Raw genomic sequence first — 68,282 nt, forward strand, 5'->3', positions numbered from 1 at the left:
CCTCAGCTGATCCACCCTGGCCTGCCCCCTGCCCCATGGCACCCCCTGCATAGCCTCCAGCCCCACAGCGCCCCTTGCTGATCCCCCCTCGCCTGCCCCCTGCTGATCCCCCCCGCCCCACAGCACCCCCTGTCCTGCCCCCACAGCATCCCATGACGATCCCGCTTGCCCGGCTCCCCACCCCACGGCACCCCCTGACCAGCACTCCCACCCCACGGCGCTCCCTAGCTACCTGGATCTCGCGGGGCAGGAATTTGTTGAGATAGTCCTCAGACGCCTTCTTCTTGGAGATGATTTTGATGGCCACCTTGGCCTTCTGCTTGGTGAAATAGGCCTCGTAGACAATGCCGTAGGAGCCGTGGCCGATGACCTTGCCCAGCTGGTAGCCGTATTGGTCCATGACGGACAGGTAGGGGGCTGAGGGGGCCGTCTCCACCATGGCAGCCTCTCACCCCTCCGAGGGGACTGGGGGGCTTTGTGCGTCCGGTGCCAGAGAGTCGCCCCTCTGGGGGCGGGGCAGGCGGTTAGATCCTAGCTGGGACCCCCAATGAAACCCCTGGCCCCCAGTGGGGCTGGGACCCCAATGAGCCAACCCTGGGGCTCTGACCCACCTTAACCCCCCCCCATGGGTCTGTGACCCCCAGGAACCCTCCCACTCCCCACTGGGGCTGTGAGCCCCCCAAGAGCCTCTCTGTCCCCCAGCGGCCCTGTGACCCCCCCAAGAACCTCCCTGACCTCCCCCGACTCCCCGCTGGGGCTGTGACCCCCCAAGAACTGCCCTGGCCTCCCCCGGCTCCCCACTGGGGCTGTGACCCCCAAGAACTGCCCTGGCCTTCCCCAGTTCCCCACTGGGGCTGTGACCCCCCCAAGAACTGCCCTGGCCTCCCCCGGCTCCCCACTGGGGCTGTGACCCCCGCGAGAAGTGCCCTGGCTTCCCCCGGCTCCCCACTGGGGCTGTGACCCCCCCCCCAAGAACTATCCTGGCCTCCCCGGCTTCCCGCTGGGGTTGTGACTCCCCCAAGAACTGCCCTGGCCTCCCCCGACTCCCCGCTGGGGCTGTGACCCCCCCCCAAGAATTGCCCTGACCTCCTCCGGCTCCCCACTGGGGCTGTGACCCCCCCCCCCAAGAACTATCCTGGCCTCCCCGGCTTCCCGCTGGGGTTGTGACTCCCCCAAGAACTGCCCTGGCCTCCCCCGACTCCCCACTGGGGCTGTGACACCCCCCCCAAGAACTGCCCTGACCTTCTCCGGCTCCCCACTGGGGCTGTGACCCCACTGACCCCCCTCACCTGCTTCACTCTGTCCCCCGACCCGGTGACCAGAATCGCCCCCCAACTCCAGGGTTCCGCCAACATCGCCCCAGTGTTCCGCCGGCCCACATTGGCCGACACCTGTTACCGGGGTTACGGGGGGGCAGGGTTCCAGACTGGGGGTGAGCACAGAGGCATTGAGGGGGCCTCAGCATTTGGGGGATACTGAGATATTGGGGGACACTGCAGAGGTCTTTCTTTGTAGGGGGAAGTGGGGCCTTGTTTGGGGATCACGGGGAAATCTGGGGGATGGTGGAGCATTGGGGGACTTATTTGGGGGGCCACAAAAGACCCTCATTTGTGGGGAACCACTGAGGCAATGGAGGGACACTAAGGAATTTGGAGGGGTCTTAAATTGAGGAGGTAATGGGGCATCTGAAGGGCTCATAAATGGGGGTCTCAATTTGGGGAAGCACTGAGAAATTGGGGTTCCTTATATGGGGGCCACTGTTGTATTTGTGTCTCTGACTTTGGGGGGCAGTGCGGTTTTTGGGGCATTTGGGGGTCTCTTAATATGGGGGGCCATGGGGCTCAACTTGGGGGAGCACTGAAAAATTGGGGGTCCTTATATGGGGGCCACTGTGGTATTTGGGGCTCTGAATTTGGGGGGGCACTGGGGTTTTGGGGTCGCTTCATTTGGGGACATGGGGATCAACTTGAGGGAAACTGAGAAATTGGGTTGTTTGGGGGGCCATTGGGATTTTGGGGGTTCAATTTGGGGGTCACTGAGAAATTGGGGGGTTAGATTGGGGCCAATGTGGAATTTGGGGCTCTTAATTTGTGGGATAATGGGGTCTGTAGGGGACCGTTATATGGGGGAGACCAGCTGCCACCTCCCCATTTGCTGACCCGCCCCCCCAACATTGACCCTACTGGAAACAGCTGCCTGGCCCTTTAAGAGCGTGCGGGGCCGGGCCCTTTAAGAGCGTGCGGGGTCACGCTCTGGGCACGAAGCCCGCCGGGGGCGCTGAGGGCGGAAGTAGGGGACGGACGTGGCTCGGGCTGTCTTGGCGATCGCCTGAAGGACCCCGACGCGTTTTGGTCCCTGGCTCCGCCCAGGGAGGGATCCCGGCGGTGGGGGCTGCGCTCCCTGTTGGTGCGAATCTGGGGCAGCCGGCCTGGGGGACGGCCAGCGGCGGGGAGCGGAGCGGGGGGACCCGAGGATCAGGCGCCGGGAAGGATGCTCTAGAGCCGCGAGGCCCCCAGGCTGGGTGCAGTTGTCTGGCTGCTTGCCTGCTGCTAGGGACACCCCGCTGCCGGGCGCGGGGCCACGGGACCTTCCAGGCGGCAGGCGCGGCCCGGGCAGCCTCCGGTCAGCGGGGCGGGTCAGTGGTAGGGGGGCGCGAGGACCCCGGGGGGGTCAGTGGGGGGCGGGGCGCGAGGACCCCAGGCAGGGGGCGGATCAGTGGGGGAGGCGCGAGGACCTCGGGGGGTGTCAGTGGGGGGCGGGGCGTGAGGACCCTGATCCCTGTGTGCCGGGGTGGGTTGTTTTCAGAATGTTTTCCATGTGTAGTGTGCGTGCCTCAGTTTCCCCGACGTGCTGCACGAAGAACGAGGGGGAGGGGCCGGCATCTGTGCAGAAGGCTCCAGAGATCCAAGGAAACTGAGGCACTTGCTATCTGAACACAAAATAGTCTGAAAACCCCCCGCTTCCTCCCGCCCTGGGCCGTTGGGGCTCTCAGGAGCTCTGTCCGGCCCCTCGAGTGTGGGCACCACGAGGGCGTTCGGGTCGATGGCTGCCCCGAGCTGGCACCATGGGCGCTTTGCCAGTCTCCGGTGCCACTGGGACAAGGCGGGTCAGAGGAGCAAATCTCTAGGCTCGTTTGCCAGGGGCGTCTTACGCGCCAATTTCAGGTCCGGCACCAGGGTGGGCGTGCGGGGTAGAGGTCTCAGGAGCACGGGTTGGCGTGATCCAGGGATACCCCATGGCTAGAGCACCGCAGGGCGTGGCTGGGGACTCTGTCATTGGGTGCTGACCATCCCAGGTGGGTGAGAACTCAGGTGTCCTGAGGACCTGGCTTCACTTCCTCTCTTCCCTTGTCTCCTGCCTTCCTTCTCCAGACCCCGCCCCATCTCCCCCTTCCCTGCCCACCCCATGGCGCCCCACCAGCCCTGGCTGCTGCTCCTCCTGCTGGCCTCCTGGCCACCCCTGGGCTCCTCTGAGACCCGCTACCAGCCCGGGGACCCCGTCGTGCTCTACGTCAACAAGGTGGGGCCCTACCACAACCCCCAGGAGACCTACCACTACTACCAGCTGCCCGTGTGCTCTCCGGAAAAGATCCGTCATAAGAGCCTGAGCCTTGGGGAGGTCCTGGACGGGGACCGCATGGCCGAGTCCATGTATCAGATCCGCTTCCGAGAGAGCGTCGAGAAGACGGTCCTGTGCGTGAAGACGCTCACGCTGGATCAGGTAGACTGGGCCTGGATGCCTGGGTCCCATCCCTGGATCAAGGAGGGCGAGCCTGGGTCGATGGGTTTAGAGCAGGAACTGGGACCACCTAGCTTCTGTCCCAGGAACAGGGCATGGGAGCTCGGATCAGGAGCCAGGACTCCTGGGTTCTGGCCCCGGCTCTGGGAGGGGAGTGGGGTCTAGTCGTTAGAGCATGGGGGCCTGGGAGCCAGGTCTCCTGGGTTATGTACCCAGCTCTTGGATGGGAGTGGGGGCTAGTGGGTGGGGACTGGGAGCCAGGACTCCTGGGTTCTGTCCACAGCTCTGGGAGGGGAGTGGGGTCTAGTGGGAAAGACCAGGAGGGGCTGGGCGCCAGGACTCCTGGGTCCTACCCTGTCTGTCTCCCGGCAGGTGGAGCGCCTGCGGCAGGCCATTGAGGAGCTGTACTACTTTGAGTTCGTGGTGGACGACATCCCGCTGCGAGGGTTCGTGGGGTACATGGAGGAAAGTGGCTTTCTGCCCCACAGCCACAAGATCGGGCTGTGGACCCATCTGGACTTCCACCTGGAGTGGAACGGCGACCGCATCATCTACGCCAACGTCAGCGTGCGGGACGTCAAGCCACACAGCCTGGATGACGTCCGTGGGCCTGGGCCCCTCTCCCTGACCCACACCTACAGTATCCGCTGGTCCGAGACGGCCTCGGAGCGGCGGGGGGAGCGGCGGGGCCGGGGGGATGATGGGGGCTTCTTCCCCCGCACCCTGGAGATCCACTGGCTCTCCATTATCAACTCCATGGTGCTGGTCTTTCTTCTGGTGGGCTTCGTGGTGGTCATCCTCATGCGGGTGCTGAAGAACGACCTGGCCCGGTACAACCTGGACGAAGAAGCTTCCTCCTCCTCCTCCGGGGATGACTTCGACCACGGCGACAACGGCTGGAAGATCATCCACACCGATGTCTTCCGCTTCCCGCCCTGCCGCAGCCTCCTCTGCGCCGTCCTGGGCGTGGGCAGCCAGTTCCTGGCACTGGGCACGGGCATCATCGCCATGGCCCTGCTGGGCATGTTCAACGTCCACCGGCACGGTGCCATCAACTCCGCCGCCATCCTGCTCTACGCCCTGACCTGCTGCATCTCCGGCTACGTCTCCAGCAACTTCTACCGGCAGGTCGGGGGTGAGCGCTGGGTCTGGAACATCGTGCTGACCACCAGCCTCTTCTCCGGTGAGGCCCTGGAGCCCTCCATCTCTGCCCAGGTTCCCCGGGGGTCCTCTTGCCCAGGGTAGGCGGGTTGGGTGCGCCAGGTGGGTCTGTGGGTTGTGTAGGGTCTCTATGGCCTCCTGGGGTGATAGGTTGCGCCTCTTTGGTCCCTCTAGGGAGGTCTCTATGATTCCGGTGGGAAGCAGAGAGAGTCTTTCTGGTCACCCTTTGGAAGTCTCTGTGGTCCCCTGGAGGAGGTGGTCTGGGTCTCTCTGGTCCCCCTTGGGGAGACTCTATGGGCCCTTGGGGAAGGTGGTTTGGGTCTCTTTGGTCCCTCTGACCTGCCCCCTATTCTCCCAGCCCCCTTCTTCGTGACGTGGAGCGTGGTGAACTCGGTGCACTGGGCCAATGGCTCGACACAGGCCCTGCCGGCCACCACCATCCTGCTGCTGCTGACGGTCTGGCTGCTGGTGGGCTTCCCCCTCACTGTTATCGGGGGCATCTTCGGCAAGAACCGGGCCGGCCCCTTCGACGCACCCTGCCGTACCAAGAACATCGCCCGCGAGATCCCACCACAGCCCTGGTACAAGGCCACACTGGTGCACATGACCATTGGGGGCTTCCTGCCCTTCAGGTGAGTCCCACCCCCCCGCTTTCTGTGTGCCTGCCACCTCACTTCCTGCCCTTCCGGTGAGCACCCCCTCCACTTCCTGTCTGCCATGCTCTCCATAGGAGGCTCCACTGATTCCTGCCTTACCCCTCATTGCCACTTCCAGCCTCACGGGTTGGCACTTTCGTTTTCCCGCTTCCTCTTACCTAGACAGTCATGTCACTTTCTCCCGAGGATGCCACTTCCTGCCTCGCCCTTCCCACTTCCTGTTTTTTGGGCACGTGATGACATCACCTCCTTGGCATGAGCCAATCACATCCCTTCACCTCTCCGGCTGGCCTATTTGATCCCCCGAACAGTGGGATCCCACCTCTGCCCCCCAGCTGACCCTGTCTCTCTCTTACCCTCCAGTGCCATCTCTGTGGAGCTCTACTACATCTTTGCCACGGTGTGGGGCCGGGAGCAGTACACCCTCTACGGCATCCTCTTCTTTGTCTTCGCCATCTTGCTGAGCGTGGGTGCCTGCATCTCCATCGCCCTCACCTACTTCCAGCTCTCGGGCGAGGACTACCGCTGGTGGTGGCGCTCAGTGCTCAGCGCCGGCTCCACCGGCGTCTTCATCTTCCTCTACTCAGTCTTCTACTACTCGCGCCGCTCCAACATGTCGGGTGCGGTGCAGACCGTGGAGTTCTTCGGCTACTCCCTCCTCACTGGCTACGTCTTCTTCCTCATGTTGGGCACCGTCTCCTTCTTCGCCTCGCTCAAGTTTATCCGCTACATCTATGTCAACCTCAAGATGGACTGAGGGACCCTCTCCAGTTGGTCATGGTGGCTGGCCAACTGGTGGACACGGTTAAATATGACTTCCCTTAAAGATCTCTCTCATTGGCTGGGACTTCTATGGAGTTCCCTTCTCATTGGCCATGACGCTTGGCCAGATGGTGGATAAAAATGGCGCTCTTAAAGATCTCTTCTCTCATTGGCTGTAATGTCTGACCAGTCAGCGAGTATGGATCCCCTAGGGATCTCTTCTCATTGGCTGTAATGTCTGGCCAGTCAGCGGCTATGGATCCTCCAAAGAGCTCCCCTTCCATTGGCTGGGACTGTTACAGAGCTCCCCTCCCATTGACCAAGATGTTCAGCCAGTCGGCCGGCATGGCAAAAGATGGCAACCCTAAAAAGCGCCCCTCCCATTGGCTGAGACCATTAAGGATCTTACCCTCCTATTGGCTGAAATGTCTGGTCAGTCACAGGGCTCCATTAAAGATTGCCCCACCTCCATCATTGCCCTTCATTGGGTAGGATGATCAGCCGACTGACCAGTTCACTGCCAGTGGGTGGGCAGCTCTAAAGTTCTCCCGTGATGTGGGACCAGCTACTCCACTCAGGATGACTGGCCAATCAGGTGATGGGAATGGACTGACTGGCCAAGGGCGGGGTCAGTCTGACAGATCAAGACTCATCCCTTGAGGGCGGAGGGGGCAGGTGTCCAGTTCCCTGGATCCCCGTGAGATTCCCTCAGGGGATAAAGCTTGGAAGTGGATCCCTCCCAAAGGGGGAGGCACAGGCAGATCCCATGTGGGGCTGGGAGTGGATCCCCGTGTGAGCTCCCTGCATGCGGTTGGGGCAGATTGTGGATCCCTGGTGGATCTGCTGGATCCACCTGGGGTTGAGAGTGGAAGTGGATCCCCTGCAGCCAGCTGGCTCCCCTCTTGGGGATGGGCCCCCACGCCTAGCTGGATCCCCCTGGTAGAATGCGAGCAGAGGGAGGCCAGACTCCTTGTGGGGCTGGGAGCAGATCCTATGATGAGATCCCTGGGGGGGAGGAGGAGATCCCCCATGGGCAATTGGCTGGATCCCTGGGGGCTTCCCCAGATCAACTGGATCCCATGTGGGGCTGGCGGTAGATCTCCCCATGGCAAGCAGGATTGCCTGGTAAGATCCCCTCCTGGTGGCACAGATCACAGGGGGGTCAGGATCTAATGGAGAGCAGATTCCGTGTAGGGCTGGCAAAGTATCCCAGAGACCTCAGCGGGGAGGGGATATACCCCACAACCCCCCACCCCCATTGCTGGCTGCGTGCTGACACCTGTAGTGCTATCGATATATATATATATAGGGGGGCTCGCGGGTAGCGGGGGGGCTGGGGCAATTGATTATTTTATTTTTATTTGATTTGGTTGGTTCTGATGATTTCTTTTTACAGATATCGGAATAAACTTTGTTAATAAAAATTAGTGTGGGGGTGTCTATAGGACCCAGGAGTCCTGGGTCCCGCCTCCCCTCCCAGAGCCGAGGCTAGAACCCAGGGGTCTAACCACTGGATGCTGCTCCCTTCCCAGGGCCAGGGAGAGAACCCAGGAGTCCTGGCGCCCAGCATGCGGCGCGGAAGGGGTTAACTCCCGGCCTTTCTCCTGGGCTGCGGCGAGTCTTCCTGGGCCACAGAAGGGCGGGGCCTGGGGCCGCTCTATCTCCCGGAAGCCGGGACTCGTCTGCTCCTCTCTGCTCCCCCCACGTGCTGCTGTGCGGGACTCGCTGGCTGCCGAGTCCCGGCCCCTCCCCCCGGCCTGAGCCCCCCATTGCCGGGCCCCTCCCCCGCTGCGCCCCCTCCTGGCCTGAGCCCCCCCATTGCCGGGCCCCTCCCCCGCTGCGCCCCCTCCCGGCCTGAGCCCCCCATTGCCGGGCCCCTCCCCCGCTGAGCCCCCCGATGGAGCCCGGTGGGCTGGGCCGGGTCCTGTCCGACCTGCTGCAGCCAGACAACGCCCTGATCCAGCAGGTGGGGGGGAGGACGCTGGGGGGAGCTGGCCTCACTGTGGGGCCGGGGGTATTGGGAAGGGAGTGCTGGGGGGCGCTGGGTTGGGGGGCAGGGGGATCTGGGCCCCTCCGTGACAATCTCTGCTCCCCCCCCCCAAGGCCACGGCCCAGCTGCGTGAGGCCTTCAGACACCCCGAGGTGCTGCCCCAGCTCTGCCAGCTGCTGGCAGGGGCCCCGGACCCCCAGGTAAGTGATCCCCCCTCCCCTAGGGGATCCCCTCTCCCCCCCGGGATCCCCGTCACCTTGTCTGACCCCCTCTGCTCAGGGGATCCCCGCCCCCTTCCCATCCTCTGTCTGACCCCCCCGCCCCGCTCTCTGCCCCCCAGATCCGGCAGCTGGCAGCCGTGCTCCTCCGCCGGCGTCTCACCAAGCACTGGCGGAAGCTGAACCCCGAGGAGCAGGACAGGTGGGTGCTGGGGCGCGAGGGGTCCCGCCCTCCCTGTCTGATGGGGCTGGGGTTCACCCTGCCTGACCCCCCCCTTTCTCTCTCTCTCAGGCTGAAGAACTTGGTTCTGGGAGCCCTGCAGCAGGAAGCAGAGTGAGTGTTGGGGGTGCGATTTCCTGCCCCACAGCCCCCTCCGCAGCCCCCTTCCCCTCCAGCAGGAAATGGAGGATTTGGGGAGGCCTCTCCTGCTCCTCCCCCGCCCCCCCTGGTCCTTGCAGTCCCTGGACCCCCTGTCCCCATCCCCCCTAGCTCCCACTGCCCCGTCCCTCCATCCCTACAACCCCAGAGCCCCCTGCCCCCCATTCCCCTTGCAATTCCAAACAGTGTGGGTGTCCCCCAAAGCCCTCCTGGGTCCCCCCTCTATCCCCCGCACCCACCCAACATGTCCCCCACCTGTGTCTTCCCCCCCCCAGGCACCAGGTCTCCGTGGCCCTGGCCCAGCTGGCCGCACTGCTTCTGCGGCACCAGGGGCTGGAGCGCTGGCCCCAGCTCCTGCAGCTCATCCAGCAGGGGGTGCGCGGCCCCGACCCCCACCACCGCCAGGTAGGGGGGGCTCCAGCTGGGGGAGCGGGGCAGGGAGCAGGGCCAGGCTGTCTTTCAAACCCTGAACCCCGGTCGATGGAGCTGCTGGTTCTGGGGACCTGGTTGGGGGGCTCCGATCTCGGGGAGGCCAGTTGGGGATTGGGGGGGGGGTCAGGGGACTGTGATTGGGGGGGAGGGCAGGCGGGGATAGGTGGGAGGCTGTGATTTGGGGAGTTGGTAGGTGGGGGGCTCTGACCCACAGGGTCTCCCTCCCCCGCAGATCTCGCTGCTGGTGCTGAGCTCGGCGCTGGAGTCGGACCCCGAGGCCTTCACCCCCCACTACACCGCCCTGCTGCGTCTCTTCCACAGCGCCCTGGGCCAGCGCGGCCAGCCGGGGGCGCTCTACTACAGCCTGCGGGGGCTGGCAGCCATGGCCGCCGGGCTGGGCTCCGACCACCTGGTGAGCCCCGGCCCCCTGAGCCTCTACCTTCCCCACGTCCCCCTGAGCCCCTGCCTGGCCCCATCCATCCCCCTGAGCCCCCCACCTTCCCCATGCACCCCTGAGCACCTGCCTGGCCCCACCCTCCCCCTGAGCCCCCCACCTTCCCCATGCACCCCTGAGCCCCTGCCTGGCCCCACCGTCCCCCTGAGTCCCCCATCTCCCCCTGAGCCCCCCACCTTCCCCATGAACCCCTGAGCCCCTGCCTGGCCCCACCGTCCCCCTGAGCCCCCCACCTCCCCTTGAGCCCCCACCTTCCCCACGTGCCCCTGAGCCCCCCATCCCCCGAGCCCTCTGCCCACCCCCGCCTTCCCCACGTGCCCTTGAGCCCCCGCCTTCCCCACGTGCCCTTGAGCCCCCGCCTTCCCCACGTGCCCTTGAGCCCCCGCCTTCCCCACGTGCCCTTGAGCCCCCACCCATCCCCTGGGCCCCCTGCCCGCCCCCGCCTTCCCCACGTGCCCTTGAGCCCCCTGCCCGCCCCCGCCTTCCCCACGTGCCCTTGAGCCCCCTGCCCGCCCCCGCCTTCCCCACATGCCCTTGAGCCCCCACCCATCCCCTGAGCCCCCTGCCCGCTCCGCATTCCCCACGCGCCCCTGAGCCCCTCACCAACTCCACACACCCCAGAACTCACCATCCCTCCTGAGCCCCTCACCAGAGCCCCCTATGCGCCAGAACCCCCTGGGCCTCCTATCTGTCCCCCACCATGCCCTGTTCCCCGGAACCCACCGATCCCTCATTCCCCCCTATCCCCCGACTCCCCCAGCCATTCCCTCCTCCTGCCTCCAGGAGATGGGGGATCCCTGTATCTCGGGGGGTCCCCCCTCATCCCGTCTGTCTCCACCCCCCCAGAATCTCATGCGCTCCCTGGTCCCGAAGATTATCTCGGCCGTCAGGCAGCTGATTCCCGTTAACGAGGTGAGGGGGGGAATGAGGGGTTATTGGGGGGCACTGGCATGGGGGAGGGGCTGGGGGGGTTGTATGGCGTGTCGAGGCCCCTGACTCGGGTGTGTCCGCCCCCCCCCCCCCCCCCCCCCAGGTGCACGCCAGCGAAGCCATGGAGGTCTTTGACGAGCTGATGGAGAGCGAGGTCTCAGTCATTGTCCAGCATCTCTCCGACGTCGTCGGCTTCTGCCTGGAGGTGAGCCAGGGAACCCGGGTGGCCGTGAGCCTCCTCCAGCCCGCAGGGGGACCCAAGCGTCCGGGTGGCCGCGAGCCCCCTCCCCCTCCGCAGGGGGACCCAGGCATCTGGGCAACTCCCTGAACACCCACACCCGCACGGCCGCTCGCACACGCAGCTTCACAGGGTTACAGAGATCCCTTCTGGGCAACCCAGGCCTCCGGGCAATTCCATGAGCCCCATTCCCCCAGCGGGGAACCCAGGTGTCCGGGCAGTGCCAACGGTTGCTCCTCTCCCCAGGTGGCGTCGAACCGGGCGCTGGGGGACGCGCTGCGGGTGAAGGCGCTTTCCACCCTCAGCTTCCTCATCAAACTGCGGGGCAAGGTAGGTGGGCCGGGGGGCTCAGGGGGATGAGGATTGGGGTTCGGGGAGTGCTGGCTGGCTGGGAGGAATGAGGGGGGGTGTGACAATGCGGTTCTGGCGGGACCCAACTGAGAGTGCCAACTCAGGACAAATTGCTAAAACAGGGCAGTTACAGCCCAAGGCTGGGGTTTCTCTACCTCTAAGGCAACCAAACCAGCCAGACTAAGAGGACTTCGGTCTCACCCCACTGGCTAACCACAACCTCACAAGCAATTTCCTTAGACACTCCAGTTTCCCAGTATCACCACCAGTGCCGCTCGTTATGGGGGATAAATGGTTATGAAAACCAATATCCCAATATACACAAAAAGGGTTCTCTCGATCCCAAAGGACCAAGCCCCAGATCCAGGTCAATATACAAATCAGATCTTTCCCACAAATCACGCTGTTACCAATCCTTTAGAATCTAAAATCTAAAGGTTTATTCATAAAAGGGAAAAAGATAGAGATGAGAGCTAGAATTGGTTAAATGGAATCAATTACATACAGTAATGGCAAAGTTCTTGGTTCAGGCTTGCAGCAGCGATGGAATAAACTGCAGGTTCAAATCAAGTCTCTGGAATACACCCCCACTGGGATGGGTCCTCAGTCCTTTGTTCAAAGCTTCAGCTTGTAGTAAAGTTCCTCCAGAGGTATGAAGCAGGATTGAAGACAAAATGGAGATGGGGCATCAGCCTTATATAGTCTTTTCCAGGTGTAAGAACACCTCTTTGTTCTTACTGTGGAAAATTACAGCAACATGGAGTCTGGAGTCATATGGGCCAGTTCCTGCATACTTTGCTGAGTTACAAGGCGTATCTGCCTTCTCTCCATGGGTCCATTGTATAGCTGATGGTCCTTAATGGGCCATCAAGGAGGCTAGGCAGAGCTAATCCCAGCTTGTCTGGGATGTCACCCAGAAGCATAGCATAAATTTGCCATACAGACAGTATAGTGCCAAGATTCATAACTTCAACTACAAAACTGATACACACATATACACAGCATAATCATAACCAGTAAACCCTGACCTTGTCTAAGACACCCCAATTGACCCCCTTTATACAAGATTTGGGTGCCACTACAGGACCTTGGTTGCAACAATGATCTATATGGTCCCAATTAATGTCAATAACGTCACAGGGGGCCGGCTGGCATGGGGGGTCGGGATTGGGGGGCTGGGGGCGGGTTCAGGGCTCGGGGCTCAGGTTCTCCCCCCGCAGGCTGTGCTGAAGCAGCGGCTGCTGCCCCCCGTGCTGGATGCCCTGTTCCCCATCCTGAGCGCGGAGCCCCCCCCGGGGCAGCTGGACGCCGAGGACCAGGAGGGCGAGGACGAGGGGGACGAGGCCCAGACCCCTAAACATGTGGCCGCCCAGGTGAGCCCCCCAATGCTCCCCTGCGCTGGGGGTGGGCTGAGGAGCCCGGGGGGAGGGGACCCCTGGCTGGTACGGGGGGGGGAAATCTGGAGCCGTCGCCCTCCGTCACCCTCATTTCTCCCTCCAGGTGATCGACATGCTGGCCCTGCACCTGCCCCCTGAGAAACTCTTCCCCCAGCTGGTGAGAGCCTGGGGGGCGGGACTGTGGCTGGGGGCAAGGCCTGTGGCTGGCTGGGGGCAGGCTGTGTGGCTGGTTGTGGGGTGGGCCAGTGACATGGCAGGAGTGGGACCAGCTGGGGGCGGGGCTGGGGCTGGCTGGGGGCAGAGCAATGGGGGGGCCTGTGGCTGGCTAGAGGGGTGAGGCTGGGACAGGGCAGGGGGCGGGGCCTGTGCCTCACTGGGGGTGGGGCCATGGGGCTGGGGCAGGGCCTGTGACTGGCTGGAGAGGTGAGGCTGGGGCAGAGGGCGGGGCAATTCGACTGGAGCAGTGAGGCTGGGGCAGAGGACGGGGCCATTTGACTGGGGCAGGGCCTGTGGCTGGCTGGAGAGGTGAGGCAGGGGGTGGAGCCATGGGGGTGGGGCAGGACCTGTGGCTGGCTGGAGGGGTGAGGCTGGGGCAGGGGGCGGGGCCATTGGAGTGGGGCGGGGCCTGTGGCTGGCTGGGGGGGCAGGTAACAACCCAACCTCTTCTGTCCACCCCCAGATGCCGCACCTGGAGCCGGCCCTGCGGAGCCCCCAGCCCTACCAGCGCAAGGCCGGGCTCATGGTGGTGGCGGTGCTGGCCGAGGGCTGTGGGGATCACATCCGCACCAGGTGGGCTGTTCCCTGGGGGGGCTGTGCGGGTGGGGCAGGGAGACACGCTGTGGGGTGCTGACTTCATGCGGGGGGGTGAATCCTGCTGGGGGGCCCATTTCTGCTCTGGGGGCCACTGGACTCAGCAGCAGGGGGCTGGGTACGCAGCGTTGTCCTGTCCCCCAGGGGGGTCGCTGCCGGTGGCCCTATGGGGCATAGGACACATGCTCGGCAGAGCCCATTGCGATCGGGCGAGGGAAGCTTGTTTTGGGGGGCCCCTGACTGGCCCCTTCTGCCCCACCAGGCATCTACAGCCCCTGCTGGGGGTGATTTGCCGGTCGCTGGCCGACGAGAGCCTAGTGGTGCGGAGTGCGGCCCTCTTCGCCCTGGGGCAGTTCTCGGAGAACCTGCAGGTCGGGGGGCTGGGGGTGGGAGCGGGGGGGGCAAGGGGTGATGGGAGGGGGCCGGGGCAGGGAGGGGTACCATGGGGTCACAGGGTTATTGGGGGGGCTGGGGGAGATTGGGGGTCACAGGGTGGTGGGGGGCTAGGGCTGGGGTAAGGAAGGGGCACCAGGGGGTTATGGGGAAATCGGGAGGGAGGCTGGGGCAAGGAGGCACGACTGGGGGGCCTGGGTGGATGGAAGGGGTGCTGGCGTAAGGGGGGGGTCATGGGGTGATGGGGGGGGCCTCTGACTGACTCTCCCCCTCCCCCCCCAGCCCGACATCACGGCCTATGTGGGGGAGGTGCTGCCGCTGCTGCTGTCCTACCTCGGGGGGGTGGAGCTGGCACGGGGGGGCCACCTGGCCAAGGCCTACTACGCCTTGGAGAACTTCGTGGAGAGTCTCGGTGAGGACCCTGGCGTCCGGGAAAGCTCCCTGCCCCTGTCCTGGCTGGGGGACCCTGGGGTCCAGGTCACCCCCTTCTTTCTTCAGTTGGGGAACCCAGGGGTCCGGGTGCACCACCCCATTCCTCTACCTGCCTGCTGGAGAACCCAGGCATCCGGGACACCCAGGTGCCCCTGACCCCCGGCTGAGGAGCCGCCCCCCCCCCACCCCCCCAACCCAGGTGTCCGGGCAGGGCTGTAACCTCCCCTCACGCAGGAGCCGGGATCGAGCCGTTCCTGCCGGTGCTGATGGAGCAGACGCTGGGGACCCTGCGCGCCCCGGGGGGGCCCCGCCCCAAGGAGCTGGCCATCAGCGCGCTGGGGGCCATCGGTGAGTGACACCCCCCCCCGAACCGACCCCCCTCCTCGGCTTCCCCCCACGGCCCCCTGGGGCCATGGGTGAGTGACCCCCCCCCCCTCGGCTCCCCTCCATGGCCCCCCAAACCGCCCCCCACAGTCCCTTGGGGCCATGGGTGAGTGACTCCCCTGAACCGCCCCCACAGCCCCCTGGGGCCATGGGTGAGTGACCCCCTCCGAACCGCCCGCCCTCAGCTCCTCCCCACGGACCCCTGGGACCATGGGTGAGTGACCCCCCCCACCTCGGCTCCCCTCCATGGCCCCCCAAACCGCCCCCCACAGCCCCCTGGGGCCATGGGTGAGTGACCTCCCCGAACAGCCCCCCCTCGGCTCCCCCCCCACGGCCCCCTGGGACCATGGGTGAGTGACCCCCCTGAACTGCCCCCTCTCGGCTCCCCCACAGTGCCCTGGGTAAGTGATCCCCTGAACCGCCCCCCTCAGCTGCTCCCCCTCGCTCCTCCCCACTATCCTAGGGGCCAATGGTGAGTGACTCGCAGGCCCCCTTGGACCCCCAGCCCCCCTGCGCTCAGCATCTCCCCCGTGGTCAGGTCCATGTGTCCATCTGACCCCGGGTCTGTCCGTCTGTCGCAGCCTCGGCCGCCCAGCGCGCCATGGGGCCGTATCTGCCCCACGTCCTGGAGCAGCTTCGCCGCTTCCTGCCTCCCGCCGCCCCCCAGGAGCAGCGCCCCCTGCAGTGCCAGGCCGTTGGTGAGTGACCCCTGACCCCCCCCCTCACCAATCCCTAACCCTGCCCCCCGCTGCCCCCCAGGAGCAGCGCCCCCTGCAGTGCCAGGCCGTGGGTGAGTGACCCCTGACCCCTCCCACCGATCCCTAACCCTGCCCCCTGCCACCCCCCAGGAGCAGCGCCCCCTGCAGTGCCAGGCCGTGGGTGAGTGACCCCTGACCCCTCCCACCGATCCCTAACCCTGCCCCCTGCCACCCCCCAGGAGCAGCGCCCCCTGCAGTGCCTGGCTGTGGGTGAGTGCCCCCCCCCCGGCCGCGGTGTCTGACGCTCCCCTCCCCCGCAGAGACGCTGGGGGTGCTGGTGCGGGCGCTGGGGCGTGAGGTAGTGGGACCCCTGGCGGAGGAGAGCTGCCAGCTGGGGCTGGGCCTGGCCGAGGGGCAGGACGACCCCGACCTACGGCGCTGCACGTGAGTGACCCCCCCCGCCTCCCCCGGGTGGTGCCCCCACCTCCCCCGACCTGCAGCCCCTGACCCCCGTCTCCCCCCAGGTACAGCCTCTTCGCCGCGCTCTCCTGTGCCATGGGGGACGACCTGGCCCCCCATCTGCCCCGGATCACCACCCTGCTTCTCTACTCCCTCAAATCCACTGAGGGCCTTGTGGTGAGTCCCCTGCCTCCGCTCCTCCAGGGCTGCGAGCTTCCCCCCAAACAGTGCCCCTGGCCGGCCTCGGGGCTGGGCGCATCGTCGTCTCCCCCCACCACCACGCCCCCCTGGCTGTGCCTCGGAGAAGGGAGTGCCCCCCCCAGGCCCTGCCCCTGCTGGCTAGGTGGAGGAGGGGACCTTGGGGCTGCGAGCTTCCCCACAGTGGTGCTCCCGCAAGCCGGGGCGTGGGGGAAGGGACTCAGGCTGGGGAGCACCGGGGGGTGTTGGGGGAAGGGGAAATGCCCCCTATCGTGTCATGACCTGCCCCCGTCGCCCCCAGCCCCCTGCTGGGGACACCAGCTCCTTCCTGCTGTTCGAAGACGAGGAGGAGGAGGCCGAGGTGGAGGGGGAGGAAGATCTGGACGGGGAGGACGATGACGAGGAGGAGGAAGAGCTGTTCGGGTATGGGGGGGGCAGAGCTGGGGGAGGGCTTTGAGGTGGGGGAGCCCCGGGGAGGGGCTGAGGGTTGGGGGAGGGGAGCCCTGGGTGGGGGTGGAGTCGGGGGGCTGGGGAAGGGGGGCCAGTGGGGCTGAGGTGTGGGAGGGGCACTTGGGGGAGCCCCCCCGTCTGACCCTGCCCCCCCGCTCCCCCAGGCTGAGCGTGGAAAGCGCCTACGTGGACGAGAAGGAGGACGCTTGCGCCGCCCTGGGGGAGATCGCGGTGAACGCCAGGTATGGGGGTGTGTGTCTTGGGACGGCTGCCCTGGGGGGGGGGGATCTGGGGGCCGGGGGGGCTGTATCTCCGGGGGCCTAACCCGTCCGTCCGTCTGTCCCAGTGTCGCCTTCCTGCCCTACCTGGAGAGCTGCGTCCCGGAGGTCTTCCAGCTGCTGGAGGTAGCCGGGGAGGGGGAGGGAAGGATTTGGGGGGCAGCGGGGGGTTAGCGATAGGGGGTGGGGGCGCAGGCTGGGGGGGGCTCAGGGTTAACCCTTTCCTCGCTGATCCGGGGTGATGCGCTGTGGGGAGCCGATGGGGTAATGGGGGGAGCAGGGAGCTGTGACCCCCCGCCTCAACTTCCCCTCTCCCTCCAGTTCCCCCACCTGGGGGTCCGGAAAGCCGCCTACGAAGCCCTGGGCCAGTTTTGCATCGCGCTGCACCGGGTCTGCGAGCGGGACCCTTCTGAGCCCCATGCCGCCTGTGAGTTGGGGGAGGGGGTGGTCACAGCCCTGGGATTTGGGATGTTGCTGGGCTGGGGGGAACACGGGTGCACCGCCGGGGGCAGCTCGCAGCCCCAGGGTCGGCCGGGGGGTTTGTGGCAGCTGGGGAAGGGGGGTCACTGCAGGGGGAAGCTCGCAGCCCCGGGGCCAGGGTGGGAAGCGTACAGGACGGGTTGAGCTCATGGGATGGGGGGTAGCATGGGGGACGCTTGCAGCCCCGGGGCCGGGATGGGAAGCTTGCAGGGTGGGGGGAGCTTGTGGGGCACCGTGGGGGAAGCTCACAGCCCAGGGGCAGGGGTGGGAAGCGTGCAGGGTGGGGGGAGCTCGGAGCCCTGCACTGATCCCCGTGTCATTCCCCCTTCCTCTCCCCCCCCCCCCCCCCCCAGCGCTGCAGCGGCTGCTGGGCCTGGCGCTGCCGGCCATGGCGCGGGGCGTGCACCGGGAGCGGGAGCGGCTGGTGGCCATGGCGGTGCTGGAGGCGTTGGGCGCGGTGCTCACCGCCTGCCGGCAGGAGGCGCTGCGGAGCCCGGGGCGCCTGGCCGAGCTCTGCGGGGCCCTTCGCGCTGTGCTGGAGAGGAAGGTACTGGCCGGGGGGGACACGGGGCCTTTCCCCTCTGGGACGGGGGTGGAACGTAGAGGGCTCAGGGGGGAGGACCGGCTGACTGGGGGGCTGGGGCATGGGGAGCGGGGGGGACCAGTTGGTTCGGGGTGGGGCCTAGGACACGGGGGTCAGGGGAAGCCCGGCTGGTTCGGGGGAGGGACGGGACACGGAAAGGGGCGTTTGGGGGTCCCCAGTACTGAGCTCTCTTCTCTCCCCCCATCCCCCCAGACGGCTTGCCAGGACGACGGCTTGGACGAGGAAGATGAGGAGGATGAAGAGCAGGTGACCTGGTTGGGGGCTATGAGGGGCTGCATGGAGCAGAGGGGCTGGAGATCAGGGGGCAGGGGAGGAAGAAATGGGGGCTCTGGGGGGTTGCTGGTAGGTGGGGGCTGCAGGGCGGGGGGATTTGGGAACTGGGGGTCGGAGGGGTAGTCAGGGATTCTGGGGGGTGCAGGGTGGGGGCTGGGGGGTGGTGGGGGATTTAGGGGGGCAGGGGATTTTGGGATGGAGTCAGGGGTTGTTCAGGCTTCTGGGGGGCCATGGGATTGCAGGGCGGAGGGCTTTGGGGGGGCAGGGCCTGTGGGGTACAGCTGGGCTCCCCCCGCTCCCCCCAGGCGGAGTACGACGCCATGCTGCTGGAGTACGCGGGGGAGGGGATCCCCGCCCTGGCCATGGCCGCAGGGGGCGACACCTTCGCCCCGTATTTCGCCGGCTTCCTGCCCCTGCTGCTCAACAAAATGGTGAGTGTGTGTCTGCGCCCCCCTCCCCCCCCCCCCCCCCGGGACCCAGGCATCTGGGCCGGTTCCCCCTTCTCTCTCCCACTCTTCATGGGGACACAGGTGTCTGGGCTGGTTCCCCCTTCATGCCCCCCCCCCATGGGGACCCAGGCATCAGGGCCGGTTCCCCCTTTCTGACCCCACACCCCATGGGGACCCAGGTGTCCGGGCTGGTTCCCCCTTCATGCCCCCCCCCCTGGGGACCCAGGCATCAGGGCCGGTTCCCCCTTTCTGACCCCACACCCCATGGGGACCCAGGTGTCCGGGCTGGTTCCCCCTTCATGCCCCCCCCCATGGGGACCCAGGCATCAGGGCCGGTTCCCCCTTTCTGACCCCACACCCCATGGGGACCCAGGTGTCCAGGCTGGTTCCCCCTTCTCCCATTGCCCCACCACCCCCGGAGACCCAGGTGTCTGGGCACAATTGCCCCTCCCCCCCACCCACCCCCAGGGACCTAGGGGTCCAGGCAGGTTTCCTCCGCTCCACTGAACCCGGGTGGCTGTGGGCTCCCCCTGCTGAACCCAGGCATCCGGGCCCCCCTCGCTCTCCCCCCAGAAGCCCAGCTGCTCGGTGGCGGAGCGCTCCTTCGCTGTGGGGACGCTGGCGGAGACGCTGGGGGGGCTGGGCCGGGCCACGGCCCCCTTTGTGCCCCGGCTCCTTCCCCCCTTCCTGGGGGCCGCCCGGGACTCCGACCCCGAAGTGCGCAGCAACGGCGTCTTTGCGCTGGGGGTGCTGGCCGAGCACGGCGGGGAGGCCCTGCTCCCGTATCCTGACCCACGGCGGGGGCTGCAGGGTGTGGGGGGCTGCCTGACCCATGGCAGGGTGTGGGGGGCTGCCTGACCCATGGCGGGGGCTGCATGGGGGTTATGCAGGTTACTAGGGGTCATCTAGGTGGATGGGTTGGGGGCCAAGAGGGAGTTGGGGGGGCAGGGAGGGGGGTATCGTCTGAAGTGGGGGGGTCTGACCTGGGGGGTCTCTGCTGTGGGGAGGCCAGGGGTACATGGGGGTGAGAGGCTGTGGGGTGGTTTGGAGGGAGGGTCCCTTGCTGCTCCCCTTTTCCTTAACCCCCGCCCCCCCAGACACTACCCTAAGATCCTGGCCTTGCTGGCGGGGGGCAGCGCCCAGGAGCCGAGCGCCCGCGTCCGGGACAACGTCTGTGGGGCCGTCGCCCGCATGGTCCTGAGCCAGCCCCAGGCCCTGCCCCTCAGCCAGGTGAGGGGGCACGATGGGGGGCTTTCCCCGTGAGGCGGGGAATGGGGGGCAGGGAATGGGGCGTGGAGCCTTGCCCCTCTAGGGGGCTCTGGCTGGCGGGGGGGCGGGGCCTTGTCCCTCTAGGGGGGCTGGCCCCAGCTGGCCGGGGTGCTAGCAGGGGGTCTGTCTAACGGGGTCTCCCCCCAGGTGTTCCCCGCCCTGCTCCGCTCCCTGCCCCTCACGGAGGATTTTGAGGAGAATAAAACCGTTTTCCGCTGCATCAGTTTCCTGTACGAGAACGCCCCCCAGCAGGTACCACCCCATGGGGGGCCTGGAGGCAGGCTGGGGGGGGCTCCTGTTCCAGTGGTTGATGGGGACTGATCTGGGGAGGGGATTTGGGTGGGCTGTGGGGGTCCCTGTTCCAGGAGCGAGGGGTCTTTTGGGGGCTCTTATCTGGGGGTTTGGGAGGGTTAAATCCCTGTGACTAAGGGGGTTTGGGGGTGTGAACCGCAATGGGGGGCAGAACACAGTGCAGAGAGGCGTCTCCCCTTCAGGTGGGGGGTGATGGGGGGGCTCTCCAGTGGGTGACAGGATGAGGGTATCGGGGGGGATATCGGGGTCTCACCGCTGTCCCGTCCCCCCCAGGTGCTGCAGCAGGTGGGGGAGGTGGTGCGGGCCAGTAGCACTGTCTTGGGGACCGACCATCTCCCGGCAGGTAAGTTGGGGGTGTCCGAAAGGGAGGGGGCTGGGGATCCCGCCATTGAGCAAGAGGGGACGTCTCTTCCCCCTCACCTTCCCTTGCCTTGGGGTGCGGGATCCTGAGGGTGTGTCTCCCATCTAACCCCCCGGCTCCCCCCAGATGCCCAGGTCTCCCTTCTCTCCCTGCTGCGGCATCTCTTTGCCCGCTGCCCCACGGAGTTCCAGGCGGCCCTGCTGGCCCTGCCCCCCGACGCCAACGCCCGGATCAGCGGGGCCCTCGGCTCAGCGTGAGGTGAGTGCGGCGGGACGAGGAGGTGGGGGGTCCTGCCGAGAACGACTCTCACTGCACCTTCTTTCCCCTCCAGGGACACGGCCCCTCCTTGCTAAAGTGACCCCTGGCGAGTACAGTCAAGCCCCCTCTGCCTGTTCTCCCCCCAAATGGCCAACTCTGGGCCCCCCAGATTGTTCTCATCACTGGGGAGGCCCTTCGGAGCATATGATTGAACTGTCTGCCTGTATCCAACACCATCGCAGAGAGGACTCAGTTTGTGGTCTCGTCTGCTCCACCTGTCTTCTCACTCGCCATCACTGCGAAGGAGGGATCCGAGTACTGTTTGGTCACCAGTTGCCTGTAACTTTCACCCACTGCCCACGTGGAGGGGATAGCTCCTGTCATTCACCAGGGCTGCCTGTAGTTTGATTTCCTCCACCAATGTAAGAGCGAATTAGAGATGTGGTATGAATGGATTCTGCCTGTACCTGTCACCAGTGGGAGGAGGACTTCAGTTACGGTGTTTGATCCTTCTTCCGCCTCTATGCAGCACTGGTGTGGGAAAAAAACCAAGTCATGTTGTGATCTGGTTCTGTCGGTGGTTAGCACCATGGTCATGGTATTGAACAGGATCCTCCCATGTATTTCACCGTGGATTTGAGGGGCAGTCTCACCTGTAATTGTTGCTGCCCTAAAGAGGGGGGTATTAGTCTCATTGTTATCCAGTTGGCCTGTAGTTTTTGGATCCCGTTGCTTGCCTGTATTTATTCTTCCTCTGCTGATGGGAGTTGCATCACTAACCGGTTCACCTGTAGTTTTTTCACCTAGCACACTCATGAGATGACCATGTTCAGCTGCTTCACTGTTGCCAAGAAGGAGGATTTTGTCTGGCTGTTCAACCACCTCACCTGTTCTTTCACCCACCATGGCTGCAGGGAGTCTGAATCCTGTAGTTACCCCGGTTCGCCTGTTGGTTTGTCACCCCCAGCCAAAACAAGAGGGGATTTCTTTGCTCAGTTTGCCTGTAGCTTTTCACTAACCAGCATCTCACATGCGAGTCTGTCTTGCTGTTACCCATTTCACGCATAGCTGTTACTCATCCTATGGAGGAGTTGACTTCCAAGTGTGAACCAGTGTGCCTGTTTCATCCCTCCCCCACTGCAGGGGTGAGCCTGAGTTGCATTGTCATCTAGGCCGCCTGTATTTCTTCACGCGCTATCTACAGCAGGGTTTCAGCCTCAACATTAATATGTTGGACTGTATCTTCCAATGGCATGGGGAGAATTCAATCACAGGGTGAGTGGTCTGGCTGTGTCTTCACCTATCACCTCGAGGGTGGTATTGTCTCAGTGCCAGTCTGCTCTCCCTGTATGTTTTCACCTTGAGAAGTGGTTTCCATACTGTTTCTTAATCAGTTCACCTGTGATTTTACTTTTCACCTGCCGCCAGCCAGGTGTATTTAAGTCTGGTTGTTCACTCAGCTGATGTTCTACCCCCACCAGAGTAGCCAACATGCTTAGTGCTGGTGGTGTTTTGGGGTGGTTCTAGGTCTGAGCAATACCCCCTATTCCTGTATTTAATACCTCTTTGACGGTTGTTTTTTTTGATGAGAGAAAAATCTATATTCTATACCTTGGAATAAAATAATGTTTGCCTGAGACAGCGGGTCTCTTTGGGATTGGGGGCATGAACCTCCAGGTTGGGGAAAAGGAGGTGGGGAGGGGGTGGGGCGAAAGACTCATCCCCTGTTACCGAGGGGACATGGAGAGGGTGAGCCTAAGTTCTGCCCCCTCCCGCGAGGGGGGCAGGTGAGAAAGGAAAGGGGGCTGCTCAGTCCCAAGGGGGGGCTGGGGCGATGCTTGGCCTCCCTTTTGCTGATGCGGGGAGGGGTCTGAGTTTGGGGTCTCAACACTAGATGAAAGGAAAAAGCACCTGCTCCCGCTGCCCCCAAATAACTCGGGGCAGGTTGCTGGCAAAACACTTTAATTAGAACAGATTTGTAACGGGGGGGGAGGGGAGAGACCCATTCAGCCGTGGGGAGCCTCTTCTCCCCCGGGCAGGGGCCCTAGCCCGAGCGGAATCGGGCCCCACGTTTGAGGAGAATCGGCCCGTAGGGCTCGGCCTGGTCTAGCTGCAGGAACTGGAGCCCGCAGAGAACTGCAAGAGAGGGGGGAGGAGTTAGGGCTGATGCCAACACACCCACCAGGGCTCACCTACCAGCAGGGCCCCACACCCACGGGGGCTCACCCGGTCAGTAGGAGGCAGCAGGGCCCCACACCCACTGGAGCCCAACCCAGTGGCAGGGGGCAGCAGGGCCCCACCCCCACGGGGGCTCACCCAGTCAGTAGGGGACAGCAGGGCCCCACACCCACTAGAGCCCAACCCGCTGGCAGGGGGCAGCAGGGCCCCACTCACCGAGGCAGAGGTAGAAGATGCGGCTGGCGATGCTGCGTGAGGTCGTGGTGGGCACCAGGGACCGGAAATCTGTCTCCCCGACCTGCTCCAGCTCTGCGGCCACCAGCCTGGAGGGGAGACAGAGCTAGCGTAGAACCCAGGAGTCCGACCCCCCCGCTCTCCCCCACCCTGTGCCAGGCCCCGGCCCACCTGCGGATGTACTCCAGTGTGATCAAGTCTCTGTCAGGGGGCAGCTCCAGGCTGACTTCAGGCAGCTCGGGGACGATTGGCAGGGCCTCCTCGGGCTCCGGCACCAGCCTGGGGACAGGGCAGAGGGTTAATGGGGGTCCTGGGGGGCTATACCCCTGCCCCCCCATTGGGGTCTCACCTTCTCTCCTCAGGGGTCACCAGGCTGGGGCGTGGCACCTCCTCCTCAGTGGTCTCCAGGGAGATCTCTGCGGGGGGCCAGGAGCAGGGGTTGGTCAGTGCTGACTGCCACCAACACTGCCCTTGCTGGTGTAGGGGAGAGATGGCCCCAGAGCCCCTCCCTGGGGCACAGTGCCCCCTCCAGCTCCCTCCCTGCACTCCCAGGTGAGCCCCCTGACCATGTCCCTACAGCGCGGCCCCCCAGCCCCCTCCCTGGGGCACAGTTCTCCCTCTAGCTCCCTCCCTGCACTCCCAGGCGAGCCCCCTGACCATGTCCCTACAGCGTGCGCCCCCTCCCTGGGGCAACGGTCCCCCCTCTGGCTCCTTCCCTTGAGCCCCCGACCATGTCCCTACAACGCAGCCCCCCTTCCACCGAGCCCACTTGGTCCCCTCCTTGTGGCATGGTGCCCCCAGCCAAGTCCCCTGTCCACCTCCCTGCAGAATGTCGCCCCCCCCCCACATGAGCAACTCACCTGAGGAGACCATCACAGGGATGCTGGGCTCTAGGGCCTCACGTGCAACCTACAAAAGAGGGGGACACTCACAGCCTGGGAAGGGGAGTGGGGTCCAGTGGTTAGAGCAGGGGGCCTGGGAGGCCGGACTCCTGGGTTCTCTCCCCGGCTCTGGCAGGAGAGTGGAGGCTAGGGAATAGAGCCAGGGAGGGGGGCTGGGAGGCCGGACTCCTGGGTGCTCTCCCGGGCTCTGGGTGGCCAGTGGAGTCCAGGGGTTAGAGCAGGGGCTGCCAGGGGGCCCCAGGTACCTCCAGTTCGCTGATTGGCTCTTCTTTTCTCTCCTCCTCGGCCCAGAGCGCCGCGTAGTCCACAGGCTGCAGGACGGCGCAGCGCTGCCACAGGGCGAGCAGCTCGGGGGGCAGCCAGCCTGGGGGCACAGACAGGGTGAGGGGGGTAGGGACCCAGCGCGGGGACCGAGGGAGCGGGGGGGCACTCACCATATGTGGGGGCTCTTAGCAGCTCCGCTGGGGTCCTGCGCTGCCGGGCTGGCACCTCCACCACCACCTGGAGCAGAGACAGATGGAGTGGGGGGGCTGGGAGCCAGGACGCCTGGGTTCTCTCCCAGCTCAGGGAGGAGAGTGGGAGTTAGTGGTTCGTGCCCGAGGGCTGACACTCGCCGGGGGGCTTGGACTCGCCAGGGGGGCCGGGACTCACCAGGGGGACTGGCACTCACCAGGGGCTGGGACTCGCTGGGGGACTGGGACTTGCCGAGGGGCCGGGACTCACAGGGGCCGGCACTCGCTGGGGGACTGGGACTTGCCAGGGGGACTGGGGCTTACCGGGGGGCCGGGACTCATCAGGGGGACTGGCACTCACCAGGGGCCGGCACTCGCCGGGGGACTGAGACTCGGCAGGGGGACTGGGGCTCACCAGGGCGGCCGGCACTCACCAGGGGGCCTGGGACTCGCCGGGGGGACTGGGGCTCACCGGGGGGACGGCACTCACCAGAGGGACTGGGACTCGCCAGGGGGCAGCACTCGCCAGGGGGACTGGGACTCGCCGGGGGGCCGGGACTCATCAGGGGGACTGGGACTCACCAGGGGGCCGGCACTCGCCAGGGGGACTGGGACTCACCAGGGGGGCCGGCACTCACTGCGGGGACAGGGACTCGCTGGAAGGCTGGGACTCGCCGGGGGGACTGGGGCTCACCAGTGGGGCCGGCACTCATCGGGGGGACTGGGACTCGCCGGGGGGGCCGGGACTTGCCAGGGGGCAGCACTCACCAGGGGCCGGCACTGGGCCCGCACATCCAGGATCTGTTTCTTGAACTGGTCCCGTGGGATCTGGGTCACCTCGTCCAGGAAGCGGAGCTGGCGCCGGGGGGTGCGCGGTGGAGCCGGTTCGTACACGGCCAGTTCCAGCTGTGGGGCGCAGGGGGGCATGGGTGAGCCGGGGGCACCCTGCCCAGGAGAGGCCATCGGCTGGCCCAGGCCCCCTACTTACCTTCGGGCTGCTTGGGGGGCGCGTCACCCTGGGGGTCACAGCTGGGGATGGGGGAGGGGGTGGCAGTCCTGGCTCCCTCGGGGGGCTCAGCTCTGTGGGGCAGAACCCAGAGCAAGAGTTAGAGGCTGGAGACCCCCCTCGAACCTTCCCCCCCTCATGCCCCACACTCACCGGGGGGTGGGGGTAGCTCCTCCTTCGGCAGCCGGGCCAGCTCCTCGGGCAGGATGGGGGTCTCCACCTCGGCTGGGAGCTCCTCACCCACCCTATGGGGAGAGACGGTAAGACCCCGACCCCCATTCCCTGCCCCCGGCCAGCCCCATCCAGGTGCCCCCTAGACGGGAAAGACCCCGACCCCCATTCCCCGCCCCCAGCCAGCCCCACCCCGGCGCCCCCTAGTGGGGAAAGGCCCTGTGCCCCATTCCCTGCCCCCAGCCAGCCCCACCCCGGTGCCCACTAGAGGGGAAAGGACCCAAGCCCCCCAGCCAACCTCACCCCGCCCTGTGGCTGGTGTGCCCTAGAGGGGATGCTCCACGCCTGCTCCCTTACCGGGTTGGGGGTGACAGTCTGGCCGTGATCTCGGCCTCCCGGGCTCTCATCTCCTCTTCCAGCTCTGGAGGGGAGAAGGAGGCGTGAGATGGGGCTGGGGTGGCGGGATGAGCCCCTTGCCCCCCCTCCCCAGCCCCCCAGGATCCCTGTGGCCTCCCCCACCTTCCATGGGGAGTCTCCTGGGGGGGGCGCGGGGTGAGGCGGGGGGCAGGACGAAGTCCTCCTGCTCGGCCAGCAGGTCGATCTCGCGTGCCGTGATCTCCGGGAGGTCACGCTCGCCCTGTGCGGGGGGAGAAAGGGAGTGTCACATTGTGGATATGCCCCCCCCACGTCCCATATCCCCTATAACCCTACGCTGAGATCCCAGCCCCCCAAGGCCTGGTTCCCCTAGGCTGCCCCCGATCCCAGACCCCCATAATCCCGAGATTCCCCCACATTTCCGCCCAGATCCCAGCCCCCATGGTTCCCCCCACACCTCGATTTCCAGCAGCATGATGGGCTCCACCTCCTTCATGGTGATGATTTCAGGGGACACAACCGTGATGGGGGGTGCTTCTGGGTGGGGTGAGAGAGGGGGTGAGCTGAGGATTAACTCCCACCCTGTTTCCCACCCACCCCCACAGAGCCCTGGGGAAATGTGGGGGGGCAACGACATCAGACCAGATCTTGGGGGCATTAGAAAGGAGGGTTCGGGGGGCCAGGGAGACTAGCTGGGCTGGGCGAGCCTGGGGTTACTGGTTACACTGGGATGAACTGGGAGTGGGGCACCGGGTACAGTAAGATGGCTTTACTGGGGTTATACTGGGCCACTGGTTACATCAGATATGTGGGGGCCCTGGGCTTACTGGTTATACTGGGACAGTGGGTATACTGGTTACACTGGGATACCAGCTGTACTGGGCTACTGGCATTGCTAGGTTACACTGGTCACTGCCGACATCACCAGCTACACTGGGAAGCCAGAATGTCCTGGTTATACTGGGACACAGTGGTTACTGGTTATGCTGGGACACGGTGGTTACTGGTTATACTGGGAAGCTGTGGTTACTGGTTAGAGTAGGATACGGGTTGCACTGGGACTCCATCCATACCATCCCCCCTTCCCCACAACCCACAGACTCACCTGCCCTCCTGCGCCGGGGGGATGGGGCTGGTCTCTCTGGGGGGGTGGGAGCCTCCAGAATACATCGAATCTGGGGGTGAAGCAATGTCACAGGTCAGCCCCATCCCCCCATGACCCCAGAGGGGAGGCCTGGAGGGGGAGACAGGCTGGGGGGGCATCATTGCTGTTGCAGTGGGATGGGGGCATGGGCAGCACAGGCACCGGGGGCACATGAGGGATGTCAGTGGGGCTGGGCAGGCAGAGTATGGGGGTACCTGTGGGATGTCAGTGGGGCTGGGCAGTCGAAGTATGGGGGGTACCTGTGGGATGTCAATGGGGCTGGGCAGGCGGAGCACGGGGGGGGCACCTGTGGGATGTCAGTGGGGCTGGGCAGCGGGAGTACAGGGGGTACCTGTGGGATGTCAATGGGGCTGGGCAGGTGGAGTATGGGGGGCACCTGTGGGATGTCAGTGGGGCTGGGCAGGTGGAGCACGGGGGGGCACCTGTGGGATGTCAGTGGGGCTGGGCAGTCGGAGTATGGGGGGCACCTGTGGGATGTCAGTGGGGCTGGGCAGGTGGAGTATGGGGGGCACCTGTGGGATGTCAATGGGGCTGGGCAGGCGGAGCATGGGGGGGCACCTGTGGGATGTCAGTGGGGCTGGGCAGGTGGAGTATGGGGGGCACCTGTGGGATGTCAATGGGGCTGGGCAGGCGGAGCACGGGGGGGCACCTGTGGGATGTCAGTGGGGCTGGGCAGCGGGAGTACAGGGGGTACCTGTGGGATGTCAGTGGGGCTGGGCAGGTGGAGTATGGGGGGCACCTGTGGGATGTCAATGGGGCTGGGCAGGCGGAGCACGGGGGGGCACCTGTGGGATGTCAGTGGGGCTGGGCAGCAGGAATACAGGGGGTACCTGTGGGATGTCAGTGGGGCTGGGCAGCGGGAGTACAGGGGGTACCTGTGGGATGTCAATGGGGCTGGGCAGGTGGAGTATGGGGGGCCCCTGTGGGATGTCAATGGGGCTGGGCAGGCGGAGCACGGGGAGGCACCTGTGGGATGTCAGTGGGGCTGGGCAGCGGGAGTACAGGGGGTACCTGTGGGATGTCAGTGGGGCTGGGCAGGTGGAGTATGGGGGGCACCTGTGGGATGTCAATGGGGCTGGGCAGGCGGAGCACGGGGGGGCACCTGTGGGATGTCAGTGGGGCTGGGCAGCGGGAGTACAGGGGGTACCTGTGGGATGTCAGTGGGGCTGGGCAGGTGGAGTATGGGGGGCACCTGTGGGATGTCAATGGGGCTGGGCAGGCGGAGCACGGGGGGGCACCTGTGGGATGTCAGTGGGGCTGGGCAGGTGGAGTATGGGGAGCACCTGTGGGATGTCAATGGGGCTGGGCAGGCGGAGCACGGGGGGGGCACCTGTGGGATGTCAGTGGGGCTGGGCAGCGGGAGTACAGGGGGTACCTGTGGGATGTCAGTGGGGCTGGGCAGGTGGAGTATGGGGGGCACCTGTGGGATGTCAATGGGGCTGGGCAGGCGGAGCACGGGGGGGCACCTGTGGGATGTCAGTGGGGCTGGGCAGCGGGAGTACAGGGGGTACCTGTGGGATGTCAGTGGGGCTGGGCAGCGGGAGTACAGGGGGTACCTGTGGGATGTCAATGGGGCTGGGCAGGCGGAGCACGGGGGGGCACCTGTGGGATGTCAATGGGGCTGGGCAGGCGGAGCACGGGGGGACACCTGTGGGATGTCAGTGGGGCTGGGCAGCGGGAGTACAGGGGGTACCTGTGGGATGTCAGTGGGGCTGGGCAGGTGGAGTATGGGGAGCACCTGTGGGATGTCAATGGGGCTGGGCAGGCGGAGCACGGGGGGGCACCTGTGGGATGTCAGTGGGGCTGGGCAGGTGGAGTATGGGGGGCACCTGTGGGATGTCAATGGGGCTGGGCAGGCGGAGCACGGGGGGGGCACCTGTGGGATGTCAGTGGGGCTGGGCAGGTGGAGTATGGGGGGCACCTGTGGGATGTCAGTGGGGCTGGGCAGGTGGAGCACGGGGGGGCACCTGTGGGATGTCAGTGGGGCTGGGCAGGTGGAGTATGGGGGGCACCTGTGGGATGTCAATGGGGCTGGGCAGGCGGAGCATGGGGGGGCACCTGTGGGATGTCAGTGGGGCTGGGCAGCGGGAGTACAGGGGGTACCTGTGGGATGTCAGTGGGGCTGGGCAGGTGGAGTATGGGGGGCACCTGTGGGATGTCAATGGGGCTGGGCAGGCGGAGCACGGGGGGGCACCTGTGGGATGTCAGTGGGGCTGGGCAGCGGGAGTACAGGGGGTACCTGTGGGATGTCAGTGGGGCTGGGCAGGTGGAGTATGGGGGGCACCTGTGGGATGTCAATGGGGCTGGGCAGGCGGAGCACGGGGGGGCACCTGTGGGATGTCAGTGGGGCTGGGCAGCAGGAATACAGGGGGTACCTGTGGGATGTCAGTGGGGCTGGGCAGCGGGAGTACAGGGGGTACCTGTGGGATGTCAATGGGGCTGGGCAGGTGGAGTATGGGGGGCCCCTGTGGGATGTCAATGGGGCTGGGCAGGCGGAGCACGGGGAGGCACCTGTGGGATGTCAGTGGGGCTGGGCAGCGGGAGTACAGGGGGTACCTGTGGGATGTCAGTGGGGCTGGGCAGGTGGAGTATGGGGGGCACCTGTGGGATGTCAATGGGGCTGGGCAGGCGGAGCACGGGGGGGCACCTGTGGGATGTCAGTGGGGCTGGGCAGCGGGAGTACAGGGGGAACCTGTGGGATGTCAGTGGGGCTGGGCAGGTGGAGTATGGGGGGCACCTGTGGGATGTCAATGGGGCTGGGCAGGCGGAGCACGGGGGGGCACCTGTGGGATGTCAGTGGGGCTGGGCAGGTGGAGTATGGGGGGCACCTGTGGGATGTCAGTGGGGCTGGGCAGCGGGAGTACAGGGGGTACCTGTGGGATGTCAGTGGGGCTGGGCAGGTGGAGTATGGGGAGCACCTGTGGGATGTCAATGGGGCTGGGCAGGCGGAGCACGGGGGGGCACCTGTGGGATGTCAGTGGGGCTGGGCAGGTGGAGTATGGGGGGCACCTGTGGGATGTCAATGGGGCTGGGCAGGCGGAGCACGGGGGGGGCACCTGTGGGATGTCAGTGGGGCTGGGCAGGTGGAGTATGGGGGGCACCTGTGGGATGTCAGTGGGGCTGGGCAGGTGGAGCACGGGGGGGCACCTGTGGGATGTCAGTGGGGCTGGGCAGGTGGAGTATGGGGGGGCACCTGTGGGATGTCAATGGGGCTGGGCAGGCGGAGCATGGGGGGGCACCTGTGGGATGTCAGTGGGGCTGGGCAGCGGGAGTACAGGGGGTACCTGTGGGATGTCAGTGGGGCTGGGCAGGTGGAGTATGGGGGGCACCTGTGGGATGTCAATGGGGCTGGGCAGGCGGAGCACGGGGGGGCACCTGTGGGATGTCAGTGGGGCTGGGCAGCGGGAGTACAGGGGGTACCTGTGGGATGTCAGTGGGGCTGGGCAGGTGGAGTATGGGGGGCACCTGTGGGATGTCAATGGGGCTGGGCAGGCGGAGCACGGGGGGGCACCTGTGGGATGTCAGTGGGGCTGGGCAGCAGGAATACAGGGGGTACCTGTGGGATGTCAGTGGGGCTGGGCAGCGGGAGTACAGGGGGGTACCTGTGGGATGTCAATGGGGCTGGGCAGGTGGAGTATGGGGGGCCCCTGTGGGATGTCAATGGGGCTGGGCAGGCGGAGCACGGGGAGGCACCTGTGGGATGTCAGTGGGGCTGGGCAGCGGGAGTACAGGGGGTACCTGTGGGATGTCAGTGGGGCTGGGCAGGTGGAGTATGGGGGGCACCTGTGGGATGTCAATGGGGCTGGGCAGGCGGAGCACGGGGGGGCACCTGTGGGATGTCAGTGGGGCTGGGCAGCGGGAGTACAGGGGGAACCTGTGGGATGTCAGTGGGGCTGGGCAGGTGGAGTATGGGGGGCACCTGTGGGATGTCAATGGGGCTGGGCAGGCGGAGCACGGGGGGGCACCTGTGGGATGTCAGTGGGGCTGGGCAGGTGGAGTATGGGGAGCACCTGTGGGATGTCAATGGGGCTGGGCAGGCGGAGCACGGGGGGGGCACCTGTGGGATGTCAGTGGGGCTGGGCAGCGGGAGTACAGGGGGTACCTGTGGGATGTCAGTGGGGCTGGGCAGGTGGAGTATGGGGGGCACCTGTGGGATGTCAATGGGGCTGGGCAGGCGGAGCACGGGGGGGCACCTGTGGGATGTCAGTGGGGCTGGGCAGCGGGAGTACAGGGGGTACCTGTGGGATGTCAGTGGGGCTGGGCAGCGGGAGTACAGGGGGGTACCTGTGGGATGTCAATGGGGCTGGGCAGGCGGAGCACGGGGGGGCACCTGTGGGATGTCAATGGGGCTGGGCAGGCGGAGCACGGGGGGACACCTGTGGGATGTCAGTGGGGCTGGGCAGCGGGAGTACAGGGGGTACCTGTGGGATGTCAGTGGGGCTGGGCAGGTGGAGTATGGGGAGCACCTGTGGGATGTCAATGGGGCTGGGCAGGCGGAGCACGGGGGGGCACCTGTGGGATGTCAGTGGGGCTGGGCAGGTGGAGTATGGGGGGCACCTGTGGGATGTCAATGGGGCTGGGCAGGCGGAGCACGGGGAGGCACCTGTGGGATGTCAGTGGGGCTGGGCAGGTGGAGTATGGGGGGTACCTGTGGGATGTCAGTGGGGCTGGGCAGCGGGAGTACAGGGGGTACCTGTGGGATGTCAGTGGGGCTGGGCAGCGGGAGTACAGGGGGTACCTGTGGGATGTCAATGGGGCTGGGCAGGCGGAGCACGGGGGGGCACCTGTGGGATGTTAGTGGGGCTGGGCAGCGGGAGTACAGGGGGGTACCTGTGGGATGTCAGTGGGGCTGGGCAGGTGGAGTATGGGGGGCACCTGTGGGATGTCAGTGGGGCTGGGCAGCGGGAGCACAGGGGGTACCTGTGGGATGTCAATGGGGCTGGGCAGGTGGAGTATGGGGGGTACCTGTGGGATGTCAATGGGGCTGGGCAGGTGGAGTATGGGGGGTACCTGTGGGATGTCAATGGGGCTGGGCAGCGGGAGTACAGGGGGTACCTGTGGGATGTCAGTGGGGCTGGGCAGGTGGAGTATGGGGGGCACCTGTGGGATGTCAATGGGGCTGGGCAGGCGGAGCACGGGGGGGCACCTGTGGGATGTCAGTGGGGCTGGGCAGGCGGAGCACGGGGGGTACCTGTGGGATGTCAGTGGGGCTGGGCAGCGGGAGTACAGGGGGTACCTGTGGGATGTCAGTGGGGCTGGGCAAGTGGAGTATGGGGGGCACCTGTGGGATGTCAATGGGGCTGGGCAGGCGGAGCACGGGGGGGCACCTGTGGGATGTCAGTGGGGCTGGGCAGCGGGAGTACAGGGGGTACCTGTGGGATGTCAGTGGGGCTGGGCAGGTGGAGTATGGGGGGCACCTGTGGGATGTCAATGGGGCTGGGCAGGCGGAGCACGGGGGGGGCACCTGTGGGATGTCAGTTGGGCTGGGCAGCGGGAGTACAGGGGGTACCTGTGGGATGTCAGTGGGGCTGGGCAGGTGGAGTATGGGGGGCACCTGTGGGATGTCAGTGGGGCTGGGCAGGTGGAGTACAGGGGGTACCTGTGGGATGTCAGTGGGGCTGGGCAGGTGGAGTATGGGGGGCACCTGTGGGATGTCAATGGGGCTGGGCAGGCGGAGCACGGGGGGGGCACCTGTGGGATGTCAGTGGGGCTGGGCAGGTGGAGTATGGGGGGCACCTGTGGGATGTCAATGGGGCTGGGCAGCGGGAGTACAGGGGGTACCTGTGGGATGTCAATGGGGCTGGGCAGGTGGAGTATGGGGGGTACCTGTGGGATGTCAATGGGGCTGGGCAGGTGGAGTATGGGGGGCACCTGTGGGATGTCAGTGGGGCTGGGCAGCGGGAGTACAGGGGGGTACCTGTGGGATGTCAGTGGGGCTGGGCAGCGGCGGCTCCATCACCCCGAAGAAGGGGTCGGGCGCATCCTCTAGGGCCGCCATCAATAACAGGTTGTCGGGGAGCAGCAGCCCCGGCCTGGGGGTAAATGGGGGTCAGAGCCCAGAGAGAGAGAGTGACCCCCCCCAAAGACCCCTGCTCCCCTCACAGCCCCCCTGGCCCCCACACAGCCCTCCTGCCTCCCCCCAAAGCCCCCCCGTCCCCCGAACTGGTCCCCACAATCTCACCTGGACCTTTTCCTACCCCCCACTGAGCCCCCAACCCGCTACTGAGCCCCCCTCCCTCTACTCCCCTCCCCCACTAATCTCCTCCTCTGTACTGACCCCTCACCACTGCTACGCTCCCCCCATGGCCTCTCCCTTGCCAATTGGCCACCCACCTCCATACTGACGCCCCTACCCGGGGGAGGGGTTCCAGGCATATCCTAGGTGCTATGGGGGTTCAGGAGTGTCCCAGGGGTTATGGGGGGCCCCAGCCCTCTCCCCATGACTCACTGTTCAAGGTCCCCCATGTCGATGCGGATCTGCTGCTGGGCCCTGCTCAGGCGCTCCAAGGTGTGCTGGATCTCCTCTGCGGGGCAGGCAGGGGGTGGAGGTGAGACAGGGGGCTGAATCTTCTCTGGGGGGCAGGCAGGGGGTGGGGGTGAGATGGGGGGCTGCTTCTCCTCTGCGGGGCAGGCAGGGGATGGGGTGAGATGGGAGGCCTGGATCTCCTCTGGGGGGCAAGCAGAGGGTGGGAGTGAGATTGGGGGGGCTGGATCTCTTCTGGGGGGCAAGCAGGGGGTGGGGGTGAGATTGGGGGGCTGGATTTCTTCTGGGGGGCAGGCAGGGGTGGGAGGTTGGAGGGCCTGGAGTTCCTCTAGACGGTGGGGGTGAGATCGGGGGTTGGAGGGGATACACAGCAGGGGGATAACTCTAGACCACCCCCAGGGCTTGTCTACATGGTGTTTTAAACTAGTTCCTAAACCCAACCCAGGCTCAGTTGGAAGTGAATTAAGGGCATCTACATCCCCTTCTGCTAAACTGCTTCAGTATCGTACCCCGAACTCCACTGGGGCCATTGCTGAGTGCAGCTCTGGCTGCCTGAATCTGCATCAGTCACCTCACCATCGATGGCTCTTAATCCAAATTAAGAGCATCCACACACCTATTTAGCTAAACCAGTTTCACACCAATTTCAGGTGGAGGCTAGAGTTGGATGGGAAATTGATTTTTGGAACTTTTCAGCAAATTTAAATATTTTTGGGGGGGTGGAAATGGGGGGGTCCGAGGGGTTGTTCCCCAAAATCTGGCGCTTAGTGAGAGGTGTCTCACCAAGGGGGTGAGAAGTGGGAGCAGGGGGCCTTGAAATTGGAGTGGGACGCCTCTGGGGGGCATGACCCCCCCAATTGAGAGTTGTTGCCTTGGCAACATCACACCAGCTGTCTCTCCATTCCCCCAACATGCCCTCCCAACCCTCCTGCTGGGCTGAACTGGGGAATGGAGGCGGTGGGGCCAGCTGGGATGGTGGGGTTTTTTGGTGGGCACTCACCGATGAGGTAGTGGCACTGTCGGCTGTAGACCCGCACCACCCCATACTGCAGCTGGGCAGAGAGATAGAGGGAGAAGCGGGGCCGGGGGGCAGAGGGCGTGGGCGGTGGGGCCTGCACCAGAATGTAGGACAGGATTTCTTCGCTGCGCCGACCCGTGCCAATGGGAACGAGAGAGAGCGAGTCAGTGCTTCTATCCATCCTCCTCTTCATCCCTCCATCATCTTCATCCTTCCTTCCTTTCCTCCACCGTCCTCTTCATCCCTCCATCCATCCACCATCTTCATCCCTCCTTCCATTCCTCCATCCACCCTGCTCTTCATCCCTCCATCTACCCCAGCCATCCACCCTCTTCATCCCTCCTTCCATTCCTCCATCCACCCTCCTCTTCATCCCTCCATCTACCCCAGCCATCCACCCTCTTCATCCCTCCTTCCATTCCTCCATCCACCCTCCTCTTCATCCCTCCATCCACCATCTTCATTCCTCCTTCCATTCCTCCATTCACCCTCCTATTCATCCCTTCATCTGTTCCATCCATCCACCATCTTCATCCCTCCTTCCTTTCCTCAACCGTCCTCTTCATCCCTCCATCTACCCATCCATCCACGCTCTTCATCCCTCTTTCCTTTCCTCTGTCCACCCTCCTCTTCATCTCTGTCCGCCCCCACCCATCCATCTCTCCCTCCATTCTCTCCATCCATCCCTCTTTCTCCCACCCGTCCTCTAGATCCTACCCTCGTCCATCCCTCCCGCCCTCCATTCCCGCTCCATCCATTCAATCTCCTCCCCCCGACATCCATTTCTCCTCCTTCCTTCCCTCTCACCACGACACCCACCATGTTTGGGGCACATTCACTTTCAAATATTCCCTCTTCACCAGCTTGGTGCCACCCGTGGCTGCCAGCCTGGGATGAGGGAGAAGGGGGTTAAAACGAAGGTGGTGAGGTCAACTGCCCCAGATCCCCCCAATCCACCCACCTGGATCCCCAGAATAGATACACCCCCCGTATTCCCCCTTGGCCAGATCATGGCATGAGGGGCATTACCAGATGGTGGCAAAGCGGCCTGTATGGCGCTGCAGGACATTGGGGTAGTAGAACATGGTGGTGCTGGGCTGGGGGAGCTAAGGGGACCCCCAAAACAGCCTCCTCAAAGACCCTGCAACCCTGTATGAGGCTCCTCCACTACTGAAATGGGACGTTCACAAATCCTACAGAGTCAATAGGACCCTGAAAAACCCTATAGATTCAGCTGAACTCCCAAATATCCTGGATTCTGCAGCACCCCAGGAATCTTATAGAGTTAGTGGGACCCCAAAATATTGCAAATTGTGTGGTAAATCCTTAATAAATCCTATCAACTGTTGTTGTTTTTTTGGGTGGAAAACAGAGATTTTTTTGTTCCACTGTTGAAACAAGTCAAAATTCAGAGGCAGAGTAATTAAATAAAACCAACTTGTTAGCAGCTAATGAATGGATAGCTAAATATTTTGCCTGAAGCGTCAAGATTTTAAAACCTACTGGGTGACACAAATAGATGACTTTTTATAGAAAAAATAATTAACACTTGGGGTTAATGAGAGGAAGAAACATGTTAAATATTAACAGAGGGGTTTGGTTATTGAGATGGGTCAGCTGGTGCTGGGGATAAAACCTGCCCAGGGGAAGGGAATTTGGCATTTAACTCGGAAGCAATTAATTAGGATATTAAAAATGAATTATGGGATTTAATTAGAGGGATGAGGATATAGGGTTAAAATGAGGCTGGTGAAGGGAAATCAGATGTGGATTTCCTTGTCTAATAAAGAGCAAACTCTAATTAATCATTATATGAAATAGTAATGCTGTTGCTTAATTAGGTTAATTAAAAAGGAGGAGGAAGTTGTGTTAAAAATCACATGGGCAATTGGAAGCAGATTTGAATCCTTCTCTTAATGAGGAGCCAACTAATTAACTGTGATGTTAAAAAAAAGATTAACGACAGAGAACAAAATTTACCAACGCTATTAATGAGAGTAAAAACACTGGAAAGGGATACTATGAATACATTAATTAAGAGATGTGTAATTATTGGTGCTATTAATACATTAGTGATGTACGATGAAGAACAATAGAAAGTAACAGTAATATGAATAAATTAATTGGGAATTTGGACAATTAACAGTGCTGCTAATCGGTTAATGATGTAGAGCAACTAACACTTTTTAATACATTAATTAGGGCAATGAACAATTAGAGTTGCTTTTAATAAAGCTTGGGAACAGGAAAATTAACAGTGATATTACTAAATTAATTATTAACAGCAATATTATTAGTAATCAGTGAAGATAAGCTAATGGTTATAAAGAACAATTAACAGCAATACTAATTAAGTAGGGAACGAACAATTAGAAGTGGAGAGAGCAGTGAGATACTAGGAAATATTTCTTGAAATTGTACAGCTAGAAGTGCTGTTAATTAGCTAATTAGCAGTGATCAGTTTAAACTATTAACAAATTAGTCCAGTGGACAATTAGAGGTGCGATTAATGAATTAATTAGTCAAAAACAATTGGAGGCGATGTCAATCAACTAATTAGCCCAATAGACAATTAGAGACCCTATTAATGAGCTAATTAGTCCAATGGATAATCAGAAGTGTTGTTAATTAGCTAATTAGTCCAATTGACAATCAGAGGTGCTGCTAATGAATTAATTAATCTAATGGACAAATAGAGGCGCTGTTAATTAGCTAATTAATCCAATGAATAATTAGGTGTGCTATTCATGAACTAATTAGTCCAAACTAAACTGGAGGCGATGGTAATTAGCTAATTAGGATAGATTATTAAGACTGACGTTAATTAATTAAGACAATTAGAGGTGCTATTAATTAACTTGGCGTTGCCACGGGCAGCGGTTGCTAGGCAAAGCCCCTCCCACCCACGCCCTCCTGAGTGAGGCAGGGTCTGGCCGCAGCCCTCTGCCTTTATAACCGCCCTACGGTGCTTCCACCAATGGAAGATGCGCCTGCTCTAGTGCTCCAGCCAATCACCGGATCCTGGTGCCACGTGGGGATCTTCCCTCTGGCCCTGGAGACTGCGACGCTCCGGCGGCTCCTTGCGCGCTGAGGGCTCCAGCCAATCAGCGGGATCTTTCCCACCCGGAGACTGACAGGCCCAACCGCTCCCTCGCCTCAGCTCCCAACCAATCAGGATCCACCTAATAGGAGACCGAACCACGTGAGATTCTAGCGTCTACCTTCGCAGAAGACCCTCCACAACCTGCCACAGTGACTGATGACCTCACAGCCAATGATAACCGTTCCCGCCCATCTAGCGCGACCAATCAGAGGGATGGAGTGGTTTTCCCGCTAAATTTTCACTGAGGTAAATTCTCTCGCTCACTAGAGCTGCGTGCCTGGGGAGCTGGTGTTAATGGCCACGCCCCCCGTGTCCATCGCCTGTCAATGCCCGGTGCCAAAGCCCCCCCCGTACCAACGCCCCCCCCATGTCCATTCCCGTTGCCAACGCCCCCCGTGTCCATCCCCAGTACCAACGCCCCCCGTGTCCATCCCCGCTGCCAACGCCCCCCCCGTGTCCATCCCCGCTGCCAACGCCCCCCCCCCGTGTCCATCCCCAGTACCAACGCCCCCCCGTGTCCATCCCCAGTACCAACACCCCCCGTGTCCATCCCCGCTGCCAACGCCCCCCCCGTGTCCATCCCCAGTACCAACGCCCCCCCGTGTCCATCCCCAGTACCAACACCCCCCGTGTCCATCCCCCCTGCCAACGCCCCCCCGTGTCCATCCCCGCTGCCAACGCCCCCCGTGTCCATCCCCGCTGCCAACGCCCCCCCCGTGTCCATCCCCAGTACCAACGCCCCCCCGTGTCCATCCCCAGTACCAACACCCCCCGTGTCCATCCCCCCTGCCAACGCCCCCCCGTGTCCATCCCCAGTACCAACACCCCCCGTGTCCATCCCCCCTGCCAACGCCCCCCCCGTGTCCATCCCCAGTACCAACACCCCCCGTGTCCATCCCCGCTGCCAACGCCCCCCGTGTCCATCCCCAGTACCAACGCCCCCCCCCCGTGTCCATCCCCGCTGCCAACGCCCCCCCCGTGTCCATCCCCGCTGCCAACGCCCCCCCGTGTCCATCCCCGCTGCCAACGCCCCCCGTGTCCATCCCCAGTACCAACGCCCCCCTTGTCCATCCCCAGTACCAACGCCCCCCCGTGTCCATCCCCGCTGCCAACGCCCCCCGTGTCCATCCCCAGTACCAACGCCCCCCCGTGTCCATCCCCGCTGCCAACGCCCCCCCGTGTCCATCCCCAGTACCAACGCCCCCCCATGTCCATCCCCGCTGCCAACGCCCCCCCGTGTCCATCCCCAGTACCAACGCCCCCCGTGTCCATCCCCGCTGCCAACGCCCCCCGTGTCCATCCCCAGTACCAACGCCCCCCCGTGTCCATCCCCGCTGCCAACGCCCCCCCAGTGTCCATCCCCCCTGCCAACGCCCCCCCGTGTCCATCCCCAGTACCAACGCCCCCCCGTGTCCATCCCCGCTGCCAACGCCCCCCCAGTGTCCATCCCCCCTGCCAACGCCCCCCCCGTGTCCATCCCCAGTACCAACGCCCCCCGTGTCCATCCCCGCTGCCAACGCCCCCCGTGTCCATCCCCAGTACCAACGCCCCCCCCGTGTCCATCCCCGCTGCCAACGCCCCCCGTGTCCATCCCCGCTGCCAACGCCCCCCGTGTCCATCCCCAGTACCAACGCCCCCCCCGTGTCCATCCCCGCTGCCAACGCCCCCCGTGTCCATCCCCGCTGCCAACGCCCCCCGTGTCCATCCCCAGTACCAACGCCCCCCCGTGTCCATCCCCAGTACCAACGCCCCCCCCGTGTCCATCCCCGCTGCCAACGCCCCCCCCGTGTCCATCCCCGCTGCCAACGCCCCCCGTGTCCATCCCCAGTACCAACGCCCCCCGTGTCCATCCCCGCTGCCAACGCCCCCCGTGTCCATCCCCGCTGCCAACGCCCCCCGTGTCCATCCCCAGTACCAACGCCCCCCCCCGTGTCCATCCCCGCTGCCAACGCCCCCCCGTGTCCATCCCCACTGCCAACGCCCCCCCAGTGTCCATCCCCCCTGCCAACGCCCCCCCGTGTCCATCCCCAGTACCAACGCCCCCCCGTGTCCATCCCCGCTGCCAACGCCCCCCCAGTGTCCATCCCCCCTGCCAACGCCCCCCATGTCAAACTGTTGCCGGCCCAGAAGGCCCGAGGCGGCAACAGGGGGTTCGTTGCCCGGTGTGCGTCGCACCAATAGACACACCAGGGTGGAGAAGCAAACCAAATTTATTCGAGATCTCGAAAAGGCACTCAGGAGACCAGCATGTCTCAAATCAGAAGCGCAGCAAATACAAGCAAGTTTCCCATTTTATATTCCAAGCTGTTTGTGTGTAAGCCTTTGTTCTGTTTCCCCTCCACCCCTCCCTTCCCGACAGCGGTTACAGTAGGCACTACATTGTGGCATGTTAGAAAAGTTCTCGTCCACATGTTTATCTTTGGCCTTGCAGGCCTCTACGTAGTAGACTTCCCCCTCCCCTTCTCTCCTCCTTCCTTATCACTACTGCTTTTGCTAGCTTGAGCGAAACTGCAGCTATCTGCTAAAAAAGCTGACTGTTACATATTCTGCTTTTAGGCTGTCAGCATGTAGGTAGGTTAAAGTTGATATAGAGTTATTCTACTTAACGGCCAGGGGGCAAATTTGTCACGTACACACGGGGTCAGCTATAGGTTGTCTTAACTCAGGAAGTTCCTTCGAGAGGAAATGTAGCCAAACTCCAAACCTATAGACAATGGAACTCCCTGTGCCTGTATCCTATAGATAACTAAGTACTTAGTTTGCAAAATAACAAGGGTGGGGGGCAAGTAAATGAACAATAAGGGGTCATAAGAGGGGCAGATACATGTAGCTTGCTAATTATGTATGGTAATGATGGCAAATTTTGGCCAATCATAGAGCGATAGATTATCATAAGCAACTGCATATAATGCTTTGGTGTGTTTTCTTTGTTCTTGCTGACTTATGAGCTCGAACCCAATTGCAATTGAAATAAACGGATCGCCCCTCCTGGGGCTCCTTGCTTGGCTAGCTGTGTCCGTCTCTCCTTATTCCTCAGCTGGAACGGACAGAAATTTCTATGACAAAGTTCACAAGATGGAGTTACTTTGGCTCACTTAGACCCAGAGCAGGGGGGTTTCATCGACACTTATGGCCTTCCACCCCCCCCCCCCCCGAGTTACCTGGTAGCTATGCCTAGTGACACCAACAATTCCCTCCTTTGAGAACACTCAACAAACCTTTGGCAGAGTTTTCTCATACTCTAAAGACAAAATGCGATTGAGCTCCATGCAATTGGGATCATCAATGAGAGGGTATAAAGGAACTTCTGGGGAATGGGTGGTACAAATCTTATGTATGAGCACTTTACAGCAAGCGAGCAAAAGAAAAAGAACAAAACATATCACAACACCTGTGAGCAGGAGGTGAACAATGCCTCCCCCTAGTCCCCCTAGACCAGGTAGCCAACCCCAAAGGGAATCGAAAATAGTGGGTTCCCCTTCCTGGGCCTTCCACTGGTTCAAGGCCTGTTCAGCTGACAAGATGTCATTGTTAATATCCTGTGAAAACTCTGGGACATAGGTACAACATTCTTCTCCAATAAGGGCACAGACCCTGCCTCGTGAGGCTAACACATAATCTAGGGCCTGGCAGTTTTGCAGGGATAATAACTGGAGTTGGTAAAGCTCAGAATTTATGCCTTTTTCTATGGCCAGGGTATCATTGGCAAACTGGGTGAGAAATTTAGACAGTCTCCTGTAGAGTTGGGTTAGCCGTCCCACTCCATAGGTAGGGAGGAATATCATCCCAAACCTGTCTCCCTCACCGATGGGTTCAATGGTAGCTCTCAAGGACCGATAGTACCGGGGGCGACCTGAGGGAGCCTGGGTCAGAACACGGAGGGGAGGAGCGAGATAGCCTTTATAATAGCTACCATGCCAACCATGAGGAAGCCATTTGTAGGCACTATTACCACAGACCCAGAATGCTTCACCATAACTAACTTTTCCATTGTTACCTTGTAGGTCCCGTAGGGTGGCTTGTGGGGAAAGGGCAAAAAATGCAGTGACGGTTTGCCAACCGGTGGCATTTAGTACAGGGACAGTGAGACTTATACCAGGACCAATATAAAATCTACACCTACTAATGCCTGCAAACCAGGTATGATTACTTGTACTGGCTTGCTGATAACATATGAGACCAGTGGGTGGAGAGCGTAAACAAATAGGCTGGGGTTTAAGAGTGCTACTATAGTGGGAATTCCAAGAGCCATTGTGTAGGCCATAAGGAACTTCCGCGGTACAGTTAGATCGCAGACTTAAATTGTCAGAGGTGCTGCTGCTGGTAACCATCCACCTTTGACAAGTCTGACCAATTTTGGGGAACTACTCTCCAGGGCAATCCCGCTGAATGGTGGGGAGTCTGGGCACATATTTAACAGTTGGAGAGATTGAACTCACGGGCAAAGGCAATTTTTAGGGCCTTATAGGTATTGGTAGCCATATCTGCAGGGATGGCTCCCCATCCTGCATGCGATGTGGGTGAAACAGTAGGTAACAGAAGGATTGCTTCTGTGACAAAAAGGAATGTTGTGAGAGACCTTAAACCTGAACCCATATTGTGATTACAACAACCCAAATGTCCAGAAGATAAGAATTATTGATACCAAACAAATCAAAAAAATAAAAGGATCAGGACCACAGGTTAGGTCGGCCTTCTGTGAATAGATAAAACCAATGCTCAGGGTTCTCACGGGGAGTGTGCTGTGGCTGTTTAGAGAGAGCACAAAGCATTCCCAACGACCCTTACTGTCTTTTGAATAACAGCTTAAGTCCCAAATCGTCACTGGCAGTCTTCTCAGCAGGCTGGACAGTCCACTGTTCAGGAGCGGGTACTGCTTTCAGTCGAGAGTGATGAATCCAGTTCTTGTGCCCTTCGACCTTTGCCGCCGTGTGGGAAACAAGCAGGACGGTGTGGGGTCCCTTCCACTTCTCTTGGAGAGGCTCGTCCTTCCAGGTCCGAACGAGTACAGAATCACCAGGTTGCAAGGAGTGGACCGGGGTATCCAGCAGAAGAGGCTGTGAATCTTTGGTGTATCTGTGAAGAAAAGAAAGAACAGCAGACAGAGAGCACATGTACTGAGACAAGAAACCACACCCCATCTCCCACTCCCCTGCCAGGACCGGTGTACCGTTCAGAGGCCATGCCCTTCCAAACATAACTTTGAAGGGACTAAGCCCTAACCTGCCCTTGGGGAGAGCACGAATGCGGAGTAACACAAGGGGCAAAGCATCAGGCCACCTAAGAGAGGCCTCCTGACAGACCTTTGAGAGGTGTCGCTTGAGTGTCTGATTTGTGCGTTCCACTACTCCACTGGCTTGTGGTCGGCATGGTGTGTGGAGCTTCCAGGGGATTTGCAGAGCACTTGATATCTTTTGAACGACTTGAGATGTGAAGTGTGTTCCGTTATCAGATTCCATCCACTGGGGGAGTCCAAAGCGGGGAATGATCTCCTTGACAAATTTAAGAGCCACCGTTTTGGCAGTGTTGTTACGACATGGGAAGGCCTCAGGCCATCCACTGAATCGATCCACCAAGACGAGGAGGTACCTGTACCCTTGGGTCCGGGGAAACTCAGTAAAGTCTATTTGCCACACCAATCCTGGGCCTGGGGTAGGTTCCAGAGTGGCTGGAGGCACTGCTACTCCTGGTCGAGGGTTATTCTTTTGGCAGATTAAACATTCAGCCTGTACCTGGGATGCTAGGGGTTTAAGTCCAGAGGTTAGAAAATATTTATTCATAAGCTGGGTAAGAGCCTCTCTGCCTGCGTGGGTGGTTTGATGCAGTTTTTGCAATACTGGTCGGATCAGGCCCTTGGGCAGGAGGATTTTTCCCTCTGGGGAATAAAGCCATCCCTCCTTTTCCTGGAGACCGAGCCTGTCAGCCAGGTTTCTGTCATCATGGGAATACTGAGGGGCTGCAAGCTCACCTAATGATGGGATGAGGGCATGCATTTGGGCATTCTCCTCTGTTGGTGATTTCAGGGTAGCAGCGCGCTTGGCTTCCCTGTCTGCTCTGGCATTGCCCTTGGTTACATCTTGATCTTCCTTTTGATGGGCTTTGCAATGCACCACTGCCACTGCTGAGGGGAGTTGTACCGCTTCTAACAGCCGGAGAATTTGAGACCCACGCTTAACCGGGGAGCCTTGGGCTGTCAGCATTCCCCTTTGCTTCCACAGACCAGCGTGAGCATGCAATACCCCAAAAGCATACTTTGAGTCAGTAAAGATATTAACCCATTTGTCTTTTGCCAGCTCGAGTGCAAGAGTCAGGGCCACTAGTTCAGCAAGCTGGGCAGATGTCCCAACAGGTAAACTCTCAGCTTCCACAGTATCATGAAGTGTCACAACAGCATAACCTGTCCTCCTTTGCCCATCTACAACGGCACTACTGCCATCAGTATACCATTCCAAGTCAGCATTTGGGAGCGGTTGATCTTTTAAGTCTGGGCGGCTGGAGTATTGGGCATCTATAATTTCCAGACAGTCATGTTCCTGCTTTTCTGTTTCTGGTAGCAGGGTAGCTGGATTAAGGGAGGGACAGGTTTGCAGGGTAACTTCAGGGTTCTCTAACAGTTTTGCCTGGTACCGAGCAACCCGAGCTTGGGTGAGCCAGAGACCACCCTTAGTGTCCAGCAGGGCTTGGACCATATGGGGAATATACACTTGCACAGTTCCTCCCAGTGTCAGTTTTTCAGCTTCCCCAAGCACTAGGGCAGTGGCTGCGATTGCCCGCAAGCATGCTGGCCACCCCTTGGCAACTTGATCCAGTTGTTTGGAAAAGTAGGCTACGGGACGTTTCCAGGCACCTAATAGCTGAGTAAGCATTCCCAGGGCTACCCCTTTCCTTTCATGCACATACAGTTGGAACGGCTTAGAGAGATCCAGCAGACCCAGGGCTGGGGCTTCCATCAGCTTCCTTTTCAAGATTTTAAATGCCTTGTCGGCTTCTGGGGACCAGTGAAAGGGGTCATGATCTGCTCCCTTAACACATTCATACAGAGGTTTAGCCCACAGTCCAAACTCTGGGATCCATATTCTGCAAAAGCCTGCCATGCCCAGAAATGCCCTGAGCCGTTTACGGTTGCTTGGGATAGGAACTTGGCAGATAGCCTCCTTTCTTTCGTTTGAAAGCTGCCTCTCCCCGTCTTATGTGAAATCCCAGATACTGTACTTCTGAGAGAGCAATTTGAGCCTTGCTCCGAGCTACCCGGTATCCTCGGAGTCCAACAAAGTTCAGGAGGCTCACAGTGGCTTTGAGACAAGGGATTAGACCCACAGCAGCAATTAGCAAGTCATCTACATATTGCAGGAGGAGGACTCTGTCCGAATTATTCCACTCCTCCAAGTCTCTGGCCAGAGCCTGGCCGAACAGAGTGGGGGAATTTTTAAATCCCTGGGCCAATACTGTCCAGCAAAGCTGCTTTTTAGCTCTCCGCTTGTCCTCCCACTCGAAGGAGAATATCTCCTGAGATTGGGTGTCGACTGGAATCGTGAAAAAAGCGTCTTTTAAATCTAGGACCGAGAAATGGGTATACTGCCCCCCTATAGAGGCCAGCAGTGTATACGGGTTTGGAACAAGGAGGTGCAGAGTCTTAACCCGCTCATTGACTGCCCTTAGGTCCTGTACCAGCCGATACGTGCCATTGGGCTTTTGTACGGGCAGAATGGGGGTGTTCCAAGCTGACTGGCATTCTCGTAGTACACCGTACTTTAGGAACCGATCTATAGTCTCTTGCAGTCCCTCTCTGGCTTCCCTCTTAATCGGATACTGTTTGATTCGTACTGGGCTTTTTCCTGGAAGGAGCTGAATATGAACAGGGGTTTGATGGGTTGCCTTTCCTGGGACCCCTGATGCCCAGACAAGGGGATACACCTGGTCCTCCCACTGGCTCCACTCTGGGGCTTGCATGGCTGAGGGCTCAACTGCAAGGGTCATTATCCAAGCATTCTCGGGGGGTAAGGTAAGAGTTATATCATCTTGAGAGAAATGCAGGGTGGCACCTAAGCGACAAAGCAGGTCCCGTCCTAGTAGGGGTGTTGGACAATCGGGGAGGTAAACCAGCTTGTGAGATACAGTTCTGTCTCCCAAAGCACATTCCGCTGGGGCATATACTGAGCACTTAGTTCCTTTCCCTGTGGCACCCACCACTGTGAGGGAGTCTGCCACTGGCAGCTGAAGGGGTTGATTTACAGCGGTCCGTGCTGCTCCAGAGTCTACTAAAAAGTCTATTTCTGAATTTCCCACCCGCATTTTCCGGGGGCAGGATGGTCCGTCTCCCCTGACACCCCTATTCTTGATCCTCCGCTGCCATCATAGGGTACCATCCCTTTCAGGGCACTCATTTTTCCAATGTCCCTCCTTTCGGCATATGGCACACTGGTTGTAACCCAGGCGCCTTTCCTGGGAACCGGGGCGCCCACATCCACGGCTTCTCATTCCCCGGCCCCTTCCACCTTTCTGTGACCTTCTGTGACGAAGTGGGGGTTTTCTTGTTTTCTGTGGAGTTTTCAATGGTTTGCATGCGGAGGGGGTGGGACTCAGTTTCCCTGGGTGTTACTGGTTTAACGAGGTGAGGGGAGAGGGAGTGTGTTTTGCAGAGGACCGGAGAGAGGACTTGGGGACCCAGCCGATGGCCGGGAGTATGGACACCCCAGCGACCAGTGACCTGGCAACCTGGTGACCCGGAGGCCCAGCTGAGGAGACGCAGCCGGTTCTGGCCAGTGGGCGGACAATGGGCTGCAGAGTGAGGACCCAGTGACCTAACCAGCCGGTTCCAGCCAGAGGACAGAAGCGAGGAGAGGAGGCCCTGGTTTACGACCCTGTTTACCTGGAGAGAAGACAATGGACAGAGGCGGGGCTTGGGGCCGGGGGTATCAGATGCCGAGCTGGGAAGCAGGGGGGCTCTGGGCTGGAGAGGGGGAGCAGGCAGGGCCCACCTGGATGCAGAGAGACTGGGATGTGCTGGGCTGAGGGAGGCCAGGCCTGAGGCCCTGAGAGTTTCCTGTGCTGTGTTCAACTCTCAATAAATCCTCCTGTTTTATGCTGGCTGGGAGTCACTCCGGTCTAGAGAACAGGGTTGCATCAACCCCTTTGGGGGTGGAGGCCCCGGAGGTCCGGAGCGAGTGGACTCCCTGAGGGAGCCCACGGCAGAGACAGACGTGCTAAGGCTCAGAGAGGTGCAGCTCCAGGAGGTGGAGGGGCCTGATCCCTGGAGAGAGAGTGGACCCCCGAGAAGAGCTGTCGCACTGAAAGGGGCACCCCCCACGGACCACACGGGGCCAAGAGTGGGCACGATCTGTGAGTCCATGACAACGTGGTGTCAGAAGTGGGATATGTCGTGGATGCACCCTGTAGACGTTGGCTGCGGGCGCAGGCGCTTTGCAGTGAGTGGCTGCCAGCGATAGAACGAGGGTATTGAATGGAACCAGCCTGGAAATGGCCTATAACCAGCTCTGTAAGAGCGACCTGGCACGTCTCTGCAGGGAGAGGGGGCTGAGCGTGGGGAGGCTCACTAAGGAGCGGCTGATTGCTCAGCTTGTAGAGAATGACCCGTCTGAGGCGCAGGCTCCAGACCCCAGGGCGGTTCCCGGGGTGCCCGGAGAGCCTGGGAGTAGCTGTGGGGGCAGTCTGTGTAGTGACCGGGAGTGTGTCAGACCTGACTCCCCAGTCAGTACAGGGAGACCCCAGTCAGGTTCCTCCCTAGAGGAGCTGCGGAGATTGGAGCTGCAGCTGAAAGCAAAGGAGCTGGAGCTAGAGGATTGGGGGCTGGTGGACAGAGAGAGAGAACGAGCGGACCGTGTAGAACAGCGGAAGCACGAGTTGGAGATGGACGAGCGGCGGGCCAAGAGGGCCTGCCGCGGGGTAAGTGGGGAAGGGCCCCGAGACGCCAGTGGTGTGGGGAATCTAGACACCAAACTGCTGCCCCAGTTCGAGGAGGGGGGGGATATTGATGCCTACCTCACAGCCTTTGAGAAGGCTTGTGAACTGAACCAGATTGACCCCGCAGACAGGCTTCGCTGTCTGACCCCCCTGCTGGGTCCCAAAGCCATACAGGCGTTCAGCCAAATGGATGGTGTTGAGACGGGGGACTACGACCTATTCAAACAGGCTTTGCGGCTGAAGTTTTAACTGACCCCCGAGGCGTACAGGAAACGATTCCGGGGTGTGCGCAAGACCCCAGGTGTCTCTTACAAGGAGGTCACCAACGTGCTGGGGGAATATCTCCGCAAGTGGGGGAAGGGCGCAGGGGCCACTACCGCAGAGGACGTGTATAACCTGGTGGGGTTGGAGCAGCTGTATGACATCTGCCCTCCGGACCTTAAGATGTGGCTAGTGGACCGGAAGCCCAAAGATCTGCGCAGTGCAGGGGCGCTGGCAGATGAGTTTGTGGACAGTAGATCGGGGGCAGGGGGGAGACCCACATCAGGGACTCCTAAGGGGAGTCACCCTGAGCCCTCTCAAAGGTGGAACTCCAGGAAGCCCAACTCAGGGGTGCCCGGGACTGCCGGGGGGGGCGACCCCCCTCGTGGGACTTGAGGGACATGAGGTGTAATTATTGTGGCCAAAAGGGGCACAAGGTGGCACAGTGCCTGAAGATGAAGGAAATGGCAGCCAAGCAGAACCCGCGGGGTGTTAACTGGGTGGAAGCCCACCGAGAGGGGGCACCACCGGGCCCAGGGGCTGCAGTCGAGAGGGCTGTGCCAGGGGGAGGGGACCGCCAGGCCAGGCCAGCAGGGGAAGGCGGGGCCCCAGGTCCAGAGCACCCGTACCCAATCTGCCGGGTGAGCGTGGGACAGGCTCCGGGGGACAATCGCCACATCATCTCCATTGAGGTGGGGGGAAGACACGTCCAGGGGTTCTGGGACACGGGTGCAGAGGTGACGCTGGCGCGGTCCGAGGTGGTGGACCCAGACCAGCTAGTGCCCGATGCCTACCTGACCCTGAGGGGACTGTTTGGGCCCCCCGTCAAGGTGCCTGTAGCAAGGATACACCTGAAATGGGGGGCTAAGGAGGGACCCAAAGAGGTTGGGGTGCATGACCACCTGCCTACCGAGGTGCTAATGGGTAATGACTTGGAGAACTGGCCGGATGGCACTCATAGCGCCCTGGTCCTTACCCGGAGCCAGAGCCAGCGAGGGGCGCGGGACCTCCCGAGGGGGGGGCTGAAGCGCCGAGGGTAGGGCTCGACAGGGCTGGGCCGGAGCCTCCGTCCCAGGGTGGGGAAACTGAGGCGCCACCAGCCAGGGCTGTATCCTCAGACCCAGCAGCTGAATTCCAAACGGAGCTGCAGGTGGATCCCTCCCTGGAGAAACTGAGGGCCTGGCTAGCCACGACAGTGCAGGGTCCCAGGGGTAGGACCGCCGGGAGCAATTCCTGTGGGAGAGGGGATTCCTGTACCAGGAATGGACTGGTTCAGGGCGAACTGAATCTTGGAAAGTCAGGAGGCAGCTGGTGGTTCCCCAGAGGTACCGCCGCAAACTGTTGTTCTTGGCCCACGATATCCCCCTTTCGGGGCATCAGGCGCACCAGGCAGAGGCTGCTGCAGAACTTTTACTGGCCCGGGGTCTTTGACGCGGTCCAACAGTATTGCAGGACCTGTGACTCCTGCCAGAGGGTGGGAAGGGCCCGGGATAAGTGTAAAGCCCCGCTGAGACCTTTGCCTATCATAGAGGAGCCTTTCCAGAAGGTGGCCGTGGACATAGTGGGGCCCTGTCATAACTATAAAGAGAAGGGTGACAGCTCTCCTGTGTACAGTGCTATGGAATCCCTCCTAGCCAGAGACTCCAAATCCTTTTACCTGTAAAGGGTTAAGAAGCTCGGGTAACCTGGCTGACACCTGACCCCAAGGACCAATAAGGGGACAAGATACTTTCAAATCTTGGGGGGGGGGGAAGGTTTTTGTGTGTGTCCTTTGTTTAAGGGGTTGTTCGCTCTTGGGACTGAGAGGGACCAGACATCAATCCAGGTTCTCCCCATCTTTCTAAACAAGTCTCTCTTATTTCAAAATTGTAAGTAAAAGCCAGGCAAGGCGTCTTAGATTTACTTTGTTTTCTCAACTTGTAAATGTACCTTTTACTAAAGTGCTTATCTTGTTTGCTATACTTTGAACCTAAGACAGAGGGGATTCCTCTGAGCTCTTTAAGTTTGATTACCCTGTAAAGTTATTTTCCATACTGATTTTGCAGAGATGATTTTTACCTTTTGCTTTAATTAAAAGCCTTCTTTTTTAAAACCTGATTGATTTCTCCTTGTTTTAAGATCCAAAGGGGGTTTGGATCTGTATTCACCAGGAGTTGGTGAAAGGAAGGAGGGGGGAAGGGTCAATTTCTCCTTGTTTAAAATCCAAGGAGTTTGGATCTGTATTCACCAGGGAATTGGTGAAAGGTTTCTCAAGGCTTCCCAGGGAGGGAATTCTTAAGATGGTGGCAGCGGACCAGAGCTAAGCTGGTAGATAAGCTTAGAAGTTTTCATGCAGGCCCCTACATTTGTACCCTAAAGTTCAAAGTAGGGATACAGCCTTGACATGGTGTTAGCGGTGGGATCGTTTTAAACCCAAAAGCCAGTAAGAGATTTTTTTTTCCTTCTAGCTGCTTGGAGAGCAGAGCTGAAGGTAGATGCATATCTTATCTCTCCTTGCCTGAAGGCAGAGGTGTTAAGTTTTTTTTAACAAGGTCCTTTGTTAAGAGAAGGGTTCAATTAATGAGCAAACGACTGGTAAAAGGAATTTACAAGCTGAATTGTTTTTTTTTTTTTCTTTTTACATCCTCGTGAGTAGCTAGTTAGAAAGTCTCTGTTAACTCAGCAGCAGCCAGAGCTGAGTACATCCCAGTTTCAGTCAACTGCAGAGGGGTGTGGCCCAGCACAGGAAAGCAGGAAAATGACTACCAGTGAAGCAGCTAGCAAATTAGAACTGGCCAGACTAGAAGCAGAAGAAAATGAGAAAAAACATCAGAGACTACTTCAAATTAAAAAACTCGAGAAAGAAGCCAAAGAGGAGGCCCACAAGAGAGAGATGGAGCTGGAAAAAGCCAAACATGACAGAGAAGAGAAAGCCAAACAGGAGGCCCATGAAAGAGAAGAGAAAGCCAAACAGGAGGCCCATAAAAGAGAGATGGAACTGGAAGCAGCAAGGACTAGGCAGGGTGCATCAGACCATCCTAACAACTCCTCTCCAGGTACCACTTCCCATCCCAGGAAATTCCCCACCTACAAGGCAGGCGATGATACTGAGGCCTTCTTAGAAAATTTTGAAAGGGTCTGCCTTGGATACGACATCCCTCCAACCCAGTACATGGTAGAGCTGAGGCCGCAGCTCAGTGGACCCTTAGCAGAGGTGGCGGCTGAAATGCCTAAGGAACACATGAACAGTTATGAACTTTTTAAAAACAAGGCCAGAATCAGAATGGGGCTAACACCTGAGCATGCCCGTCGGCGGTTCAGAGCCCTAAGGTGGAAACCTGATGTGTCATTTACCCGACATGCCTACCACATTGGGAAAAATTGGGATGCCTGGATATCAGGAGCAAATGTTAAATCTACGGAAGAGTTGCCCTTCCTATTGCAAATGGAGCAGTTTTTAGAGGGTGTTCCTGAGGAAATAGAAAGGTACATCCTAGATGGGAAGCCCAAAACTGTAACCGAGGCGGGGGAGATTGGAGCCAAATGGGTGGAGGTGACAGAAAAGAAAAAAGCTAGTAGCAGTTGGAGCGAATATCAGAAGGGGCAAGCCGAAACAAAACCTTATCACCGGGGACAACCCAAGGCCCCACCCACATCCCAAGGGAAACCCCAGACGCCTTCTCACCCCACCACACCAGTCTCCATCAACCAACATTGCCCCGGTGATACCTTAGCAGGGCGATGTTTTAAATGTAATGAACTGGGGCATATAAAGGCTCACTGCCCCAAGAACCCCAACCGATTACAGTTCATTACACCCCAATCACACCAAAGATCCCCAGACCCAGATGCCTCTCTCATACCCTCGGAGCGAAGGGAAACCTTGAGAGTGGGCGGAAAGAAGGTTATCGCTTGGAGGGACACTGGGGCACAAGTGTCAACTATCCACCAATCCCTAGTGGACCCCAAACTCATCAACCCTGAGGCTACAGTGACAATTCAACCCTTCGTGTCACAGTCTGTAACCTTGCCTACAGCCCAGTTGCATGTCCAGTACAAGGGCTGGTCAGGAATGTGGACTTTTGCAGTCTATGACAATTATCCCATTCCCATGCTGCTGGGGGAAGACTTGGCCAACCATGTGAAGCTAGCCAAGAGGGTGGGAATAGTCACCCGCAGCCAGGCTAAGCAAGCTTTCACCCCCATCCCTGTTCCTGAGCCGTCCACCAGGGCCCCGTCTGTGTTACCGGAGACCCAAACACAGGTGGTGGAACCGGATCCCCTGCCAACGACTGCAACAGCCGTAGTGGATCCAATCCCAGAGACCCAGCCAAAGCCAGTCCCAGAACCGGAACTGGCAACGCAACCAGCACCAGAACCATTGCCAGCAATGAGTCCAGCGCTTGCAACCCCGTCTACAACTCCAATGCCAGAGGGCACCAGCGAGCCTAAACTGGCGGAAGCAGCAGATAACCCTACCCAAGAGGCTCAGCCAGAGCCTGAAATACCACATAGTGCACCAGCGGACAGCGGTTCACAGTCAATGGAAAAAGCCTCAGCACCTGCATCGCTTCCAGAGGGACCAAGCCCCAGTCCACAGTCCAAGGAGGAACTGATGTCTCCAGCATCAAGGGAACAGTTCCAGGCCGAGCAGGAAGCAGATGACAGCCTTCAAAAAGCTTGGGCAGCGGCGCGGAGCACCCCACCGCCTCTCAGCTCTTCTAACCGATCCCGGTTTGTTGTAAAAAAAGGACTTTTATACAAGGAGACTCTTTCTGGTGGGCACCAGGAAGACTGGCATCCTCAAAGACAGCTGGTAGTTCCCACTAAGTATCGGGTAAAACTCTTGAGCTTAGCCCATGATCATCCCAGTGGCCATTCTGGGGTGAACAGAACCAAAGACCGGTTGGGGAAGTCCTTCCACTGGGAGGGAATGGGCAAGGACGTTGCTAATTATGTCCGGTCTTGTGAGGTGTGCCAACGAGTGGGAAAGCCCCAAGACCAGGTTAAAGCCCCTCTCCAGCCACTACCCATAATTGAGGTCCCATTTCAGCGAGTAGCTGTGGATATTCTGGGTCCTTTCCCAAAGAAGACACCCAGAGGAAAGCAGTACGTACTGACTTTCATGGATTTTGCTACCCGATGGCCGGAAGCTGTACCCTTAAGCAACACCAAGGCTAAAAGTGTGTGCCAGGCATTAGCAGACATTTTTGCCAGGGTAGGGTGGCCCTCCGACATACTTACAGATTCGGGAACTAATTTCCTGGCAGGGAACATGAAAAACCTGTGGAAAGCTCATGGGGTGAATCACTTGGTTGCCACCCCTCATCACCATCAAACCAATGGTCTGGTGGAGAGGTTTAATGGAACTTTGGGGGCCATGATACGTAAATTCGTAAATGAACACTCCAATGATTGGGACCTAGTGTTGCAGCAGTTGCTTTTTGCCTACAGGGCTGTACCACATCCCAGTTTAGGGTTTTCACCATTTGAACTTGTGTATGGCCGCGAGGTTAAGGGGCCATTACAGTTGGTGAAGCAGCAATGGGAGGGGTTTACGCCTTCTCCAGGAACTAACATTCTAGACTTTGTAAGCAACCTACAAAACACCCTCCGACACTCTTTAGCCCTTGCTAAAGAAAACCTAAAGGATGCTCAGGAAGAGCAAAAGGCCTGGTATGATAAACATTCCAGAGAACGGTCCTTCAAAGTAGGAGACCAAGTCATGGTCTTAAAGGCGCTCGAGGCCCATAAAATGGAAGCGTCGTGGGAAGGACCATTCATGGTCCAGGAGCGCCTAGGAGCTGTTAACTATCTCATAGCCTCCCCCACCTCCAACATAAAGCCTAAGGTATACCATGTTAATTCTCTTAAGCCCTTTTATTCTAGAGAATTAAACGTTTGCCAGTTTACAGCCCAGGAAACTGATGACGCGGAGTGGCCTGCAGGTGTCTACTATGAAGGAAAAAGGAATGGTGGCGTGGAAGAGGTGAACCTCTCCACGACCCTGGGACGTCTGCAGCGACAGCAGATAAAGGAGCTGTGCACAAGCTTTGCACCGATTTTCTCAGCCACTCCAGGACGGACCGAACGGGCATACCACTCCATTGACACAGGTAATGCTCACCCAATTAGAACCCCACCCTACCGGGAGTCACCTCATGCCCAAGCGGCTATACAAAGGGAGATCCAGGACATGCTACAGATGGGTATAATCCGCCCCTCTACCAGTGCATGGGCATCTCCAGTGGTTCTAGTTCCCAAACCAGATGGGGAAATACGCTTTTGCGTGGACTACCGTAAGCTAAATGCTGTAACTCGTCCTGACAACTATCCAATGCCACGCACAGATGAGCTATTGGAGAAATTGGGACATGCCCACTTCATCTCTACTTTAGACTTAACCAAGGGGTACTGGCAAGTACCACTAGATGAACCCGCTAAGGAAAGGTCCGCCTTCGTCACCCAGGCAGGGGTGTATGAATTCAATGTACTCCCTTTCGGGTTGCGAAATGCACCCGCCACCTTCCAAAGACTTGTAGATGGTCTCTTAGCGGGATTGGGAGAATCTGCCGTTGCCTATCTCGATGATGTGGCCATTTTTTCTGATTCATGGACAGAACACCTGGAGCACCTGAAAAAAGTCTTCGAGCGCATCCGGCAGGCAGGACTAACTGTTAAGGCTAAAAAGTGTCAAATAGGCCAAAACAGAGTGACATACCTGGGGCACCAGGTGGGTCAAGGAACTATAAATCCCCTACAGGCCAAAGTGGATGCTATCCAAAAGTGGCCGGTTCCAAAGTCAAAGAAACAGGTCCAATCCTTCTTAGGCTTGGCCGGATATTATAGGCGATTTGTACCACACTACAGCCAAATCGCCGCCCCGCTGACAGACCTAACCAGAAAGAAACAGCCAAATGCAGTTCAGTGGACTGATAAGTGTCAAAAGGCCTTTAACCAGCTTAAGGCAACACTCATGTCTGACCCTGTGCTAAGGGCCCCAGACTTTGACAAACCGTTCCTAGTAACCACAGATGCGTCCGAGCGAGGCGTGGGAGCAGTTTTAATGCAGGAAGGACCGGATCAAGAATTCCATCCTGTCGTGTTTCTCAGCAAGAAACTGTCTGAGAGGGAAAGCCACTGGTCAATCAGCGAAAAGGAATGCTACGCCATTGTGTACGCGCTGGAAAAGCTACGCCCATATGTTTGGGGACGGCGGTTCCAACTACAAACAGACCATGCTGCGCTACAGTGGCTTCATACCGCCAAGGGAAATAACAAAAAACTTCTTCGGTGGAGTTTAGCTCTCCAAGATTTTGATTTTGAAATACAACACATTTCGGGAGCTTCTAACAAAGTGGCTGATGCACTCTCCCGGGAAAGTTTCCCAGAGTTAACTGGTTAACAATTGTTCTTGAAATAAAACATATTGTTAGTTTTTATATAATTAGTAGTATGTCTAAAGGTACATGTGTTTTATTAACTCTGTTTTCTCCTAAAGCTCCAGGAAGAAATCACAGCCAGTGTGGAACCGGACGTCCAACACTATCTGTGATTTGGGGGGCGTGTCATAACTATAAAGGGAAGGGTGACAGCTCTCCTGTGTACAGTGCTATGGAATCCCTCCTAGCCAGAGACTCCAAATCCTTTTACCTGTAAAGGGTTAAGAAGCTCGGGTAACCTGGCTGACACCTGACCCCAAGGACCAATAAGGGGACAAGATACTTTCAAATCTTGGGGGGGAAAGGTTTTTGTGTGTGTCCTTTGTTTAAGGGGTTGTTCGCTCTTGGGACTGAGAGGGACCAGACATCAATCCAGGTTCTCCCCATCTTTCTAAACAAGTCTCTCTTATTTCAAAATTGTAAGTAAAAGCCAGGCAAGGCGTCTTAGATTTACTTTGTTTTCTCAACTTGTAAATGTACCTTTTACTAAAGTGCTTATCTTGTTTGCTATACTTTGAACCTAAGACAGAGGGGATTCCTCTGAGCTCTTTAAGTTTGATTACCCTGTAAAGTTATTTTCCATACTGATTTTGCAGAGATGATTTTTACCTTTTGCTTTAATTAAAAGCCTTCTTTTTTAAAACCTGATTGATTTCTCCTTGTTTTAAGATCCAAAGGGGGTTTGGATCTGTATTCACCAGGAGTTGGTGAAAGGAAGGAGGGGGGAAGGGTCAATTTCTCCTTGTTTTAAGATCCAAAGGGGGTTTGGATCTGTATTCACCAGGAGTTGGTGAAAGGAAGGAGGGGGGAAGGGTCAATTTCTCCTTGTTTAAAATCCAAGGAGTTTGGATCTGTATTCACCAGGGAATTGGTGAAAGGTTTCTCAAGGCTTCCCAGGGAGGGAATTCTTAAGATGGTGGCAGCGGACCAGAGCTAAGCTGGTAGATAAGCTTAGAAGTTTTCATGCAGGCCCCTACATTTGTACCCTAAAGTTCAAAGTAGGGATACAGCCTTGACAGGCCCCTTAGCAGGGTGACCCGGTCAGGGAAGAAATACTTCCTGGTGGTGGTAGATTTTGCTACGCGCTATCCCAAGGCGGTGGCCTTGTCCTCTATCGAGGCAGACACCGTGGCAGACGCGCTGCTGACCATCTTCAGCAGAGTGGGGTTCCCCAAGGAGGTCCTTACAGACCAGGGGTCTAACTTCATGTCAACCCTGCTCCAGTGCTTGTGGGAGAAGTGTGGGGTCCGACAAACCTGGGCCTCAGCCTACCACCCTCAGTCCAACGGGCTAGTGGAGAGGTTCAATTGGACCCTAAAGAGGATGCTGAAAACCTTTATGGACCAGCACCCGCAGGTCTGGGACAAGTATTTACCACACCTGCTGTTCGCATATAGGGGAGTGCCCCAGGAATCCACAGGGTTCTCCCCGTTCGAGTTGCTGTACGGAAGGAGGGTGAGGGGGCCCCTGGACTTGATGAGGGCCGAGTGGGAGGGAAAGGCCTCTCCCGATGGGGAATCAGTGGTAGAGTATGTACTGACTTTCTGGGAAAAGCTTGTGGAGCTCATGGGCTTGGCTAGGGGGAACCTAGCAAGGGCCCAGAGGAAGCAGAAGGTCTGGTACGACCACTCAGCCTTTGCCCGCTCATATGCTACCGGGGACCAGGTGATGCTCCTCATCCCCGTGAGGAAGAACAAGCTGCAAGCGGACTGGGACGGCACCTTCATGGTCATCAGACAGGTAAACGAGGTGAACTATGTGGTGGAACTGTCCAACCGGGCTCACAGCCACCGGATGTATCACGTCAACATGATGAAGCCGTACTGGGACAGGGAGAAGTTGGTGCTGGCTGTGTGTGGGCAGTGGGAGGAGAAAGGAGAGGACCCCCTGGTGGGACTCCTCCCTGAGGCTGGGGCTAACCCCCCACTGAAATCAATTCCCCTCTCAGTCCAGCTAACCCCTGCCCAGCAGGCAGAGATCAGAGCCGTGCTGCATTCATACCGGCAGCTGTTCTCCAGCCAGCCTGGGCTCACTAACCTGGCTGTCCACCGGGTGGAGACGGGAACCAACCCTCCCATCAGGTGTTCCCCATTCAGGGTCACTGGGAAAACAGCCCAGGACCTGGAGAGAGAGGTCGGGGACATGCTGGCTTTAGGGGTGATCCAGCCGTCCGCCAGTCCCTGGGCCTCGCCCGTGGTGCTGGTCCCCAAGAAGAACGGGTCGATCTGGTTCTGTGTGGACTATCGGAAGCTCAATGCCATCACCGTGTCCGATGCTGTCATAACTATAAAGGGAAGGGTAACAGCTCTCCTGTGTACAGTACTAAAATCCCTCCTGGCCAGAGACTCCAAAATCCTTTTACCTGTAAAGGGTTAAGAAGCTCGGGTAACCTGGCTGACACCTGACCCAAAGGGCCAATAAGGGGACAAGATACTTTCAAATCTTGGGGGGGGGAAAGTTTTTTGTGTGTGCTCTTTGTTTGAAGGGGTTGTTCGCTCTTGGGACTGAGAGGGACCAGACATCAATCCAGGTTCTCCCCATCTTTGTAAACAAGTCTCTCTTATTTTCAAAATTGTAAGTAAAAGCCAGGCAAGGCGTCTTAAATTTACTTTGTTTTCTCAACTTGTAAATGTACCTTTTACTAGAGTGTTTATCTTTGTTTGCTATACTTTGAACCTAAGACAGAGGGGGGTCCTTTGAGCTCTTTAAGTTTGATTACCCTGTAAAGTTACTTTCCATACTGATTTTACAGAGATGATTTTTACCTTTTTCTTTAATTAAAAGCCTTCTTTTTAAGAACCTGATTGATTTCTCCTTGTTTTAAGATCCAAGGGGGTTTGGATCTGTATTCACCAGGAGTTGGTGAAAGGAAGGAGGGGGGAAGGGTCAATTTCTCCTTGTTTAAGATCCAAGAAGTTTGGATCTGTATTCACCAGGGAATTGGTGAGAGAGTTTCTAAAAGCTTCCCAGGGTAGGGAATGGTGGCAGCGGACCAGAACTAAGCTGGTAGTTAAGCTTAGAAGTCCTCATGCAGGACCCTACATTTGTACCCTAAAGTTCAAAGTGGGGATACAGCCTTGACATGGTGTTAGCGGTGGGATCGTTTTAAACCCAAAAGCCAGTAAGAGATTTTTTTCCCCTTCTAGCTGCTTGGAAAGCAGAGCTGAAGGTAGATGCATATCTTATCTCTCCTTGCCTGAAGGCAGAGGTGTTAAGTTTTTTTAACAAGGTCCTTTGTTAAAAGAAGTGTTCAAATAAGCAAACAAACTTTGACTGGTAAAGGCAATTTACAAGCTGAATTGTTTTTTTTTTCTTTTTACATCCTCGGGAGTAGCTTGTTAAAAAGTCTCTGTTAACTCAGCAGCAGCCAGAGCTAAGTACATCCCAGTTTCAGTCAACTGCAGAGGGGTGTGACCCAGCACAAGAAAACAGGAAAATGACTACCAAAGAAGTAGCTAACAAAATAAAACTGGCCAAACTAGAAGCAGAAAAAAATGAAAAAAAACATCAGAGACTGCTTCAAATTAAAAAACTTTAAAAGGAGGCCCATAAAAAAAAGAAAAAGCCAAAGAGGAGGCCCACAAAAAAGAGATGGAGCTGAAAAAAGCCAAAAAAAAGGCAAAAGAAAAAAAAAGGAAGCATGAACTGGAAGCAGCAAGTGCTAGGCAGGATGCATCAGACCATCCTAGCAACTCCTCTCCAGGTACCACTTCCCATCCCAGGAAATTCCCCACCTACAAGGCAGGCGATGATACTGAGGCCTTAGAAAATTCTGAAAGGGCCTGCCTTGGATACGACATCCCTCCAACCCAGTACATGGTAGAGCTGAGGCCGCAGCTCAGTGGACCCTTAGCAGAGGTGGCGGCTGAAATGCCTAAGGAACACATGAACAGTTATGAACTTTTTAAAAACAAGGCCAGACTCAGAATGGGGCTAACACCCGAGCATGCCCGTCGGCGGTTCAAAGCCCTAAGGTAAAAACCAGATGTGTCATTTACCCGGCATGCCTACCACATTGACAAAAATTGTGATGCCTGGGTATCAGGAGCAAATGTTAAATCTCTGGAAGATCTGCTTTCCCTAGTAAAAATGGAGCACTTTTTAGAGGGTGTTCCTGAGGAAATAGAAAGGTACATCCTAGATAGGAAGCCCAAAACTGTAACCAAGGCGGGGAAGATTGAAGCCAAATGGGTGAAGGTGACCAAAAAAAAAAAAAGCTAGTAGCAGTTGGAGCGAATATCAGAAGGGGCAAGCCAAAACAAAACCTTATCACCGGGGACAACCCAAGGCCCCACCCACATCCCAAGGGAAACCCCAGACGCCTTCTCACCCCACCACACCAGTCTCCATCAACCAACATCGCCCCGGTGATACCTTAGCAGGGCGATGTTTTAAATGTAATGAACTGGGACATATAAAGGCTCACTGCCCCAAGAACCCCAACCAATTACAGTTCATTACACCCCAATCACACCAAAGATCCCCAGACCCAAATGCCTCTCTCATACCCTCGGAGCGAAGGGAAACCTTGAGAGTGGGCGGAAAGAAGGTTATCGCTTGGAGGGACACTGGGGCACAAGTGTCAACTATCCACCAATCCCTAGTGGACCCCAAACTCATCAACCCGGAGGCTACAGTGACAATTCAACCCTTCGTGTCACAGTCTGTAACCTTGCCTACAGCCAAGTTGCATGTCCAGTACAAGGGCTGGTCAGGAATGTGGACTTTTGCAGTCTATGACAATTATCCCATCCCCATGCTGCTGGGGGAAGACTTGGCCAACCATGTGAAGCTAGCCAAGAGGGTGGGAATAGTCACCCGCAGCCAGGCTAAGCAAGCTTCCACCCCCATCCCTGTTCCTGAGCCGTCCACCAGGACCCCGTCTGTGTTACCAGAGACCCAAACACAGGTGGTGGAACCGGATCCCCTGCCAACGACTGCAACAGCCGTAGTGGATCCAATCCCAGAGACCCAGCCAAAGCCAGTCCCAAAACCGGAACTGGCAACGCAGCCAGCACCAGAACCATTGCCAGCACTAAGTCCAGCGCTTGCAAACCCGTCTACAACTCCAATGCCAAAGGGCACCAGCGAGTCTGAACTGGTGGAAGCAGCAGATAACCCTACCCAAGAGGCTCAGCCAGAGCCTGAAATACCACATAGTGCACCAGCGAACAGCGGTTCACAGTCAATGGAAACAGCCCCAGCACCTGCATCGCTTCCAGAGGGACCAAGCCCCAGTCCACAGTCCAAGGAGGAACTGATGTCTCCAGCATCAAGGGAACAGTTCCAGGCCGAGCAGGAAGCAGATGACAGCCTTCAGAAAGCTTGGGCGGTGGCACGGAGCACCCCACCGCCTCTCAGCTCTTCTAACCGATCCCGGTTTGTTGTAAAAAAAGGACTTTTATACAAGGAGACTCTTTCTGGTGGGCACCAGGAAGACTGGCATCCTCAAAGACAGTTGCAAGTTCCCACTAAGTATCGGGTAAAGGTCTTGAGCTTAGCCCACGATCATCCCAGTGGCCATTCTGGGGTGAACAGAACCAAAGACCGGTTGGGGAAGTCCTTCCACTGGGAGGGAATGGGCAAGGACGTTGCTAATTATGTCCGGTCTTGTGAGGTGTGCCAACAAGTGGAAAAGCCCCAAGACCAGGTTAAAGCCCCTCTCCAGCCACTACCCATAATTGAGGTCCCATTTCAGCAAGTAGCTGTGGATATTCTGGGTCCTTTCCCAAAGAAGACCCCCAGAGGAAAGCAGTATGTACTGACTTTCATGGATTTTGCTACCCGATGGCCGGAAGCAGTACCCTTAAGCAACACCAGGGCTAAAAGTGTGTGCCAGGCATTAGCAGACATTTTTGCCAGGGTAGGTTGGCCCTCCGACATACTTACAGATTCGGGAACTAATTTCCTGGCAGGGAACATAAAAAACCTGTGGGAAGCTCATGAGGTGAATCACTTGGTTGCCACCCCTCATCACCATCAAACCAATGGTCTGGTGGAGAGGTTTAATGGAACTTTGGGGGCCATGATACGTAAATTCGTAAATGAACACTCCAATGATTGGGACCTAGTGTTGCAGCAGTTGCTTTTTGCCTACAGGGCGGTACCACATCCCAGTTTAGGGTTTTCACCATTTGAACTTGTGTATGGCCGCGAGGTTAAGGGGCCATTACAGTTGGTGAAGCAACAATGGGAGGGGTTTACGCCTTCTCCAGGAACTAACGTTCTAAACTTTGTAAGCAACCTACAAAGCACCCTCCGACACTCTTTAGCCCTTGCTAAAGAAAACCTAAAGGATGCTCAGGAAGAGCAAAAGGCCTGGTATGATAAACATTCCAAAAAACGGTCCTTCAAAGTAGGAGACCAAGTCATGGTCTTAAAGGCGCTCCAGGCCCATAAAATGGAAGCATCGTGGGAAGGACCATTCACGGTCCAGGAGCGCCTAGGAGCTGTTAACTATCTCATAGCCTCCCCCACCTCCAACATAAAGCCTAAGGTATACCATGTTAATTCTCTTAAGCCCTTTTATTCTAGAGAATTAAACGTTTGCCAGTTTACAGCCCAGGAAACAGATGACGCGGAGTGGCCTGCAAGTGTCTACTACGAAGGAAAAAGGAATGGTGGCGTGAAAGAGGTGAACCTCTCCACGACCCTGGGACGTCTGCAGCGACAGCAGATCAAGGAGCTGTGCACAAGCTTTGCACCGATTTTCTCAGCCACTCCAGGACGGACCGAACGGGCATACCACTCCATTGACACAGGTAATGCTCACCCAATTAAAACCCCACCCTACCAGGAGTCACCTCATGCCCAAGCTGCTATACAAAGGGAAATCCAGAACATGCTACAAATGGGTATAATCCGCCCCTCTACCAGTGCATGGGCATCTCCAGTGGTTCTAGTTCCCAAACCAAAGGGGAAATACGCTTTTGTGTGGACTACCGTAAGCTAAATGCTGTAACTCGTCCTGACAACTATCCAATGCCACGCACAGATGAGCTATTGGAGAAATTGGGACATGCCCAATTCATCTCTACTTTAGACTTAACCAAGGGGTACTGGCAAGTACCACTAAATAAACCCGCTAAGGAAAGGTCCGCCTTCGTCACCCAGGCAGGGGTGTATAAATTAAATGTACTCCCTTTCGGGTTGCAAAATGCACCCGCCACCTTCCAAAGACTTGTAGATGGTCTCTTAGCGGGATTGGGAGAATCTGCAGTTGCCTACCTCGATGATGTGGCCATTTTTTCTGATTCATGAACAGAACACCTGGAGCACCTAAAAAAAGTCTTCGAGCGCATCCGGCAGGCAGGACTAACTGTTAAGGCTAAAAAGTGTCAAATAGGCCAAAACAGAGTAACGTACCTGGGGCACCAGGTGGGTCAAGGAACTATAAATCCCCTACAGGCCAAAGTGAATGCTATCCAAAAGTGGCCGGTTCCAAAGTCAAAAAAACAGGTCCAATCCTTCTTAGGCTTGGCCGAATATTATAGGCGATTTGTACCACATTACAGCCAAATCGCCGCCCCGCTGACAAACCTAACCAGAAAGAAACAGCCAAATGCAGTTCAGTGAACTGATAAGTGTCAAAAGGCCTTTAACCAGCTTAAGGCAACACTCATGTCTGACCCTGTGCTAAGGGCCCCAGACTTTGACAAACCGTTCCTAGTAACCACAAATGCGTCCGAGCGGGGCGTAGAAGCAGTTTTAATGCAGGAAGGACCGAATCAAAAATTCCATCCTGTCGTGTTTCTCAGCAAGAAACTGTCTGAGAGGGAAAGCCACTGGTCAATCAGCGAAAAGGAATGCTACGCCATTGTGTACACGCTGGAAAAGCTACGCCCATATGTTTGGGGACGGCGTTTCCAACTACAAACAGACCATGCTGCGCTACAGTGGCTTCATACCGCCAAGGGAAATAACAAAAAACTTCTTCGGTGGAGTTTAGCTCTCCAAAATTTTAATTTTAAAATACAACACATTTCGGAAGCTTCTAACAAAGTGGCTGATGCACTCTCCCGAAAAAGTTTCCCAAAGTTAACTGGTTAACAATTGTTCTTAAAATAAAACATATTGTTAGTTTTTATATAATCAGTAGTATGTCTAAAGGTACATGTGTCTTGTTAACTCTGTTTTCTCCTAGAACTCCAGGAAGAAATCACAGCCAGTGTGGAACCAAACGTCCAACACTATCTGTGATTTGGGGGGCGTCATAACTATAAAGGGAAGGGTAACAGCTCTCCTGTGTACAGTACTAAAATCCCTCCTGGCCAGAGACTCCAAAATCCTTTTACCTGTAAAGGGTTAAGAAGCTCGGGTAACCTGGCTGACACCTGACCCAAAGGGCCAATAAGGGGACAAGATACTTTCAAATCTTGGGGGGGGGGGGGAGTTTTTTGTGTGTGCTCTTTGTTTAAAGGGGTTGTTCGCTCTTGGGACTGAGAGGGACCAGACATCAATCCAGGTTCTCCCCATCTTTCTAAACAAGTCTCTCTTATTTTCAAAATTGTAAGTAAAAGCCAGGCAAGGCGTCTTAAATTTACTTTGTTTTCTCAACTTGTAAATGTACCTTTTACTAGAGTGTTTATCTTTGTTGCTATACTTTGAACCTAAGACAGAGGGGGGTCCTTTAAGCTCTTTAAGTTTAATTACCCTGTAAAGTTACTTTCCATACTGATTTTACAAAAATAATTTTTACCTTTTTCTTTAATTAAAAGCCTTCTTTTAAAGAACCTAATTAATTTCTCCTTGTTTTAAAATCCAAGGGGGTTTGAATCTGTATTCACCAGGAGTTGGTAAAAGGAAGGAGGGGGGAAGGGTCAATTTCTCCTTGTTTAAGATCCAAGAAGTTTGGATCTGTATTCACCAGGAAATTGGTAAAAAAGTTTCTAAAAGCTTCCCAGGGTAGGGAATGGTGGCAGCGAACCAAAACTAAGCTGGTAGTTAAGCTTAAAAGTCCTCATGCAGGCCCCTACATTTGTACCCTAAAGTTCAAAGTGGGAATACAGCCTTAACAGATGCCTACCCCATGCCTAGGACCGATGAGATCCTAGACAAGTTGGGGGGTGCCCGATACCTCACTACCATGGATCTTACCAAAGGCTACTGGCAGGTGCCTTTGGACCCGGAGGCCAGGGCGAAGTCCGCCTTCACCGCCCCCATAGGGCTCTTCGAGTTCCTGGTCCTGTCTTTTGGCCTCAAGGGGGCACCTGCCACCTTCCAGCGCCTGGTGGATCAGTTACTAAGGGGGATGGAGGGCTTTGCTCTAGCGTATATTGACGATATCTGTGACTTTAGCCAGACCTGGGAGGAACATGTGTCCCAGGTGAAGAGGGTGCTGGGTCGCCTCCAGGATGCAGGACTGACTATAAAAGCTGAAAAGTGCAAGGTGGGGATGGCAGAGGTTTTATTCCTGGGCCACAAGGTTGGGGGTGGCCACCTGAAGCCGGAGCCGGCCAAAGTGGAGGCAATCAAGGCCTGGCCCGCCCCCCAGACTAAGAATCAGGTCCAGGCTTTCATTGGGATGGCGGGGTACTACCGGAGGTTTGTGCCCCACTTTAGCTCCCTGGCAGCACCCCTCACTGAGCTGTGTCGAAAGGGAAAGCCGGACAAGGTGGTCTGGACCGAGCAGTGCCAGAGGGCTCTCTGTGCGCTGAAGGGGGCACTTATCCAGGGCCCGGTGCTGGTAAACCCGGATTTTAACAAACCCTTCCTGGTGTTCACCGACGCCTCGGACACAGGGCTGGGGGCGGTACTGATGCAAACTGATACCAAGGGTGAGAGACACCCCATTGTGTACCTGAGCAAGAAGCTGCTGCCCCGGGAGCAGCACTATGCGGCCATAGAGAAGCAATAAGAACATAAGAAAGGCCGTACTGGGTCAGACCAAAGGTCCATCTAGCCCAGTATCTGTCTACCGACAGTGGCCAATGCCAGGTGCCCCAGAGGGAGTGAACCTAACAGGCAATGATCAAGTGATCTCTCTCCTGCCATCCATCTCCATCCTCTGACGAACAGAGGCTAGGGACACCATTTTTACCCATCCTGGCTAATAGCCATTTATGGACTTAGCCACCATGAATTTATCCAGTCCCCTTTTAAACATTGTTATAGTCCTAGCCTTCACAACCTCCTCAGGTAAGGAGTTCCACAAGTTGACTGTGCGCTGCGTGAAGAAGAACTTCCTTTTATTTGTTTTAAACCTGCTGCCTATTAATTTCTTTTGGTGACCCCTAGTTCTTGTATTATGGGAATAAGTAAATAACTTTTCCTTATCCACTTTCTCAACATCACTCATGATTTTATATACCTCTATCATGTCCCCCCTTAGTCTTCTCTTTTCCAAACTGAAGAGTCCTAGCCTCTTTAATCTTTCCTCATATGGGACCCTCTCTAAACCCTTAATCATTTTAGTTGCTCTTTTCTGAACCTTTTCTAGTGCTAGAATATCTTTTTTGAGGTGAGGAGACCACATCTGTACACAGTATTCGAGATGTGGGCGAACCATGGATTTATATAAGGGCAATAATATATTCTCAGTCTTATTCTCTATCCCCTTTTTAATGATTCCTAACATCCTGTTTGCTTTTTTGACCGCCTCTGCACACTGCGTGGACATCTTTAGAGAAATATCCACGATGACGCCAAGATCTTTTTCCTGACTCGTTGTAGCTAAATTAGCCCCCATCATGTTGTATGTATAGTTGGGGTTATTTTTTCCAATGTGCATTACTTTACATTTATCCACATTAAATTTCATTTGCCATTTTGTTGCCCAATCACTTAGTTTTGTGAGATCTTTTTGAAGTTCTTCACAATCTGCTTTGGTCTTAACTATCTTGAGTAGTTTAGTATCATCTGCAAACTTTGCCACCTCACTGTTTACCCCTTTCTCCAGATCATTTATGAATAAATTGAATAGGATAGGTCCTAGGACTGACCCTTGGGGAACACCACTAGTTACCCCTCTCCATTCTGAGAATTTACCATTAATTCCTACCCTTTGTTCCCTGTCCTTTAACCAGTTCTCAATCCATGAAAGGACCTTCCCTTTTATCCCATGACAGCTTAATTTACGTAAGAGCCTTTGGTGAGGGACCTTGTCAAAGGCTTTCTGGAAATCTAAGTACACTATGTCCACCGGATCCCCCTTGTCCACATGTTTGTTGACCCCTTCAAAGAACTCTAATAGATTAGTAAGACACGATTTCCCTTTACAGAAACCATGTTGACTATTGCTCAAGAGTTTATGTTTTTCTATGTGTCTGACAATTTTGTTCTTTACTATTGTTTCAACTAATTTGCCCGGTACCGACGTTAGACTTACCGGTCTGTAATTGCCGGGATCACCCCTAGAGCCCTTTTTAAATATTGGCGTTACATTAGCTAACTTCCAGTCATTGGGTACCGAAGCCGATTTAAAGGACAGGTTACAAAACTTAGTTAATAGTTCCGCAACTTCACATTTGAGTTCTTTCAGCAATGCCTGGCCATGGGGTGGGCCCTTAAGAAACTGCAGCCATATCTATTTGGGCGGCGCTTCACCGTGTACACCGACCATTCGCCCCTGACGTGGCTGCACCAAATGAAAGGGGCTAATGCCAAGCTGCTGAGGTGGGCCCTGCTCCTCCAGGGGTATGACATGGAGGTGGTCCATGTGAGGGGGAGTGCCAATGTTATAGCAGATGCTTTATCACGGGGCGGGGACCCTGAACTTCCCCAGGTCACTGGCTAAGTGACCCTGCTCCGTTCAGCCTCGAAGGGGGGAGAGATGTGACGAAGTGGGGGGTTTTCTTGTTTTCTGTGGAGTTTTCAATGGTTTGCATGCGGAGGGGGTGGGACTCAGTTTCCCTGGGTGTTACTGGTTTAACGAGGTGAGGGGAGAGGGAGTGTGTTTTGCAGAGGACCGGAGAGAGGACGTGGGGACCCAGCCGATGGCCGGGAGGATGGACACCCCAGCGACCAGTGACCTGGCAACCTGGTGACCCAGAGGCCCAGCTGAGGAGACGCAGCCGGTTCTGGCCAGTGGGCGGACAATGGGCTGCAGAGTGAGGACCCAGTGACCTAACCAGCCGGTTCCAGCCAGAGGACAGAAGCGAGGAGAGGAGGCCCTGGTTTACGACCCTGTTTACCTGGAGAGAAGACAATGGACAGAGGTGGGGCTTGGGGCCGGGGGTTTCAGATGCCGAGCTGGGAAGCAGGGGGGCTCTGGGCTGGAGAGGGGGAGCAGGCAGGGCCCACCTGGATGCAGAGAGACTGGGATGTGCTGGGCTGAGGGAGGCCAGGCCTGAGGCCCTGAGAGTTTCCTGTGCTGTGTTCAACTCTCAATAAATCCTCCTGTTTTACGCTGGCTGGGAGTCACTCCGGTCTAGAGAACAGGGTTGCATCAACCCCTTTGGGGGTGGAGGCCCCGGAGGTCCGGAGCGAGTGGACTCCCTGAGGGGGCCCACGGCAGAGACAGACGTGCTAAGGCTCAGAGAGGTGCAGCTCCAGGAGGTGGAGGGGCCTGATCCCTGGAGAGAGAGTGGACCCCCGAGAAGGGCTGTCGCACTGAAAGGGGCACCCCGCACGGGGCCAAGAGTGGGCACGATCTGTGAGTCCGTGACACCTTCCTCTGCCGCCAGCCTGCACCGCTGCTACCATCATTTTCACTTGCCTTTTTTCTTTCTCTCCCTCTCTAAGGGCATAAGCCCTATTTGCAGCCTCCAAAATCTGAGCCATAGACATTCCCATTAAATCCTCCTTTTTCTGCAGTTTCCTTTTAATATCAGGGGCTGC

General features: G+C 58.4%; 4 protein-coding genes across 4 annotated transcripts in view; 2 read left to right on the forward strand and 2 right to left on the reverse strand.

Annotated features, from left to right (window-relative positions):
- Positions 1 to 439, reverse strand: part of TSSK4 (testis specific serine kinase 4) — a 3,084-nt gene extending 2,645 nt beyond the window's left edge. The window contains exon 1 of the mRNA XM_065414562.1: positions 233 to 439. Coding sequence (XP_065270634.1) covers positions 233 to 439 — 207 coding nt within the window. The remainder of the gene's footprint in view (positions 1 to 232) is intronic.
- Positions 440 to 3,405: 2,966 nt separating this feature from the next.
- Positions 3,406 to 6,891, forward strand: TM9SF1 (transmembrane 9 superfamily member 1). The gene is made up of 4 exons (XM_065414546.1): positions 3,406 to 3,720; positions 4,111 to 4,921; positions 5,258 to 5,531; positions 5,919 to 6,891. The coding sequence occupies exons 1-4, from the start codon at positions 3,406 to 3,408 to the stop codon at positions 6,310 to 6,312; spliced, it is 1,794 nt and encodes a 597-aa protein (XP_065270618.1). The 3' UTR covers positions 6,313 to 6,891.
- Positions 6,892 to 8,214: 1,323 nt separating this feature from the next.
- IPO4 (importin 4) lies at positions 8,215 to 22,449 on the forward strand. Its single transcript, XM_065414544.1, has 31 exons — positions 8,215 to 8,283; positions 8,421 to 8,507; positions 8,648 to 8,727; positions 8,818 to 8,859; positions 9,180 to 9,309; positions 9,569 to 9,748; positions 10,637 to 10,702; positions 10,824 to 10,925; positions 11,205 to 11,288; positions 12,530 to 12,682; positions 12,810 to 12,863; positions 13,386 to 13,495; positions 13,779 to 13,887; positions 14,192 to 14,321; positions 14,576 to 14,689; positions 15,307 to 15,423; positions 15,744 to 15,867; positions 15,948 to 16,059; positions 16,382 to 16,503; positions 16,695 to 16,772; positions 16,877 to 16,934; positions 17,130 to 17,235; positions 17,642 to 17,835; positions 18,085 to 18,138; positions 18,471 to 18,596; positions 19,188 to 19,396; positions 19,712 to 19,844; positions 20,031 to 20,135; positions 20,469 to 20,538; positions 20,683 to 20,814; positions 20,888 to 22,449. Exons 1-30 carry the CDS (start codon positions 8,215 to 8,217, stop codon positions 20,811 to 20,813), a joined length of 3,249 nt encoding a protein of 1,082 aa, XP_065270616.1. The 3' UTR covers position 20,814; positions 20,888 to 22,449.
- A 409-nt stretch (positions 22,450 to 22,858) lies between these two features.
- REC8 (REC8 meiotic recombination protein) lies at positions 22,859 to 35,884 on the reverse strand. The gene is made up of 19 exons (XM_065414152.1): positions 35,829 to 35,884; positions 35,619 to 35,687; positions 34,782 to 34,924; positions 33,746 to 33,821; positions 33,215 to 33,329; positions 27,238 to 27,307; positions 26,590 to 26,669; positions 26,277 to 26,394; positions 26,115 to 26,178; positions 25,740 to 25,831; positions 25,569 to 25,660; positions 25,349 to 25,486; positions 24,563 to 24,629; positions 24,374 to 24,492; positions 24,087 to 24,135; positions 23,576 to 23,642; positions 23,398 to 23,505; positions 23,209 to 23,315; positions 22,859 to 22,950 (listed from the first exon to the last, which is right to left on the reverse strand). Exons 1-19 carry the CDS (start codon positions 35,882 to 35,884, stop codon positions 22,859 to 22,861), a joined length of 1,722 nt encoding a protein of 573 aa, XP_065270224.1.
- Positions 35,885 to 68,282: the final 32,398 nt, after the last annotated feature.

The sequence above is a fragment of the Emys orbicularis genome, chromosome 12 (assembly GCF_028017835.1).
Source record: "Emys orbicularis isolate rEmyOrb1 chromosome 12, rEmyOrb1.hap1, whole genome shotgun sequence".
NCBI lineage: Eukaryota > Metazoa > Chordata > Testudines > Emydidae > Emys > Emys orbicularis.

Bases quoted from the DNA above. Each gene is read 5' to 3' on its own strand.
- TM9SF1 (XM_065414546.1), top strand. From the start codon at position 3,406: ATGGCGCCCCACCAGCCCTGGCTGCTGCTCCTCCTGCTGGCCTCCTGG. The intron at 3,721-4,110 runs GTAGACTGGGCC...GTCTCCCGGCAG, and splicing joins AGACGCTCACGCTGGATCAG to GTGGAGCGCCTGCGGCAGGC. The intron at 5,532-5,918 runs GTGAGTCCCACC...CTTACCCTCCAG, and splicing joins GGGGGCTTCCTGCCCTTCAG to TGCCATCTCTGTGGAGCTCT.
- IPO4 (XM_065414544.1), top strand. From the start codon at position 8,215: ATGGAGCCCGGTGGGCTGGGCCGGGTCCTGTCCGACCTGCTGCAGCCA. The intron at 10,926-11,204 runs GTGAGCCAGGGA...TCCTCTCCCCAG, and splicing joins TCGTCGGCTTCTGCCTGGAG to GTGGCGTCGAACCGGGCGCT. The intron at 11,289-12,529 runs GTAGGTGGGCCG...CTCCCCCCGCAG, and splicing joins TCATCAAACTGCGGGGCAAG to GCTGTGCTGAAGCAGCGGCT.
- REC8 (XM_065414152.1), bottom strand. From the start codon at position 35,884: ATGTTCTACTACCCCAATGTCCTGCAGCGCCATACAGGCCGCTTTGCC. The intron at 27,308-33,214 runs GTACCCCCCTGT...CTTCACCCCCAG, and splicing joins GCCCCACTGACATCCCACAG to ATTCGATGTATTCTGGAGGC. The intron at 25,832-26,114 runs GTAAGGGAGCAG...CTCTCCCCATAG, and splicing joins AGACTGTCACCCCCAACCCG to GGTGGGTGAGGAGCTCCCAG.